Source organism: Camelus dromedarius, chromosome 5, assembly GCF_036321535.1.
Source record: "Camelus dromedarius isolate mCamDro1 chromosome 5, mCamDro1.pat, whole genome shotgun sequence".
Classification (NCBI taxonomy): domain Eukaryota; kingdom Metazoa; phylum Chordata; class Mammalia; order Artiodactyla; family Camelidae; genus Camelus; species Camelus dromedarius.
In genome coordinates, this window is record NC_087440.1 from 42,933,615 (window position 1) to 43,005,703 (window position 72,089).

The window sequence follows — 72,089 nt, forward strand, 5'->3', positions numbered from 1 at the left end:
ATGCAAGGTATGTTTTGAAACCATGGCAAAACACATAGTGCTGTTCCCGTAATTCAAAGTGCTAGTGTTGTGGAAAAATTACAATACTCAAAACCTTTATCAACCTGCAGTTGATAAAATGCAGAAGTCACTCAGTGATCTGAAAGGCACAGAGCATTAGCGAGTAGCCAGATACCAAATGTTGAAGAATAATTAGCCATTGTAAAACAGCTTGATTAAAAAAAAAAAAAAACCTCCTCAAATTGCTCTGTTGTTCAAAATCCTTAATTGGGTATTGAAATTCAGTTTTATTTTCCTTGGATTTGAAGCTAAATTGTATCTTCAGGAAATAACCTGGAAGGCTATTCTTACTTACTTCCTGCTTTGAACGTATCAAGTTTTAATCAGGAAAATGAAAAGAGAGGAAAAGAATGAAGTATGAAGTCAAATAAAAGACTGAACTAAAATAACCCTCCTAAAAGGCAAACAAAATATGCTAAAATCAGTTAGAATGTGCTGAAAAAGATTAGGTGAGGAGGAAAATCAAGCAAGACTTTTATTGCTATGTTCTTTAAGTATGCAGAGTATTTTTCAGCCTCTGGGTATGAAAATGGGCAGGCGTTAGTGCTTTCTAGTTAAAACTCTAAAAATAATGTCTTTTTATAACAATACCTTGTCATGATATTGCTATACCATAGTATGGTTTTCTTATTTTCATTTGACATTAAATATGAAGCTTATTTTTATATAAAATAGGAAATGTTATTACAAAAACAATGTTAGAAGCAAGTGTTGGACTGTGAACTTGGAAACTGTTGATTGCATGTCTAACGCTGATTTGGGTTACCTCTTTTATAAACAAGGCTGTTTGGTTGATGCTGAGTAAGACAGCAAAGCAAATAGGACACGGTGGGGGCAGAGGGAATGAGCATTTCTTGCACATCACAGAAGGGCATACTGCTGAAAAAAATAAATAGAACTAAGAAAAGGTGAAGAAGCTATCAAAAAGCTAGAAGGCATAAGTAAAACAGAAACGAACAGACGGAATAATGACGTTACATTCACTACACTAACTTGCCATTTTCATCAAATTTCAGAATGGGTCATAGTGTCCGAGTCCTGCAATCGTGTCATTAAAGGTATTTGACTGCTTATGAGAAAATATTCCTTTTCTCGGGGAACTGCCATCATCTATACTTCAAGAAGACTCTATCACAGTTTGCTTTTTTAAAAATGACATATTACTTGCGATTTGTCTTTCAAATAAAAATTAAGATTATTACCAAGTTTTTTCCAACTAGTGCTTTATGATTGCCTGACTGATAGGAAAGAAAAACAAAAACAGTACCACTACCAACACAGAAAGAAAGTACGGATACTTCCATTTCTTAATCCAAATTGGCTGCTACCCAAAACATTACCGTTTCAATGCAAGGATATCTCGTTTTGCCACAGGTGCTACCAGGTTATCTTTCAGTGTTTGCTGCAATGTCTACTTAGAGTAAATGTCTTTTTTGCCCCCTCCCACACAGGATGTGACAATCAACAGCTCTCCTCAGTGGGTTCTCCCAGCAGTTCTGGACCCCATGAGATAAATCTCCAAAGCTTGCTAGTCCCGCAAGCACTGTGTAAACTCACTGAAAACCCTAAGAAAAGGAGGAAACAGCTTCCTGTGGCTTGCTAATTTGACTGCCACAGTTCTCGAATCCTTTCCTTTGCCAAAATAAATAACCTCAATACAATCATGAATACTGAAAATTTCATGAACATATTAAGAGTATCTCATGTATTATAAATGTTTTCTTTCTACATTCAACTCATCTCTGCTACTAATTATTCCGAGGATATTTCTGAATTTGTTTTTTAATTCACTCTTGAGAGCAGTGGACTATAAATGCATTCCAATTGCTTAGAATATTCTGCTTATATATTTCTGATTGTGTGTATTCAATTCTTTCAACATTGGTGATTGTGCTCTTACAATCAGTTCAATAGAAAAGGGAGAGTCCAGATGGTCTGGACTCCTATTTATGAACAAAATTTGGAGTATGATTGTTTTTCATAAGGAAGCTTAATAGGTTTTTTGGGGGACCCTTTTTATATCATACTATCACATTGAGAAAATTGGTTCAGGGAAATTTACATTATTTTAATGCTGTTAGCAATGTCTGAGTAAATGATATTTAATATCCCAAATACCTACAAGACAGAAGGATTTCACTGAAGGATTTCACTTTTCATCCATTGATAGATATTCTATCTTCCCTGAATTGCATTCATTGAACACATATTTATTGAAAGTCACCAATTTCTAGACACTTTTTCAGAACAAATTAAACATCTCAGTCCTCATGGAGCTTACATTCTAACATAGGAGAGGGATAATAGACAAATCGGTATGTTACACAGCATCAGGTAATGATGAATGCTATGAAAAACTGTAAACAACTGGGCAGTGATTATGAAAGGGCTATTTTAGATGGGTGATCAGGAAAGCCTTCTTGAAGAAGGTGGTATTTGAGCAGAGATACCGGTTTGTGCTTTAATTGATTTGTGTTTCCTTCTGGAATGATTTCTTATTTGTTTAGCTGATATTCTTCAGCTCTGCTAATGGCATTACAGTGAACATAAGTCCTACATCTGAATAAGGGTCCATCCGACTACTTATTAAGACTTTTATTGCTAAAAATTTCATGAACATATTAAAAGTACTGGATTTGCAGCACTACAGCTGAATTGTGAGATCAACATTAGGTTCCATGATAGTAATTAAGTATCATAATATATGATGATGATGATGATGATATAATAAAAGGCATTATTAAGATAAATTTTAAACCTGTAAGTACACAATTTGCTCTTGTTTTAGATACTTCACTAAAACAAAACCCCCAAATTCCACACATTTTTCTACTACTGTTCCTATAAAGGTAAACATCAATTATTTAAGAGTTTATCACATGTTCATTCAAAAATCCACAAATTTCAAATGCTGGAGAGGCTGTGGAGAAAAGGGAACCCTTCTACACTGCTGGTGGGAATGCAGTTTGATACGGCCACTGTGGAAAACAGTATGGAGATTCCTCAAAAGACTAGGAATAGACAGTATGGAGATTCCTCAAAAGACTAGGAATTCTGCTTCTGGGCATATATCCAGAAGGAACCCTACTTCAAAATGACACTTGCACCCCAGTGTTCATCACAGCACTATTTACAATAGCCAAGACATGGAAACAGCCTAAATGTCCATCAACAGATAAGTGGATAAAGAAGCTGTGGTATATTTAAACAATGGAATACTATTCAGCCATAAAACCCGACAACATAATGCCATTTGCAGCAACATGGTTCCTGGAGAATGTCATTCTAAGTGAAGTAAGCCGGAAAGAGAAAGAAAAATACCATATGAGATCGCTCATATGTGGAGTCTAAAAAAAAAAAATAAATAAATAAATACAAAACAGAAACAGACTCATAGACACAGAATACAAACTTATGGTTGCCAAGGGGGCAGGGGGTGGGAAAGGACAGACTGGGATTTCAAAATGTAGAATAGATAAACAGATTATACTGTATAGCACAGGGAAATATATACAAGATCTTATGGTAGCTCACAGAGAAAAAAATGTGACAATGAATATATACATGTTCATGTATAACTGAAAAATTGTGCTGTACACTGGAATTTGACACAACATTGTAAAATGATTATAAATCAATAAAAAAAAGTTAAAAAAAAAAGAGTTTATCATATGTTGATTGTTATAGAACATGGTAGACCACCACTCAGTAACAGCCTATGACACACATGATGGACAATTTTAAAGTTGAGACATTTAAGTACAACCTTACTGCTTTTTATCAAATCTGTCTTTCTCTACTGGTTTCTTTGAAAGCATTTAGATTGCAAGTTTTCCTGAATAGTTTCAGTTGCAAAGAATAAACTGTGAGGTGTAACCTAGAGGCCGTTTCCTGTGAAACAATAGGGTAAATTATAATTTACAAAGATGTTGGGGGACTACACACACACACACACACACACACACACACACTGTAAGTGCTGTAATAACACTTTTCTCTCTCATCCCTTTTCATAATGGCTGTATTCAGTTAGATACAGTATTTGATTTGGTTATTTTCTGAACTTGATTATTGATGCCTCATCTTGACCCTTAGTTTTACCTTTTCTCATGACTATTCATGATATTTAAATAACTCTGACTAATCAGTAGGAGTTTTTTTCTTTTTAATTATGGTGATTATACTAAAGAATTAATTAGCTTCTTTCATAGAAACAACAGTGTTAAAATCTAAATTTGGTCATCTATTCTTTGTTATTTTATAAAAGAATGCTTGGGTCATGCTTACTGCTCATTATAGTTAATTCTACTGTCTCTTCTGTTATTGAATGTCCTTTTTTATTCACTGACCTTTAACAGAATTAACTGAGTGTTACCAGTCCAAGTAATACAAGACCCCAAATATTTTTACTGTGAAAATTTGGCTTATTCATCAAACAGAAAAATAATCCTTAAAAGAGTATTTTCTAGCATAACTCTCTGGGTGAAAGATAGTTGATCCTGTTTTATTAATGATAACTGAATAGGTACTTGGCTGAGAACTCTGGAGAGTGTGACCAAAGAGTCTTTTTCAAGAAAACTTGAAATGAGAAATCTAGAATGATCCCTAAATTACAGGGTTTTTTTTTAAAATTAAAGTTTAGTTGATTTATAATGTTGTGTTAGATTCTGGTGTACAGCAAAGGGATTCAGTTATACTTACATATACATTCTTTTTAGATGATCAGGTTACAGTTTATAAACTAAATGGACCTTTCACCATAGATATCTATACACTGTCTTTATTTTGTGAAGATAACTTATTTAACCCTTTTAATTTTGCCAGAAACTATACTTTATTAAGATTTACTATAGGTAAATAAACTGAATTCTGCTTGAACAGAAAAATAAACAGGAAATGAGTTTTCAATGAGAATCTATCTTTTGGATCCAAGACACGAAACTCTGAAAACACAGAAAGAAACATGCTGTGGAATGCTGCCAGTTCTGGTAGTTAAAAGAACAACTCAGAAGGAATTGGATCAACAACATGGAATTTAACCAAAAATTACCAAGGAATCATAGAGAAACAGAATCTTGAAAACACTGAATTGAAAAAATGGTACCTTAATTATATGAAGTAATCAGCTACCTAATGTTTATCTTCCCTAAAAATGTCTAAGTGATTGTTTTCCAGCCTTTGGTTGAACACATACAATAGACCACTCACTACCACGCTTATTACCTTTTACACCTCTATTAAAAAGCAATTATAGTAAAACTCAAACCTGCTGATATTCATCCTTAAGGGGGTCAAATAAAACCCATCTTATCAAATACAACAGATCAACAGCCCACTGTTGGACGATAACAGCGAACACTGTGGAGCCAAATGAGGTCACCACTCCTTCATTCTAGAGTCTAGGAACCATTTCTATTAGTGTGGCCAAGGATGACATTAGCCTTCCCGGGTGGACATCACACACTTGACACAAAGTGAGCTCAGTCAGTTTTACAATGTTGCTGCCAAGTCATGTAGCCCAATTTAAATGATTTACAGTCTAATTCTGCATCCTTTTGACTTCTTAGCTTAATTTTCTGGTCTTCTCAAAATCACGTATGCCAATGCATTGAGCCATATGCTTGTAATTTGGTCCGAATGACAAACATATTGAAAAGAAGAGGTACAAAGATCTAGGCAATTGATGCATCCCTAGAAATGCCTAGATTTATGCTAAACCTTCAATCAGTGTCATTTGGTACAGTCACTTAACCAGCTCGTGATCTACCTAATTATAGTAGAATCTAGCTATTTCTCCACTTTTGGCAAGAACTGAATCATTGAGATGCCTTTTATATATTAGCTGATACTCAGATAGCCTGTTGTTACATATGATTTATCTTTGAACTTAGTAATACCATCAAAGAGAAACATAGAATTGCTCACTTTTTATTTCCTTTCTCTCCTCCTTTCACAATCCAGTCAGTCACCAGGTACAGCCGAGTTCTCCTAACATACTGATTTAATCTTTCCCCTTGTCATACTCTTTCTGGGACCTCTGTCCAAGCATATTTCACCTCAATTTATTGCCTCCTAACCAGCTGTGGAGCCATGCTTGAGGAGATCTGGGGCTTATATAATTTGCAGGGTCCTCTTTAATGAAAAAAATACAAAATTACAAAAATAAAATTTTATAAATTGAGAGCAACCTGTGCAAGGGAGAAAGCCTGAGGCTTAGCTTCACTGATTGATCAGGGGTTCGGGGGAGAGTGGTAACAAGACTAACGTGGTTCCTGATCCCACGGCATACATTCTAACCGTAGTTCTGCTGCGTTAAGACCAGCAGCAGGTCATGGTCCTCAGGTGCTGATTTAATATGAGCACAATGTTGGCACAAAAGATGGGAAGTTAGCCCTTAAAACAGACTGTGATTGACCACCCGTTTCCTTCCTTCTCGCCTTCGTTTCTTTCCTTTTTCTTTCTTGCTGGGTTTTTTTTTTTTTGTTTTTGACTCCTGTTCAGATTATTCTTCATCGTGACTCACATGTCAACCAGAGCTACCTTTCCCAGCCTGCCCCTGACTTCTGCCTTCATGTTTTCATTGAAGACATCTGCCCCTAGGAAGCTATTTTCCAAGCTTCTGGTTCCTAGTCTCCCGTCTTCCTAGTCCCTCCTCGTCAGGGCCAGCAGCAGCCCACGAAGAGCAGGCAGGAAAATTGTGCAACTGAGGAAAACAGGGACTAGAACTTGAGCTTTGTGTTCTTTACAGCGGCCTCACTCCTTGTTGTGGATGCCAGGAGTTCACTGTGTGAACATATTTGTGGTTTAAAGTTTTATAAAAGCCAATGTTTTTTTTATGATAATGAGGATTTAAACCTCGATTTATTACCTTAAGTTGCATGTACGTGAGACCCTTGACCTTTGCTGTGTACCAAGCTCTTTCCGAATGTCCACTCTTATACTGTGAAAGCACATTCTGAATAACACTACTATATTCTCTCTTAAAATGTAAACCAGTGAAAATGAGCCACCTGTATCAGAAATAACAAGGAAGCTTTCAAAGGCCAATTTCTGGGTCCTGTCTCACTACATAGTAGAGACAGTAGCAAAGACCTTCATGGAAAATGAGAGGGCTGGTGGTTCTCAAATTTTAGCAAGGACAGGAATCACTTAGAGGGCTGGGTAAAACAGACCATAAGGCCTCAAACCCTGGAGTTTCTGATTCAGTCAGTTTAGGATGAAGCTCGAGAATCTGCATTTTTAACGAGGTCCCGAGTGATTCTGAGGCTGCTGGTCCAGGGACTGGGCTTTGAGGAACACTGGCCGAGACCTTCCCACAAGTTCAGTGACACACACAGTGGCAGACTCTCACTCCAGGTGCATCAAGAACACCATTCAAACCGATGCCTCAGCAAAATGAGAAACCACCACAAGTCAATGGATTTAACAATACTTGCACATGGTCAATTTTAAATCCACAAATGCCAAGGGTCTACTGAACTTCATCTGCCTTTTTAGACTTGAGTGCTACACCAAAGCTTACCCTTTGTCTCTTTTATAAGGGACACAATTCTTTTATTCAAGTATCTGGACAATACTGTAATTAACATGATAAAAATCCAATGACAATGAACTAAATGCAAACATCAAGCTTTTATGTAAATTTCCAACTGAACTGCCTGCTTCTATGCATTACTACTAAAACATCACAGTGTGGCAAGGACTGGGTATTACCAAATTTTACTAGATTATTTGCATTGACAAACAACTGTAAAGTCTCAATGACTTACAACGATAAAGATTTATTTCTTATTCATGTTAGGAGTCACCTGTGGATCCCCTGCAGCTCCACTCTACTTATCTTCTCATTCTGGGACTCAGGCTAAAAGGAGAGCAGGGCCGATCTGGGCACGCCATTGTCACCGCAGAGGGAGGGAGAAATGGCTGAAGCACGCTATGGTTCTCAAAGCTCCTGTTTGGACACAGTGTAAGGCACTTCTGCTTACATTACACTGGGCAAATAGTCACATGGCCCAGTCTGATGTCAGTGTGTCATATGACCATATGTGGGGATGTATAATCTTACAGGTTGGACATCAAATAATTGAAAAGTACAATATTACATACTAGAAACTAAACTTTTCATTTAGCGCTAAATAGTCCAGAAAGCACACCCAGGGATTTCAGAGATTGAAATAAGACTCCAAAACAAAAAACACATATTTATTATCTGCCCACTTTGTATTAGAAAAAAAGGACAAGGCCAAATGACGGAGAAATTGAAAATCATTACAAGAGCCCTAGTCAGTCTATCCCTGAAAACAGAAACTATCGGCCAGGTTCTTTGGTTTCCCATCTGCAATGCAGAATTAGAAAACGTCCCATAGCCCTTAAGCAATATTATAAGGACTCATTAGTTTCCAGAGAGGTTAGCAATTTCCCCCAAGGTATTTTCAAGGTTCTGTGCTCCCTCAGAAAAAAAACTGCTCAAAAGTCTAAATTTATTTTTAGTTGTTATTAAAGTCATGACATTGCACTTACTCTGGAAATTAAACCTGAAAACTTAATTTCTGACCTTGTTAAAGTAACTTTAAATTGCTTTAAATTTATTTATTTATTTTTTGTACTTTGATAGATTATGTATCCTCTACTATTAGATGACTAGGACCAAGAGTACTTGGTAATAAAACTAACCTTGATCTCCTTTCTAAACTTAACAGAATTATCTTCTGTACTAATTAATATGTGTAATTAATACTCAGAATAACACATTTTACTCCCCTGGCATAATTTTCTACTAATCTATTTTCTACATATATTTAAAAGAAATGTTTACTCACTAAATTTTTTTGTTTTCTAAGGAAGAAATTCTAATTGCTTTTTCACGATAGGCATATGCTGTCTGCTTCCTGGCCTTCTCACTGATGGCTTGCTCTTAAGACAATGGACAGAATGATCAAATTTTTTGACCTGCCAGTTCTCAAGTACCAAGAGTTATAACATAAAATTGCGGGTGCTATTTGCTTACCAGCTGCCACACTGAACAGGACAACCTGTAATTTCCATGACTACAGGAATCCAGCACTTATGGAGGGGTGCCCAGTTGAATCTAAGTGACAATTCAGAACAGCACAGCTCTTAGGAGTCTGAGATAAGAACCATGTCAACAACTGCTAACATGAAAGGAGGCAGCCAGAAAAGGATAATTTCTTGGCAGGTGCAATGCCTGATAAGCAACAGAAAACAACGATGCAATGTGGCTATGACTTTCTGGACCTATGTGTACGTTCTCCTTTTCCCTTAAATTATGTTTTAGCACCTTATTATTAATAGACGGCACATATATCATCAAAAATCTTTCCATGTACCACCTCATTCTCTTCTCACAGCCTTTCTGGTCATATCCACCTTGAAGATAAGAAAGTTATCTTTCAAGGAATTTAAGCAACTTCTCCAAAGACACACATCTAGTTAATGGAAGAACTGGAACTTTCTTGGAGTTCAGGTCCCCCATTTCATATTCTGATGCCCTTTACACTAAACTTTGGCTGCCTACTACTGATAAGAATCAAACTGCCTTGCAGTCAATTTAGTTCCCTTATCAAGATTTCCGAGAGCATTGCATTAATTATGCTTAATCTCATGTTGTTACATAGAAATGATCTGTATGTCTATTACATACCCATTTATTAGAAGCATTTAAAAATAGTCCAATCTTGCCTCTAGGCATACTTACCATAGCAGGCTCGCTAAATTTCCAGTTACAGAAAGTATTTCTCATGTGTATCTTTAGATTGGAGTTTGTCGGAAAGTTCTACCAGATGTCTGAACAACATCCCCCAGAGCAGAGACAACAAATTTGAGTGCAGATGATGTAGCTATTATCACCCCTTCTGTAATACCTGTCAGAGTTACCTCAGTCAGTCTGTTAGGATAGATGCATTTTAGGAAAGACAACAGTTGTTAACTTTTTAGTCTATTACTTTTGCTAGATCCCCCTGCTAGTTATTATGAATGATATCATGGGAAATATAAGCCCTGATCTTTGTTGTAGAGAACATACAATCCAGATGAGGAGATAGGGAAAATGCATCAAAGACAATCAATGATACATGTTAATTAATTATTTTGTCACATATTCAACAAATACAAAGTTTGGTATCAAATACTAAACTTGAGTCAGGTAATATGCTAGAGGTGATGGATATGTAAAGGAACAAAACAGAAGACAGCAGTGTAAATATTAAAGCTGGTGGATGTCATGCATTCTCAAAGAATGAAATATGATAATTCAGTCCAGACATTAATGCAGTGTAGATGCCATATACCTCGGACAAATGGAGGACTATCCTGATGTTTTCATGGAAGGCCAACTGAGGCCCTAAAGAATGAGTAGAACCAAGAGAGAAAATATTTTAGATTAAGAGACTAATATATGTAAAGTTATAGAAGATGGAAATGAGCCAGACTTACTTGGAAGAGACTAATGAGTAATATATTCTATTCATGACAAGGGAAGAAGTGGGAGAAAGGGACTGAGATGAGTCAAGGGAAGGATTTGATTACAAGTTAATTAGGAATTAGTCACAAGTTAATAAATTTAGCTATCCTATTATAGTGGGCTGTCATTAAAGTTACCAAACAGAAGAATGGAATGAACAAAGCAGCAGTTTAAGAAGATTAAAGATATGCAAAATGGACCATGGCAAAGGGGCTGGGGAAGATTATCAAGAGTGGATAAGTGTTGAGGGCACTGACTATGAAGGGGCTCCAGGAAGCCTTCTGGGATATGGAATAGAATCTATGTCTCGTTTTGTGGTTGGTTATACAAGCATATACATATAAAAGTGTCAACAAATTGAACACTTAATATTTGCTTACTTTACTGAAGTAAGTGTTACTTCGATACAAAAATACGAATACAAGAAACACAGAGCACTTCTAGAGAATGGGGGGCAGCAGAGACTCTCTCCCTCATCTCTCATATCTAATCCACCAGTAAGTCGAAATGATTCCACTTCCAAAACACAATCCTGTCCTACCGCTTCTCTCCATCTCTGCCTCTTCCTTCCTAGTTCAAGCCAATGATCTCCCTCAACTGGAATATTCCGGTGCCTTCCTGTCTTTCTGCTTCCACTTCAGCCCCACCTCCTTCAGTCTGTTCTTAGTACAGGGGCCGAAGTCAAATCTTTTCGATCAGATTGTGTCAATCCAGCTGAACCCCCTGCCTCTGTACCCACCAGGGCTGCCATCTCACTCAGAGTTCGATATAACCCCCCTCTTTCTGATTTACCAAGCTCCATGTGACCAGACCTTTGTCTGCCTCCCCCAAATCTTCCCACACTATTCCACCCTGCTCTGCTCTAGATACCTGCCCTTTCTTTTCCCCAAGCATGCCAAGTTCATTCCCAATCTAGGGCTTTGGAATGAGCTATTACTCTGGATGCAATACTGTTTCTTGACATTTCCTGGACTCTTTCTTATCACATAAATCTGTTTAAATGTCACCTCTTCAGCCACCTTTTACATTTTAGTAAAGGGAAACACAATAAATAAATAAATAAATAAATAAATAAATAAATAAATAAATAAATAAATAAATAAATAAATAAATAAATAAATAAGTAAGTAAGTAAGTAAGTAAATAAGTAAATAAATAAGTAAATAAATAAAATTTTAAAAATCAACATTAATAAGTGTTATGCAGAGAACTGAAGTGGTGTGATGTGATGATGTGACCAGGAACATTTGTCCAAAGACCTGCTAAATTACCCCTCCTGCACTCATGATTCTCGTATCCTCCACTGTAGTATCATAGATAAAACATCTCAGAGTCTTAGATATAATACCATCCCTTTCCAAAGTGACACTTTTTTAAAGCATCTCTGAAGAAGTTTGCTAGATCAAATTACCTTAAAAGAAGTTCCATTAACCACAGCTTGCACTGTTCACAGGAGTCTAAGAGATTACACTCCATTTTAAGTTGCTAAGTGATTCTGTTAGACAAATCATGAACTATTACATCAACCTGATGACAGTAAAAAGGCAAAGACAATTCCTTCCTCATTTTCTCCATCTGTGGAATGAGGTCAATAAGATGTTGCATTTTACTACAAAAGTCTCTAAAATGAGTTTGGATATAAGTAGAGAGAATGTTGTCTTAAATATGTGTCACACTGATGCATTTTGAATCGTCATATGGTTTATAGATTGTGTGGGTAAGTTCTACATGTTTTCAATGATTCTGACAAACAAAATCATCTACCATTGGCTAGGTCTAGAAACCTGGGCACCAAAATTCAAGACACTGCCCTTAACACAGAGTCATTCTAGATTGCAATGAGATGAGATACTTTAAAACAAATCTAAACTCATGTAGATAAAAATGAAATTATCTTTGAGAAAAGTATTACTGGGAACACAAAAGGAACAGCACATAGGAAAAGAAAGTCTCAATATTATGATCCAGTTTCTGTATTAGGCTGCAACCTAATGGGTAGAGATACATATATTCATCCAAGAGAAGAACATTTTAAGAAAATTTGCCACCACTGCCAACAGTACCAGTGCTAATTTCATAAGGTCACAATATTTCTGATAAAAACCTTTTTCCCTGATGTTTAATGTTACAATAGATTTTAAATTTTAATGTGGATTTTCTCTTGCTATGTGTGTATTGCATGTCTTTTGATTGCATTACAGTTGTAATGTTCTAATCATTCGGAAAATTAAGTTTTATTAGGCTTCTTTTTTTCCTCTTGTTTGGTAATGCTCCTAATTTTATAACTTTCAACCATGATTCACTTTCTGGTCTTTGTAGTTTTCTTAAGGGCTCACTTACAAAATAAAGAATAGTATTATTACCATACTATTGAGGATTTTAATACAAAATAAAGTGATTATTATTAAAAGTGTCAAACTTAAAAAAAAGGGAACTCTTTACAATCCCTCCAGTTGTCAGATATCTTCAACTTCTAAAGCTCAAAAGGCAGTTGAATACCTGATTTCAACTGAGTCTCACCTGGAGCAAAAATGGAAGCATGACCTGAAAGATCTAGGTGTTTTTAAATAATGGAAAATTGTATTGCTAAATTACTCTTTTTAAAATCATATTAAAATATTTCACATAATTCTTTTCATCAAATGTGTGTCTTCTCTCAGGAAAGAGAACATATCCTTGGGATGAACTCTCAGCATTATTCAAAAATGGAAAAAGGCAGCTGTCACAGAATATTTAAATTTTGTAAATTATGCGAGAATTAAGTTAAGACTCATACTAGAATATTGCTGTGAAAACCAGAATATCAACTCTTAGATTAATGTCATTTTCCAACTGACTCTAAGGATATATTTTCTCATGTTTTGACTTGAAAAGCATCAATTTAAAATCTTTCATTTTTACAATATTCATCATAGCAATGACAAATGATGATTAAATTAAGTCCTACGTGGAACACTGCCATTTGTCTTATTTTCTACTAAACATAATCTGCATCTTCTGTAGTTTTTAAATGCCAGGTGCTATGCCAGGAGACATTATAACATGTCTCAATTACTACAATAATCCTGTGAAGTAGTTACGAGCTTGATGAGGGTACGTAGTTCATCTGTTTTGTTCACTGCTAGTATGAAGTACTTAGAGCTATGTCTGCCACATAGTAGGGGCTCAATAAACATTTGTTGAGTTGAATCAATTTTCTATGAGGCAAGTGAAAGCTCTATGCACATAAACGAAAAGCCATGTTCCCGCTTGGCTAGATTCTTTCTTACCTTTCATCCCTGTGGCAACATATAGATGACTTTCCAGGAAAAAGAAAAACAAAAAACAAAAACCAAAAACTGTTTATTCTAGGTGTAGAAAAAGCAATGAATAATGCCACATAACTTTTGAGTTTCCCTCTGTGGGTTTACAACAGCCAGGCCTCCGAGCTGCAGGTCAGATAACAGAACTGATGGTAGAGGACACATGGCACCAGTGGCTGGGTTGTAGTGAGAACACAAGTATACTTTTAGAAGGCTTTGAACATAGGAAATTTCTTGGGGCCTCTCACTTGCAGGGAACTTGGCTGGAGTCTGAGGATCTGGTGGAACTCATGATTCTGGGTGGCAGTGGTAATGCCAGCAGTCAAACCCCTGAGGAACTTCTGTTTCTAAACATCTTAGTGAGCTACAGAGCTTCAGCCTATTAAGGTTGATCCTAAATGATGAGGAAAGATGCTTGAGAGGTACTCTTGAGTAGACCCTAGGTAGCCATGTTAACTGACAGATCATCAACCCACCTGTATACCTTTTACTATAGTCCAGGTTTGTTCTATCCACAATCCAAGACAAAAGTCTGTAAAGCCTAAAATTGGAATGTGTATGGCCAAGAGGCCAGAGAGACCCATGCATAGGCCTAACCCGGGATTTACAGACCACTGGACAACATCACTGAAGAGATCTCTTGTAGAATGCATGTGTTTATTGGGTTAGGGAGGCCAAGAGGAGATAACACTGGTGACTGCAGAGCGTGAGACCCCAAACATCATGGCTACCCAAGCTTCTCTTTACAGTTCTTTTCCCAAGTCCCCCAAAAGCATCCATGCCCTTTCTTTAGCACAGGTACCACATATTTCTGAACCATATACCAAAAACTGGGTTGCTGAGTTCTGATAGACCAAGTATCAGCAAACTTAAGAAAGACAACTGAGTTAGTGAAATGCCTTAATATTAAAAGCTGCTTCCCTTAAAGTGCAATCCCACATCCTAGTGTTAGTTTTTGACTTAATGTTTCTGTTGATAATTTCCAGTTCTCAATATGTTCCTTAATCTGTTCTTAGCAGATCTCCAGCCAGGAATTTGAACATAACTGGAAAAAATGAAAGAACTTTCTAGGGGAGTATAGATATAAAGGCTCTTAGTTACAAAATTTGTCCCTAAAGTTAATACTTAATATGAAGATTAATATCTTGTACCATTTTACCTTGGGTGACTAAAAGAGAAAGACAGAAAGCTGCAAATGTTAATAATGACTTAAAAAAAATTCACAAAGGCTTAGATGAAAAAACCAAGCAGGTCTCTAAGTGTATTGTTGTATCTACTTAACACAATTTATTGTAAACTCCTCAGCTTCTGGTTAGAATGTTGATTAGTTAATGTGCACAACACACACACACACACACACACACACACACACTCATATCAGTATTCTTGCAGGTCACTTGAAATATCCACATGCTTCCTCTCTAACATCTCGATCCCTTTCCAAGGCTAGTAACAAACAGCAACTGCCACTGGCACAAAGCTAAAGGGAAATTGTGAAAATTACTACATGCCCTTGGGATCAATCAATAATCTGAAAAACATGCTGGAAAAGAAATCATTACCTCTTTAGAGCTCTAACAATAGGCTCTGGCTCAGATGCTTCTGTCCTGACTTTCCGATTTGAACCTGAGTGTCGGATAAGTAAGAACCACTTCCTCACTTGTAAATGGGTTATCTTGGTTTCACCCTTTGCTTTCCTTATAGGGAACTCCTAAGGAGATCTAGACTGTTATTAAAACAAGAATTAAGTTGTAGAAATTTCAGGAGAAGTTCCATATAATCATTACAAATCATTCTGAATTATATTGTACTTGTTGCATGAAATATGAGACGAAACACATTCTTTTCTTTAAAATCATGGAGTTCTTTCTGACTTTTCAAAGTGGAAAGCTACTTCTACATCCAAGAGATGATATATTTTATAAGTGGTGAACATCCACAGATGATTTAAAAAAAAAACATGTTTTGAGACTAACAGCTGAAGAGTTACTATTAAATGGGGCTTTTTTAATGAAAACAGGTCTTTATAAATAAGATATTTAAAGTGCATTGTAGTTTTAGAGCCTAGAACTGCTTCTGGCACATTATAAGGGCTCAGTAAATATTTGCATAATTTAAGTGAACTTTACTAATAGGGAAAGTGCGACGTATAGTAAATGAAAAGTGATATTCTTGTTAGAATAAATGCTTACCTTTCATCTGTACCACATGAAACAGTGAGATGTTTCGGAAAAACTATAATATCTGTTGAACTATTGCAATTTTTTAATTTACTCTAAAACATTGGAATAATACAACCTTACAAAAGCAAGCCACTAATTAGTCTCAAAGGTGACAGTACTTTTTTTAAACTAAAAGCTTTATTTGAAATTTTTTCAAGTAGAAGCAAGTATAAGGTTTAAATATGGATAAAACTAAAATACAAGTTTTAAAATCCAGGATGTCCACCAAGGAAACTGATAAATGTTTGACACTGAGTAAGTCATCTCCTAATTTTATTGTTTTTTAAGTAGTAAGACAAAAGTATGAAGCAAGTATTGCATCTAAGACCATATTGATCCCAATGTCAAAGTAACTTTAAAGCTAAAATTTTATGACATCCTGCTACCAATTTATTTCAACGGATTTTTCTGATCACTAGTATGTAAAGAATGTGATTTAAGCACATTCAATACTTTGTCTGATAGCAACATTCTTTACATTTTAGTATTGAATGGGTGATTCAATCCTAAAGACCAATAGGATTGCAGTATAACAAGGATAATTCAGATATAATCAACCATTTTCAAATTAGGAAAGCATTTCTTTAATCCTCCTCTCATATTTATCTTTGACCTCTTCATTATTATTTGCACCCTTGTTTCAGGACAAGAAGACAATAGGGAAAGGAGGTCAAATTAAGAGAAATAATTATGACTAATTGTTTAAAAGTGATGAAATATTAGACGGGAAGACTAAAACCAGTCTTGAAGCAAGAGCTCTTAAGGAATCTGAATTCTCGCTGAAGACAATGAATTACATGAATGCTCTGATATATCAGCCTCTTGCATAACATTGGTCTCAGCAGTAAGTCTCTCCCTGCAGTCATCTCAAAAGATGATTTGGTCCAGATCTGAAGACAGGGAAGGTGGACAAGGAGAGCTGATATTGGAGCTTCTCACAATGACAATTTATATTTTAAAGTAAATCGTGCAGTTACAATTTCCCAACATTTGGATCTTCTTGTTCAGTTTCAGTTTTATATTACTTGTTTTAAACAATACACTCATATTTACTGAAAATGTGTGTAAATGGGAACTTAATGTAACACCCAGAGAATTGCTGTCCATTTGGCTTTAAACCTACTTGTGTGTAAACCTTTTCTCATTTTAGTTAGCCTTATTCCATGGTTGCAATCAAGAAGCAACTGCTCTGCAGTTCAACTTTCTGGTGAGAGTATGGAATATGAGACTTACTAAAAGATTGTTATCCTGAAAGATGATTGCAAGTATTGAACCTAGACGTCTAGAGGAAATAAGCCCGTAACATTTAATAAAGTGCTGGGCTTCAAGGTATGTGAAGTGGAAAACTCTCAGAATTGTACTGATTTAAGTGGGTTTCTGATTTGTAGATGAAGTTGATCACTTGCCATTGATTTTCAAATCACTGGTTATACAGCTAGATAGGCATAAATAATAGATACGTCTTGGTTTGTTTCAGATATTAAAACTCTATCTCAAAAGTTACTTTCATAGAGTATAAAACACACTGAGATATTTAGCTCCTAGTGCTCATATATATTTTGTGGTGTGCATATGAATCTGTATATTTAAGTCTGAGAATCTTAATGGTTTATGGGCAAGTTAGTACCATTGATTAAAATTAAATGGTAATTCTAATGAGTTTGTTGTCATGTATAGGAATCTTATAAAGTAGAATTCCCATTGAGTTATGTATAATTTCTTCCATGGTTTACAACTGCATGCTTTAGCTTGGCTCACTATTTCCAAGATGTCTCATGGATCACAAAGGATGACATAAGAAAGTGTCCAATTTTCAGCCATATACATATAAGTAATCATATTATTTGGTACATAAGTGTTACATGAATATTAGCTACTATTACTACTACTACTATAGAGTGGGCTACTTTAAAGATAACCAGAAGATCAGCTCCTCCTACTGATAGTAACTAAAACCAATCTCATAAATGAAGGGACACACACACTTATAATAGATGGCTATAATTTTACATCATATAGGTATGATAGATATGAGCAGGTAAACACAAACGTTCATTTCTACTAAAAAAAAAGACATCTTTTTTGACACCCAAGGGAGATGATCCTATTGAACAATGTTATTTTGAGTGACATATTCAATGAATAGTTTTCTTAAGGAGATATTTACAATAACAAATAGGCAAGAATAGACTGCTTGTTATTTTCAGATTTCCTAGTAGATGTGCCCAAAATCTATCAAGGGATCATGGTACTCTCAATGCAAATCACAGAATTTTCAATATGCATTTCTGCTGCAGAAGTTATTTTGATTGCAGTTGTATCTATAATTCCCAATGTTAAAATCTTAGAAGAGAATTAAACTTCAATTAGTTTAAATTTGATTAGACGATCAATCAAAGTATGTGTTTTTCTTCAGAAAAGACAATAACAGTACTTGCAGATAAACTTTGCATGTACTGTTCCTTTCAACTGGAGTCAAGGTAGAACAATGAGAGAGGTAGCTTTCAGGTCAACAGATTTGTGCAAATAAAAAGTGAAAAGGCCTCTGGCTAAGCACTGTGAAACAATGGTTTGTCACATTTACACTAAAGGAAACACTGTCCAAATTTAAATGTGGCAATTGTCATAAGAACTATGGCCTCCACAGATGACCTTGAGTAAAATCGTATTTTATTGCAATTCCCTATAAAATCTGCATAAAACATAGCTTTACTGCTTGTTTCAGTTACCTCCTTTCCATCATTTCTCAGTGTTTATTCAGTGCTACTAATTTCCAAAAAACTACTTTGTTAATTTTACTAAAATTAAGAAATGGTAAGCTATTTTTGATATTTCTTATATAAATCCATATTCTATTCCTTAATCTTTATGAGACTTATCTTAGATGAACTTCAGAAACCACCATCAAAATAATACTTAAGCAGGAGAAAAATGTGATTAATAGGTTAGCTTTCAAAAGAGAAGAAACTTTGGAGATCTGCATAATAAAAAGGTAAAAAGATCTCATTATGCTAAGATAGAAGTGGATACCCTAATAAAGAGGAAAATACTTTATTTTCAAGAGAATTCTCCTTAAATAGTATTTAAACTGCATCATCTAAAATTGGTAGCAAAAGTGCACAACTGTCAACAGCGTGAAAAGCAAAATAATATGAACTAAAAACATTTTAGAGAATACTATGTGGATCATTTTACTAGGTAGCACTTCATTCACATCATCATTAAATGTCTCCCTCATAGTTGATGGAATTCATTACAAGACTAATAAATCTCAGCATGAAATGTTAAGGAAAAATGGGAGCAATTATTTGGACAACAATGCGGTCTCTAAGTAAATTCACCAGGAAAATGGAACAGCCCATTAACTGTAATGGAAATGATAGCTAGGTGCCTGTGGAATGGTGAGATTTAATTCATCAGTACCTGGCTTTAAGGTAATTACTTAAACACGTGGTTGGATCACATGGTCCTTTAAATTTACCAGGGAACCCTGACCTGCTGTCTACACACACATAACTGAGAAATGAAATCTATTCTAGATAATGCCTGATATAGTGCATTTTGCATTTTATTGATTATGGGAATACTTGTGAAAGCAGTTTGTTAATATTACAATACTGTAAAGTGCTACTTAATTGGACCCCAAACAAGCTGACCCAATTGTACCCTCTAGCATGAACATAAAAGCAAAATCAAAAGATAAACTTTCCTCTACTATGGGCCATGTTTGGGTAATTGATCTAATTGAGCTCTTGAACAATGATCCTATTCCTAAGCCCCAGTTTCTTCTGTTAAACATATAAGGTCTTCCTGAAGTATATTCTCAGGTGCATGGTTGATTTACCCTAATATGTACTGGGAGTCAGTGGATTGCATCTACTTAATGTCAACTTGAATGAAAAGCATTCACCACTGACTAAGCACTGGAACAGCAGCTCCTAGTAGATAAGCAATTTTACTAAGGGTATTCATCACTTTGGTAGAAGAGAAGTAGGAGTACTGTACACAGAAAATGAGTTTCAAGTACAGACACAGCAGTCGGAGTAAAACTGCAAAGTGGTGGTCAGGTCATGGCAGCCCTTTACTCAGAACCCTCCACTTCTACATGCAATGTGGCGTCCTCAATTAGATCAGAATCTAGGGAGTAGAAGAAGGACATCAGTGGAAAAACTGATAGATACAAATGAAGTCTGCAGTTTAGTTAGTATTGTACCAGTGCCAACTTGTTAGTTTTGAAAAATGCACTCTGACCATATAAGATACTCACATCAGAAGCAGCCAGGTGAAGGGTGTGCAGGATCTCTATACTACCATGGCAGTTTTTCTATATATTTAGAATTATATAAAAATATATAGAGAATTATATTGAAAGTAAAAATTTCATTTACACAAGACAAAACAAGACCTTCATTTGCTTCTTGTGTTACTCCCAGTAAAGGCCAAAAGCTTACAAAGGTCCATGAGGCCGTACATGTTCTGACCCAAGTACTTCTCTGATCTCAACTCCTATTACCCTCCCCCATGCTCAATGCTCCCCAGTCACTGGCCTCCTTACTATGTCTCCAGCACTCCAGGGCCTTTGCAGTTATTTCTTTTTCTTGAAGAATTCTCCTTTCAGATACCCACCAAGCTGTCTCTCACATCCTTCTGGTCTTTTCACGAAGACCTTCCCAGTGAGACCATCCTTGGCCTTGTCTGTTTTCCCCGCTAGAAAGTAAGGGGAGGGATTTTTGAATATTACTTTTGTTTTTTTGTTTATTATTTTTTCCCCTGTGCCTAGAACAGTGTTTGATAAACAGTGGACACCTGTTATTTACTGAATGAATGAGTGCATAATTGAAAGAAGAAAGAAAGAGATCATGGAAGATAGACATATATACCAAACAGGGGCTGAAAAGTACTAGGTTTTTAAAATATATTAACGGTTTACGGCCATACCACTCTGAACACACCCAATCCTGTCTCATAAAATACATTTATAATCATTTAATGTCATAGAATCATGTAATTTTTAAATAAGGATTCCTCTTTTCATTGTTCCATCACCCAGTATGTTATTTCTGCAATGATTTATGTTTATTGTTATTGCTAATAAATATAGAACCAGAGATTATAGCTTGATTTCTAGATCTTGGACAGAATTTCCTGCAAAAAAATAATTTGTTTCTGGACCCTCACGCTAATTAATTGATATCATACCTATTTTGCAAAGATGCTTGATTTCATCCCCTCGTTCAAAGTATATTAGAGAAACACATTTCAACCTTTTCCTGAAACTTCTAATTGTTCTTGTCATATAAATGTTTCCTCTCTTTGTCCCCTTCTGACTATGTCCACCATTACTCATTGCTTCTGTTTATAGTCCTGTGACTTGATAAGCAAAGGCTTACTTGGATTTCCAGTTCAGGCAGACATTCCAATGCAGACTGAATAGTGAGATCCCAGAAAGATAAAAGCACTAAGTATATATTTACACTCTACACACACACACACACACACACACACACACACACACACACACACACACAGACCCTGATCACATAGACCTAAGCATACTGAATCCTTAACCTCTGCATTTCCAAGGCTATTGTTTTTAATACAAAAATTCTAGCTTTAATGTATTTTTTACATCATAAGGACAATTACTGCTTAAATAAAAATAAAAGGTCATGAATAAAGATAGACATTCATAAAATTTATCCAGATCAAACATAAGCAACCATGAGGAGTGTGTCATAATGGTGATGGTGGGCTAACACTCTGACAGACTAGAGGACGGTGTACTGTCATTCTCCAGTCCCTCCCCCTCCACCCTCTAAAGGAGCAACAAGAAAGTGTCCAAATGCAAATGATCTAGTATTCTATACTAGTGTATTTTATAAGAAAAATACGCATTTCTTTTACTTTCCTTTTTAAATCATTATACCTGGGCAGTGACATTTATTGTGATGCTGACCCTCTCATGTGTACTGCTTCTGGAAAGGAGTATTTTGGAAATCCTGGCCCCAAGGCCAGTAGGACATTATAGCTTAAGTCTTTCAAATATCATATTGTCAACTGAGACCTTCAATGGCCTATGAAACCCCTGCTTCCTACCTCTAATTTTCTACTCTTCTACTTCATCTCTCTCTTTTCTTAAAAAAAACAATTTCTCAGCAATCCCCATGGAGGTATCATTTACACATGTTCTTCACTCTAGGATATGACTCATCTTGGCCAGGAAACTTGGAACACATTTAGAACTACCAGGTGTTTTCTTAGATTGTTCTGCTCCATCTTGGACTTCCTTTCCTTCCCAACAATGTTTTTCTACACTTTTTAGTGCCAATATTATTCATGATAGAGAAGAAAAATCAGTGTTAACTAAATAGACATTTCAGAAGTAAAAAGCATCAGGTTTTAGAGACAAATTATATGTAAAGGTTCAAAGAAGCATGGAGCTGGGGGGGCTATGGGTGGTGTTTACAGTTCTCTGGAGAAACAGAACCAATAGAGAGAGAGAAAGAGAGAGAGAGAGAGAGAGAGAGAGAGTGTGTGTTTGTGTGTGTGTGTGTGTGTGTGTGTGTGTGTACGGAGAAGGAATTAGTTCATATGATTATGATAGCCGAGAAGTCCCAAGATAAGTTGGAGGCCCAGGAGAGCTGACAGTATCAGCTGATGGTTCTAGTCCAATTCTGGGCCTGAGAACCAGAAGAGCAGATAGTATAAGTTTCAGTCCTAGGCAAAATTCAAAGGCAGAAGAAGACCAATGACTCACCTCAAAGTCAGGCAGAGAGAGCTAATTGTCCCTTGCTTGCTCCTTTTGTTCCAGATAGGCGCTCAATGGACTAGATGAAGCCCACTCATATTGGAGAGAGCAATCTGCTTTATACAACCTACCAATTCAAATGTTAATCTCATCCAGAAACACCCTCACAGACACTCCAGAATAATGTTTAATCAAATACCTGGGGACCCTGAGGCCTAGTCAAGTTGACACACAAAATTAACTATCCCAGGTATTCAGGTGAATTGTGATATCTTCACTAACAGGAGGAGAAGAAAGAGGTAACTTCTGGACATTGCACAGTATGAAGTTGCCATGGAATATCCAATTGGAAATATTGTTTGGAACCCAGGAAAGATTTTGAGAGTCTACATTCAGATTTGGTGAAAATTTAAGTCATAGAAATGAATGAAATTTTCTAGGAATACCACACAGATTTGTTAACTGCAGTATTTACTGAATATCTATTATATGATGGCTAAATAGGAAAAACTAGGAATATAATACTTGACAAAGGCAATTCTTACTATAATGAAACTTAAATCCTAGGGAGGGAGAAAGATATCAAATAAACAAATTATACCATCAAAAGCATGATAAATGCAAGAAAGACAAACTGTATAAATCTATAAGGAGATATAACAAGGGAATCTAACATAATCTGGAGAGATTGGGGAAACTTCCATGGCAAAGTGATATTTATACTAAACCCTGAAGATTATGTAGACTAGGAAAAAGAACATGGTGTTGGAGGAACCAAAATGAAACTCTGTGTCTGGAACTTTGCAATAAAGAGGAAAAGTGTCAAGGAACAAGTCTGTAGAGGCAGCTAAGGTTAGATCATGCAGAGCCTTCCAGGCAGTAAGAAGTATTTACTAGATTAAATCACTAGTAACAAATCTTCATTCACCTATAGTAGTATTATGCAGCCTCTCCTTGTCATGGCTTCATATAAGCATAGGATACCTTTTTATCCCTTGATTTTGGGTTTAACCATGAGACTTACTTGGAGAGGTGAGATGTCAGCAGATTCACTGTAAGCATAAGTTTGAAATGTGCAGGCATGGCTAGGCTTGTCCTCTTGTACTTTTGTCATCAGTACAAGAATATGCCCCAGCCAGGCTATTATTAGTCAGAGGAAGATGAGGGACTTATGGAGATGACCTGGAGCCAACTTGTCTTTGGAACTAAGCGCAGATGAACTTTGGCTAGATAATCTGAACTTCAGCCAATTTGCAGACATGAGAGCAGAATGAATCATTGTTCTATACCTCTGAGCTTTGGGTGGTTTGTTACACAGCAAAAACTGACTAATACAGAGGCCTTGAGGAAAATGTTTGAGGGATTAAAGGAAGAAAACCAGAGGAAGAAAAAGACTAAGAATAAATGAGGTAGAAGGGAAGTAAAGAGGGAACAGTATTGAGGGAAATTTCAAGGCAGACATTCTCAAATTCCACAGAGATCACCCAGAATGCAAAGTAAAAATAAACCACTGGCTTTGTGAGTACTTGTTTGGTGACTTGTGCCAAAGCAGCTTCAGTTAGTTTGGTAGAAGCAGAAATCTTATTTCAGTGGGATGAAAAATAAGCGGAAAGGGAGAAAGCAGAGGCAGGGACTATAGACCACTCTTGAGTGTGGCAATGGAATGAGGGAAGGTAGAGTCAAAGTTATTTATTTGTTGAAGGATATGGAGTAGTGTTTACTTTCTTCTTTCTATTTCTTGTATTATTTGAATTATTTTTTATATTAACCATGTATCACAGGTGTTATATAAATGAACCAAAGATGGCTTCTGTCTACAGACCAGGTTGTTTATTTCTTTACTAACATTAGCTCAAAAGCTCACCAGCACCACACTCACATTTTGACATATCCAACTGCTTTTAAAATAGCCCAAGTAAGCATATTTTCACCAGTTTAAAGCCTGTCTGCTTTTGCATACCCTGTGCACCCTCACCAGACAGATGTTACCCATTAACAAGATAGAGGCTGGTGGTTATAAGACCTCAAGCTGCTATGACTCTTTGGAGCTCTCTGACCCAGAGACTCCCTGCTGCTGCTGAGCTACTCCTCAAAGTGTAAACCCCCTCTTGGATCCTCCTCTCCCCCCAGGAGCCCCTCTGCCCTCCTACCATTTTGGATGGTGGCCCCCTCACCTTAAGCCTCTGGAGGTCTCAGGCTGTGAAGGCTTCACCTCTCACAGCTCTGGTGTGTTACTGTCTCCCATGGTCATATCTTTTACATTGATCAGCCCCCAAATCCCTTGAGCCCACTACAATAGGCATTTGTGATAGCACATAAAAATAATAAAGCTATTTTTAAAAACCTATTAATTTTTTTAAAGGGATTTAAATGAATCCCCCAGCCTGTGCCAAGATGAAACTGGGCAGGATCCACCTTCCAAGAAAAGCCACCTTTCTAGCCAGGATCCAGGGGCTTAAGCCTCCAGTCAGAGGGTCTCAGTTGATGATTAAGGTCAGAAAAAAACCATCCTGCCAAGTCTCTGCCATGACCACAAAGTCACATTGTCCTGCTTTTTGAGCTCAAATACCCTTCGAGCTCCAAATACTACCCTGTCTCTGTGACTGGTAAGGAGACAGTGGACATTCTAAGTGTTATTTCAGGCCAACTGTCCGGCTCTTAACCCAGGTGAGTCATCAGGGACCTCCCACAACTTCCTCCTTCCCCTTGTGTGATACCATAGAAGTTCACAGATTCATCTGAGTGTGGTTTTCCTTCATCCTCCCCAGTCAGACTGCAGGCCAGCAAGCTTCCATGTTTCTCCTCTCGTGGACTGCATGTCTCCCTTTGGAAAGAGTCTCCACTTAGTGTCTTCAGCTGTGTCTTCTAAGCCAAACACAGTTTGTTGATACGACCTGCCATCTCTCAGGTCCTTCCCCATTTACAAGGTCAAGAGCTGCTACTTAACTCTCTACCCCACTCCCTAAATTATCTTTGCTTTACTCATCAGGTAAAAACTTGGTTACTCATTAGGAAATGATGATCAATTAATATTGCACCTTGATAATCGACAGATTACGAAGCTTACCATATTTATATACCTATACTCCTAGATTCCAGGCTGCACTGCAAACCTGCACATTCAGGAGTTGCTGCTGTTAGTCTGACATGCAAAAGAAATATATAGGTGTTATACACTGAACCTTTATTTGACTCAAATAGATGAGATAGGTGATAAGAATGGTTCTCATTTTTCATTGAGGAATCTGAATCACCTTTGAGAAAGCAGGAGACAGAGTTGGCCCCAGAGTCAGAGGGAAGGCAGTTAGTCACGGAGAAGGCAAGCTAATTTCCTGAATTCCAATTCCATGTTCTTTGGAGATTTTCCTTGATAATTTTTGCTTCCTTTCTCAACTCAAAAGTGCTTAGTGTTAGTATTCCTCATGTGAGACTCTTTGTGATTTAACCAACAATAGAAATGGGAAATCATACTCAAGGATTTATTTTTGCAGACTTCCAAATGGATTACAGATAAGGAAGAGCCAAAGAGATGTCTGAAGTGAATGTCAGTCCATAACAGCTTTGCAATTTCTCTCTCCTAGGCCTGTTGCAAAAAGCGATTGCCAGCTGACTGGGCCTTTGTGGCATGTCAGTATAAACCATTTTGATAGAATTATATGTCTCCTTTTCACCTAGGATCCTCTTTTTCCTTATACCTTTTGTTCCTGCCCTTGTCTCTAATTCTCACTGTTCATTGGAAGTGATTTACTAAGTCTACAGAAAGTCATTCTGCTTCTTTCCAAATGTCAATCCTCAGAATTTTCTCACATACCCTTAGAGATATATCAGGGTTAAAAAGACTTCCGAATCAGAGACTTTAATTACAATCGCTATTGAGGGCGTATGAGCCTCTCCGTAATGACTAACAGTGTCCAAAGAACAGTTCTAACAGTGACCCAGGTTTTGCAGGCACTAAGTGATTTCACCATTTCCTTACTTTCATTAAAAAAATAAAATACCTAGGAATATGCTTCACAGCATAAACTCAAAGACTTCAGCTTTTACACTTGGTTCATTGTTGCATACAATTAACACATTCTTATTCTCATCTTTTCTTAATTTAGAGCATTAAATTTCCATGCAACCCACAAGTGTATATGTAGATGATTGGAATAAGGTTAAGAAATCCAACTGTCAGCTGGCAAAAGCTTTATCCAGAGATGTCTGGAATGTAATTTGCCAGGAATAGGTTGATGCAAACTTGTGAAGAAGGCAAGTTTAGCATGTCTCCCACTTGGTTTGGTGTATCGGTTCTCTTCTGAGCACCCTCAGAGCCACCTCACTCCCACCCTTGGTGCAATGGACCCCCCTCCCCCAGGGGTGTGATACTTCCCTTACAGAAATTATATCGCCCAACACTCACACGGTGAGGGACCGCTTTACCAAATGAGCAACCTGATAAACCGTGTATTAAAGTGGCCATTTGAGCAGTGGCTTCCTGAACATAATGTGTTTTCCTTGTCATCTAGACCCATTAGTGATTCTCCTGGGAGTAATTTCAGCTCTGGGGACAAAGACCCTTCTTCCTAGCTTCCCACTAAATATTTCTCGTTATAAAAAAAGGCATGTGGTAATAATAACAATGCTGAATAATAACAATAATAATAACAATAACAAATAGGCAGAGGGCACTTATTTTGCTTCAAAACAGTGTTCTAAGTGCTCTGCACGTGTATAACTCATTTGGTCATCATGAAAGTCCTACGACACTGATACCATTATTGCCTGCTATTTTTACAAACGGTCTTCTGATGAGGTGTGCAGACTGACTAAGGAGTCTCTTTCTCCTACTTTGGGTTCTATAGTCACATGGAAAAGCTTTTTAACAGTAGGTAGAACATAGCTGGGGTATGCATTCAGTACTGCGGGTGTCAGTATGTGCTGCAGCAAAATCCCTGACAGGAGAAGACAAGAGTCAGCTCATAGTGAGTGGAGATCAGAACTAGACCGCGGTTCAGACAACATTGGGAGGCTCTTATAGCAACAGGAGATGACTCAGGGAGGGTTTCTTTGGCTTTTGCAGTTTTAAGATACCATCTAATTATGGCAATATGCTGATATACCCACTAAAGATATCCTTTGAGGCTGAATTGGTGACAAAAATTCTAGGAAGGTATGACATTGATTTCTAGCTTCTGTCCCAACATCCACTGACTGTCTTTCTAAGAGACCTTCGGTTATACTCAGGTGGCAATGTGTCTAGCTAAAATAACGCATTTCTTGGCTTCCCTTGGTATTAAGTGGTCATTTAACTGAGCTATGACCAATTATGTGTAAGTGAAAGCTACTCGGTGGAGACGACAGACAGCTAGGATGTTCCACTTTGCCCCTTCCTCTTTCTTATGCCCTGCTTCCTGGAATGCAGGTTTGATGGATGGAGCTCCAAATACCATGTTGGACTAGGGAGGTGGCTTTGAGGATGGAATTCAGATACAAAGAATGAAAGAGCAGAAACAAAAATTAAAGTTGGGTCTCTGATGACCATGAAGCCACTGCATTTGCCTTGGGCTGCACGCCTCCAAACTGACTGTATGTGAGATAAAATGCAATGCATGGTCATGTGTTTAAGCCACTGTTACTTTCAACTTTTTGTTATATTCAGCTGACCATGATTCAAGAAGATACCCAAAGTCAGCTGGAGGTTTTCTGGGCAGCAGAACCCTTGCCTTTTTCACAAGAGGAGAAAACTGAAAAGACCCCTCTGTCAATAGACTGGTCCTGAGGAGAGAGGCCAAGTGAAGAAATCTGGGCCAAGAATTTCCCAAGCCCTGAATGGGGAAATTAATCTCTCTGCTTCTCAGCTTTCTCATTTATGAAATGAGAATGGTGGATTTCATTATTAAGGCTCCCTTCCAGTTGTTTATTCTGTAATTTTTCAAGTAGCAGGAATAAGACACACACCAGTGTCGCTTGCCACCTCTGCTGAAGGGGCATCAGTGTGAGTGAACTGTGTGGATTTCTCCTGGCAGAGAGGGAGTACCCGAATTAAATTCAATTGAAACCCTGTCAAAGGCAGTGTGGGGCCATTAGGAGATGTCCCTTTGTACAGAGTTGCTACTACTTTTGAATCAGGTCATGGTTGCCATAATCAGGGACCATTCATTTGGAACAAGCAGAAGTTCATTTGAGCAGGCTGAAGCATTCCTTATCCAAGTAATTCAGAGACATCTTACCAAATTGAAGGGAACTCCAAGGCAGGAAATCCCAACAATTGAGAATTCCCTCCCTTCTTGTCTCTGGTCAAAGTGATATGTGATCTCTGCTTCCCTCTCCTGCACCTCACTGCTGTCTAAGAGTTCCCTGCTGCAGGCTTACAAGGTAGAAAAATGAAAATGGCTTTCCCAGCTCTCCATAATTTCCTTTCCAAGCTAGTATATCATACTGAGTTAGACTCTCATTCAAATTCTCAATTAAATCTGATTGGCTCAGGTTTAATTATAGGTGATCCTGGGTGGGCATAAGGTCACAGGGTACAAACAGAGCAGGCAAGGCTTAGGGGCTGGTTCTCTAAGGAGAAGTATGACTGGGGAGGGACGATTTGCATCTTCAGAGAGATTGCAAGAAGGTTTCTAACATTCCTCTTAAGGAGGGGATACATTCTTCACAATCAAAGAGCTCTGTCCGTGGGACTGTGCTGAAGTAGGAAAGGGCAAGTCACCATGTATCATATCAACATATTAGCCTTCATGGAATGGTAAAAATATGTCACTGCGTTGAGTTTGTAATGCTTACTACAGATGTGCAGTAAGACATGGGTACGTGGGTACACTTGCAATGATTACTGTAAGTTGAAACGAAATTGGCTGCAAAATTTTTGTTGAGAATCTAGCAGCATCCCCTCAGATAATTAAAGCGTCAGAAGCAGACTGAAAACTGCTAATTCAGCCTCTCTTTTATCTCTTTCTTTAGCTCCAACTAATCTAACTTCTCTTTTATCTTTTTCTCTAGCTCCTGTTACTACTCTTTCTATTTCATGCAGACCTTATCTGTGTTATTCAGATTTTTCTAATTACTATCTTAACCAGTTCTAAACTCCATTATTTGTGAAATCACCTAGATAATTAACTGAATGTTTCTGTATTTTAATTGGACAGAATTCATTATTTTATTATAGCACATTTACAATTACTTTAGTGTAAAAGGCATCTCAGTAATAGATATCCTTGCTTTTTTTTGCTATAATAATATAGATAAATTTACAGTGTTTTTGTTTATTTTAGGATTTGGCTCAAAATAATGGTTTCCATGACATCTTTCCTATCTCACATTAATAATTCTTTCACCTTCAAGAATGTAAGAGATTTGGCCACTTAGTAAGGTTTTCTGGTTTTTCAAAATTTAATCTTTTTTTTTTCTTTAGTCCCTTAAGGACAGAAAGCTGAAATATAATACAGAGAGAATACACGAATGTAGAAACAATAGGACTGGATTTAAAATTTACCAACTATGATAGCCTGCATAGGTCACTGAACCCTTCTGAACTTTCATTATGTAAAGTGACCAAAGCAGTAACTGAGTGTACTACTCCAATGATTACTAAATTTATCAAATTAAATAATGGTGATGAAAACAATGTATAAAATGCAAAGATGTCCAGCACTGTGTGATAGCATCAACAGGGAGCTTACCCACCTTTCTATATTTTGCAACATGATGAAGAGCGGTTGCCAGAAGTCACAGTAGATGAAGCATAAATAAATCAGGTCACCTGGGCTCAAACTGGTGAGCAGCGCAAGCGTAAACAGACCTCTCTATGTTAAGTATGAGTGACACATCATGATTAGGGGCAAACTGATGTACTGTTTCACCAAGGCAGCATGTCCTTACAATGTAACAGGAAGGCTTTTAGGGGAGATTCTCTATATTTAAATGTGATGCTTGCTAATCAATCATCATTTATTTTTTTTTTATCCTGTAAGGTGCCAGACCACTGACTTGACAAGAATCTTATGAATTAGAGTAAATATATGCCTGATGTGCAATCAGTATCTCCAGCAGACTTCAAGAATGCATTTCAGTGTGTACATCCTTATTAGACACATCAAAATGAGACTTATTAGAAGCTAGTGTCATCAAATCACTCAAGAGCTTAATTCTGGACTTTAGTGACACCTGCTTAAAGGGGGGCAAATCCCAGCATGTGCAGGCAGGGGAAAATGATTACAGAAACATGAACTGAAAAATTAACAGTGATGATCCCCGTATGCTAGAAAGGGGTGATTTATGTATGTATATGTGTAAACTGTCCTTCCTTCCTTCCTTTCTTTCCTTCCTTCTTTCCTTCTTCTTTGCTTATCTATAGGTTCAAAATTCTCTGTGGTGAACATGTACTACTTTTATAATAAGAAAAAACAAGTGGAAAAGAAAAAGCCTATACTATGGTTATGACAGCAGAAAAGGTCTGTGTTTGGTGTATTCACTCAGTCAAGGGATGTAGTCACTTTTATGTCAAAGTCAAGGACCAGATACAACAGAGGAAGATGCTAGATTTTAGAACTCCAGGTCAGTGTTGTTTCATCCTTTCAAAATATGAACTTCCCTAAAAATCACTATATATTTATCAATACTTATTTACCAGAATATTACAAAAAAAAGTTTTTGTTACTCTTGAATAAACCTGATAGGAGAATGAGCTGCTAGTTAGCTTCAGGCAGAGCAATGCCTCCCCTATCCTCAGAGGATAAAGCATTTATGGATTCATTGTTAGATTAGAAAAATAAGGAAAATGTGATGAGCTTTACGTAAACAGAAGTTCCTTAAACTTTTGAAACTTTCCTTTATTTTTAAGAATGATAATGATAGTAGCTCCCCTCCCCCACCACACTGTCTATCCTTATTATTCATGGATTCTATATTTATGAATCCGCCTGCTTGCTAAAATGCACAGACATGCACAGAACAAAGAAAAACCTGAACTACCCAATGGGCACATTCCCACTGAGGTCAAACAAGTTGATGCTCTAACTTCTTGTTTCAGCTTCTATACTGTAAACACGCTCTTTTCACAGTTCATTTAGGGCCACATCCTTTGCATTTCTGTTTTTTCACTAATGATTTTGCTGTTTAAACTTGCCCCAAGCATAGTGTTTTAAGTGCTGTCTAGTGTTCCTAAGCACAAGAAGGCTGTGATGTGTCTTAGGGAGAAAATACATATGTTAAGACAGGCTTTGTTCAGGCATAAGTTATAGTGCTGCTGGTATTGAGCTCAATGTTAATAAATCAACAATATGTATTAAATAAGGTGTCCTTAAACAGAAACACACATAAAACAAGGTTATGTATGATTGATTGATGAAAATGTTGTGACCAGGGGGCTCTCATGAACCTAACCTTGCAATTCCCCTGTGAGCAATGGTTCAGTATTTGCTAATTCAGTGTTCCCAGCAACTTTACAGAACATAACTATCACAAATAACAAAAATATAGCTGTAGATGTATATATGTATATACATATATAGGAACATACAGTTTTCAATGTTATGTTACTATTTGTTAAAAAGTAAATTCAGTAACTCGATCTTCACTCTCACTAATTTCTATTTTAAATATCACATTCATAAAAATGTCAAAGTCTGGGAAAAACTCACCTTCATTCATTCAAACATTATTTACTGAATACCTTTTATTCTCTATTGTTTTGTGGAGGGGACGATGGTGAAGAAGACAGTGACAGTACCTGCCCTTCTGAAATACACATTTAGGGGAAGACACAGTCCACTACCCCAGAAAGACAAGTAAGCATATGAATAAAATGACTTGATTTGGTAATTTATTTTATGAAAAGAACAAAGAAGGAACTAAGAGCAAACATGAGAAGGGGGAAAGTTACTCTAGGTAGTCTGGCCAGGGCAGGTCTCTGTGGGGAGGGGTATAAGACTGAGATCAAAACGACGGAGGGAATTAGCCACATGACAAGTGGGGAGAACATTCCATTCATGTGGGGGATCTTATGCCGAGACCCTGAGGAGGGAATATGCTTGGCCATTCAAAGAACTGGAGGCTGACCAGTGTGATGAGAAGATGATGAGATGGAAATAGAGTGCAAGTGGAGACATAAACAGGGGACCAAGGATGCAAGAATTATACGCTCTGGTACAGAACGTGATTTTACTTCATGAGTGTGGGAAACCACAGTAGGACCTTAAGTAAAATACTGATAGGATTTTATTTGCATATTAAGACCATTTTTGAGGAGGTAGAGAATGGATTGGAGAGGAGAAAGCACTGAAGTCAGGGGACCCAGTGAGAAGTCTGTTCCCATAGTGTGAGTGTAAGATCATGATGGTCTAACAGAAGTGAAGCAAAGAGACCGAAGCCACGAAATCATCACCAGGATTTGGTGATGAAATGGATGCAGGGTAAGGAACAGTAAGTATTCAAGGGCAGCCCTAGATTTCTGGCTTAAGTGTAAAATAGGAATAATAATGTTTACTGTATAGGGTTGTTCTGAGGATGAAATAAGGTATTCCATGTAAAACCTTTATCAGAGTGCTTGACACATAGTAAGTACTACAAGAATATTAGCTATTATTAGGTACAATATACAAATAAGTGCTATTTTTTGTTTAAAACAGTATTTCTCAAGTAGTTAAATATCTCCCTGGGTGTTATTATAGGAAATGATGGTGAGTTTAAGGTGAAATTAGAAGGCTATTTGACCAACGGCCTCAAGAATACTGAGAACCTGACTTAATCCAATAATCCTGCCTCCTGCCTTCCCATGAAGTCTCCAAATTAACATAACACCTCGTTTGCATCTAGAATTTGGGTCCTCAAACCCAATATAATTTAGACTAGACCATGAGGACAGTCTTTCTGCCATACTGAGTAAGCCTGTGCAAGCCTCTAACCAAAGCAGACTTGTTCACTTATCCTGTGACACTCCCCCCTCAAGTGGATTTTCCATCTAAGGCTGGGCTGTGTGAACAGGAGCCCTCAAACTCTTGGTAGGCTCTACCCACTGTAATGAAACACAGTCACGCTCTTGGACTCCACTGAGGGGCAGAAAAAGGGCTGGAGTGAGGTAACGCAGGAAGGCGGAGTTTCTGAGCTCCCTTCAGAGGACAAGAGGTTCACAATAAATTTGACTTAGAAAATCCTTTTTCTCATGTGGCTCAAACTCAAATGAATGTATTTCATTTCCTAGCCAAGTCAGTATAGATCCTAAAATTATAAGGGAGTAATGTGGTGTACTAATCAGATTAGCCAGAGTGAAGACTTCTCCCTTAGAGAACATGATGAAGTCCAGGGCATGCGCATGTGGCACCTTTCAGATAAGCTATTAACGCCTGAACCAGCCTCCTGGCTGCAGCTGTGCTCATCCATTCAATACGCATTTACTGAGCACCTACTCATTAGACCCATCACACAACAATCTTACTACTTTCAGTCTTCGTAATTTTCATCATGAAGAAAACTGGATATTACTCTTTTCTGGTAAAAGTGTGTGTGTTATTTAAAAAATTATCAATCAAGTTCAGTTTTGTCAAATACAGCTAAACCTCTAAAATTCTGAGAAAAAAAGTAACAGAAAAGGTAATCTTTCTTTTTTGTATTTATCTAATTGCACCAGCACAAAATGCTTATTTGCCACTAAGGGTAAATCTGTTAAATGAATAATTAATTTTTTTGGTGCCTGGGTCTGGTTAACATGCCAGTTCCCTCTAAGGAAGACACTTTTTACTGCAGGGGCACACTATTTATCATCTATTCATTAGATTTCTGAAAATGTGCTTGTGTTTTAAGATTAGCTACACAATAGAAAGAATATTTTTAAAATAATGAGGATCCATCCCCACAAAAATACTCAAAGGTACACATACGCACACATAAATATATATAAACTTGAAGTCCTATCTTGTCATTCCAGGATGGTGAGTAGTCAAAAAGAGAAACCTGCAAACGTGCTAAAAGCAGCAGTCAGAGAAGTCTGAAGATGCCAGTCCTTTCTATACAGCTTGCTGATTTCAGCTGCTTTCAACTGCACAGTATGAATTAATTCAATCGATGTTTACAGTACTAGCTAGCCGTCAGAAAGGACCAGAGGTGGAGCACATGCAAATAAGAGTAAACAGTGCACGCAGACATATATTGAAACTATGGCAAATTTCTATTCTAAGAACCAATTAATTAATGCAAAGTCAGTGAGTCCTCTACTATTTTAGTGAGTTCAGTTCATATTCATCAGAACTTAAAATACATAGTAATAATGATTAGTTGTTATAGTTATCATAGTATGAGTGTAAAAGAAACTGGAACTCACTCTAGATGACGTCTGCTATAGGGCAAACTTCAGAAGAACACAGATTGATTGCAGGCTCCTTTAGATTATAGACATTCATCACAGCAAACTAATTTGTCCCAAGTGACTGAGAAATGCAATCTTCTCATTATTTAAAAATTAATATATGAAATATATTGTATGTGTATGTATAAACACAATGTGTGATTTAAATTATTAAGCGTAACAAAATACAATCCTTAAAAATCTCATGAAATATAACTGAGTCTCTATTTGCTATTTCCTAATATATCTGAATTGCTTTAAGGTTATTCTTTCAAACACCAACTATCTGTGTACAATACAGCATCAGAAGTTCCATACTGGTTTTGTGAATATCAGAGAAATCAGTCTTTTCTGTATGTTGGGCAACCCAGTCCCATAATCTAAACTTAACAAGAGTTTTTCTGTTATTCAGCCCTATTGTATGACAATGATATTTTTGATTCCCCTGAAATTTCACAAGTTCATTTACCAGCTGTCTCAGAGTTTTAGAACAGCTTTTTCCTCATGGTAGAACAGCTCATATCTAGTAATTTCACCCCCTAAAAAAGGACAAAACAGGAAAACAGCGTTGCAAGTTACATTAAAATGTAATCTTTAGACTGTAAAATAACCAGGAATACAGTTTCCACCCAATTAAGTAGCAGACAATACATTCTAATGACTGCATTTACAGACGATACCAGCAATCCTTAGTAAACAAACTGCATGCTAATTCACCAGGTAACTGAGAACACCAGCATAATAAAGTTCCCTTAAGTGCACTGAATATAAAAACAAAACCAACAAAAAGTGTGCAGCAATCAAACAAAGCCTGTCTTTTTTGTAATGAACCATGTAATTACCAAAAAGGCTAACATTAGTAAAGATAAAACAGAAACTTTCTAACTAAAATCTTCATAGAGTTGAAATCTAGTTAAGTTTTGTTTAAACAGTAGCGCAATGGAGAACAAGCGGAAACACAAAAGATTAAAATTTTCTACCTCCTGGGAGGAAAATACGGAATGTGCTGACAGTGGGTGAGGAGGCGGTTTCCTTGGGTGGGACAGAAAAGCAACAAACAACAATAATAGAGTCAATCAGTCAGCATTTCAATTGTGGAATACAACTGCATCTGTTCCAATTAGAGGAATAATGACAATGGGAAAGCATTCTGAAATGAGCCATCCATCTCCCCTGCTGTAATAAAATGCTCTGATATTTATACACAAAAGGCAAACCTGAGGCATTTACTTTCATAATGGGGGACATTTCCCTGTCAAAATATTCTCATTTAATAGTTTCATCCCATTAAAAAAAAAAAAAAAACAAACAAAAAATCTAAACAAAAATGAGCAGCAGGTAAACTACTCAGCTGGCCATCTAGGTGCTTATTTCAACATTTATGAAGAAGTAATGTCAGTGGCATGCCTAACAAAGCAGCCTCCGTTGAGCTGGATGCTTGTCAGTGATGGTGACAATGAACAAGTTAGATATATCATAAAAACCTTCTTAAATATATAGTTCTTTCAAAAAGTGCATTATCATTAGATCATCAATCTGTTGGCTCAACCAAGTGTTACTTTTGATATAATGTAATTTAGAATATTAGATATCTTCATGCAGACTTTGCAAAGAGAATGGGTACATTAGAACAGTCAGAATACTCTTATTCTGCCCTCCCCCAAAGACAAGATGTGAAGGAAAAAACCATCACTGTAACTGATTCACATCTACTCCTACTACAATAAGCTGAAGAAGAGCAGCCTTAAAAACTCAAATCTAATTTCCCGACCCTTCTGCTTATCTCCCTTCTTAAAGGGAAAGGGTTTCCACAGAAAGGGAAGGGTAGGAGGTCAAGTCTTCATTAGTAAGAGATCAAGAAGAGGGTCATGGGGCTGAAGGAGAGGGAGAGAAAGACTGCAAGAGGCCGGGTGCTGTAGACCCTTTGGCATTTTCACCTATAAAAAGCTCTGAGGTTCCTCCGTAAGAAAACTGAGAAATGGAGGGAGAAGGGTTTAAAAGTGCTGGAGATTCCTCAAAAGACTAAAAATAGACTCACCATATGATCCAGCAATCCTACTCCTGGGTATATATCCAGAGGGAACCTTAATTCAGAAAGACACCCGCACCCCAATGTTCATAGCAGCACTATTTACAACAGCCAAGACATGGAAACAACCTAAATGTCCATCAACAGATGACTGGAAAAAGAAGATGTGGTATATTTATACAAGGGAATACTACTCAGCCATAAAAAAAAAACAATGCCATTTGCAGCAACATGGATGGAACTGGAGATTGTCATTCTAAGTGAAGTAAGCCAGAAAGAGAAAGAAAAATACCATATGATATCACTTATTTCTGGAATCAGAAAAAAAAAAAAAAAGACAAACTTACTTACAAAACAGAAACAGACTCACAGACATAGAAAACCAACTTATGGTTACCAGAGGGGAAGTGGGTGGGAAGGGATAAATTGGGAGTCTGAGATTTGCAGATACTAACTAATGTATATAAAATAGATAAACAACAAGTTCATAGTGTATAGCACAGGGAACTATAGTCAGTATCTTGTAACTTAAGGTGAAAAAGAATATGAAAATGAATATATGTATGTTCATGTATGACTGAAGCATTATGCTGTATACCAGAAACTGACACAACATTGTAACTGACTATACTTCAATAAATAAATAAATAAATAAATAAATAAATAAATAAATAAATATAAAAGCACTAGTGTAGGTTTTAAATTGGGTCTTTCTTAATTTCCAGTAAGAAATAAAATGCTTTTAAAATTACCTTTGGCTGTTGAATTGAACCTCTTCCAACACAACTCCAACCAGAACTGAGACACCTCAAGGATTCATTAGGGTTACCTGTGTTATGGCTCCATCACCTGGAACCTATGATCTAGAGCTATTTCCAAGAATAATAAAAAGTCTATATACCTTTTGTCCAATGAAGTTATGAAGATAAAATGGTAACACATAAAAATCATGACATTGCCACACAAACAGCAGCAAGAACAAAATCTGAAATATTACCCTTTCTTTCAAGGAATGATTCAATGATATGATTGAGTGAAGAGTAAATGGGATTCTTTTTCTGGTTGCAGCTGTAATAGTCTTAAAGAAAGCATTAATAAGGCATATACTTCTTTAAGTCTTTCAAAGCTATATTTAGTCAAATATGCAAGATCATCTAGATTAAGAGAATTGTGTGGTCAGGTTTATTTTTACCATTGTTTAAGAATGGCCATGAATGGTTGCTTCATTATTGTTTTTAAATCTTAAGTTTATTTATAAACTAAATTCAAAGATATTTTAGAGACACACAGAGATCTTACACATTTTGTAGTTTCTCGATGGAACCATGGCAATCTATTTTTTCACCTTCCTATGGAAATAAATGATCGTGAGTTTCAATTTCCTCCTTATCAGACTTTAAATTTTATATTCATTTGAAGATTCAAAGTAAAGTCCTTAGATATCTGAGATGTAGCTGGATCATTCTCATTTTGTATCTTCTCAAGGGGACCATGACAATCCAGTTATCTTGCAAAATTAATCATGTGAATGAATCTGTCACTGATAAAGTACCATTTCCTTTTAACAAAGGAGAAGTACCTTCTTACGTTAAAAAGCATCAATATTTATTCAGGAATTATTTCTACTAAAAGAGGTTTAAATATTTGGACAGAGGTAGGGAAAGCAAGCTTCAGTGACTTCTGACACCAACTACCCAAAACTGAACCAAACTTCAAAGGTTAAAGGCACAGTCCTCTACAAGACTGCCTTCCCTTTAGATATCAGCTGTAAGTTCAGCAGTCCCCAGGCTACCTCACTTCTTACCAGCTGGCTAAAGATCTGGGGGTTTCCACTATCCCCTCAGTATCAGTAATTCACTAAAATGACTCATGGAACTCAGAAAAGTGCTATAGTAATTATTACAGTTTTATTATAGCAAAAGGATACAAATCAGAATCAGCCAAAGAGGAAGCTGCATTGTGTAAGGTCTGGGAGGGTGCCAAACATAAAGCTTATCATTGTATCCTCTCCCCATGGAGTCAAGACACATTACCCTCCTTTAGATGGATATGTGACAATACACAGAGTACTGCCAACCAAGGCGCTTCAGTGTCCAGAGTTTTCATTGCGGTTTCATTATGTAAACATGACTGATTGGATCACAGCCCCAAGGTTGAACTCAGTCTTTAATAGCCCTCCCCTGCCTGGAGACTGGGCTAGTATCACAGGGCTCAAAGCACCAATCCTCCAATCACATAGCTGGTCTTTCTGGCATGATTGGCCCCCAACCTGAATCATCTTGTTAACAGAAACTATCTCTGAACACATTAAAACTAACAAAGAAAATCCTATTACTCAGGAAATCCCAAGAGTTTAGAGGTCACGTCCTAAGAATCAGGGAGTCAGCCAAATTCTTTTACACAAAGCCTATGAAATCCTGTACCTTAGTAAATTATTTTTACAATTTATTTTGAACATTTGGGGGGAAGGAAAACATTTAGAGGAAGTAGTCTTAAATCAAACCCACAATTGGCCCTTTTTGATTGGCTTATATTCGAGTTAGACATGAAACACTTAACAATTTCCAAAACAAATTCAAAACTTCCTATTAAACTCTTACTATAAAAGTATTACTTACTAGGAATTTTATTTCAAATAGTGATAACAGGTTATCTCTTTCCCAGGAGAATAATTTTACCAATAACTGGATGGTATATCAGAGTAATGATAAGAACCAGGTTTTGGAGTTAGTCCTAGATATAGATTCCAAATTTGTATACTGATCCCAGATCTGCCATTTATTTCTGAAATGGGAATTACATTAAGCATTTTTGCAATGATCAAATAAGGTAGCATCTTCCTTGAATATATTAAATGTACAGTAAATGAATTCTATTACTATTATTACTATTTATATATATGAGGTAAAATACATGGAGACTTTCTGGTGTGTGTGTGTGTGTGTGTGCATATATATGTTATAAATGATAACAACAACAAAAGAAAGCTCCTTAGAAAAAGAGTATTAAATGTCTTATTGACCCACAAAATTTTATATATTAACATTCAAGTACAAATCATAAAAGCCCATTGGAACTGCTGACTTGTGTCAGATGCGTGAAAATTTAAAAGCCCACATGCTGAGTTTTTTTAAGTTCCTTAAATTTCCTACAATTCTTTCCTTGCCCACCCCTTAATCTTTTCTAGTACATCAAAACACCGGCAATTCAGCAGTTAACACAAGAAATAACAGGAGCTTATAGTGGGGAATGATAGATAATCAACAAGATTAAAAAAAAACAAACTAAAACAGAGTTTAAGATTATAAACCTATGAAAAGGTAATCTAGAAAGATAGGGATAAAGACAGTTGGGTGAGGGCTGCAAATTTAAAGCGGGTTCCGAGGGAAGCTGCTACCTGAGGGTGCTGAAAAAGAGAACATTCCAGGCAGGGGAAACAGCGAGTGCAGCGGCTGAAGTCTGTCTGCTTTGCTCAAAAAGCAGCTAATGAGGTCAGTGCTGCCCAAGTGGAGGGAGCCAGGGGAAAGATGTAGGAAACAAGTCAGATACGGAATGTGGGGGCCTGGAGGCACGCAAATCACACAGAGACTAGCAGGTCATTGTAAGTTTGGTTTTTGTCTTGGAGAGCCATTAAAGGATTTTGAGCAGAGGAGTGACATGTTTTAAAAGGATCCTGGCTGCTTCGTTCTATGTTCAGAATGAAATCAAAGGGAGAAAGTGAAGAAGTTAAAAAAAAAAAAAACTATTTAGGATGCTGTTGAAAATAAGCCAGGTGAGAGATGAGAATGTCTTGGACCATGCGGGTATCGGCAGGGTTGGGATGTGAAAAGTGTTTAGTTTCTGGATATATTTTGAAAGTAAAATCGACAGGATTTGATGGCAGATTGTGAGGCTTGTAAGGAGTAACTAACAATGACAACAAGACATTTAGCCTGAGGAACTGGAAGCATGGAGTTGCCATTAGCTGAGAAGGAAAGACTGAGAGAAGCAGACTTTGGAGAGAAGGAAGGAAAGAGGGAGGGAGGGAAAAGGGCCAAAATTCTAATTGAGACAGGAAGGGAGCAGGGCACAGCCATTCAAGGAATGATACAGCAATTAACATCAAAATGGTGGAAGATTCAAACCCCAGTAGGCCTTGAGGCTCAAGACGGTGGGAGATTTCACTTCTAGCAGATCTTGAGCTTCATTATGGGCCTTCTGTAATATATTAACATGGTGAATAACATGCCCATAGGTGCCTTGGCAGTCCCAAGGCCAGCCACAAAAGGTCAAAGAGTGGGAAATGGCCAACTTCCTGGGAATCCCAGCCCCTCCCCCAGGCTAGTTAGACTGGTCCTTCCACTTAGTAGCATATGGAGCCACCAAGCCCATGAAAACAGGCAACACAGTGCCTCACGGCCTCTGCCCTCTCTCTTTCTCCCTGTTCGGAGACGGCCCACACTCTGTCTATGAAGTGTTACGGAAACGACAGGCCAGTCAAGAAACAAGCACCACTCGGAGGGTTGGAGTATTCAGATATATTACGCCGGCGGGCTCAGAGGGGCTTCTGCTCCGAAGCTCTGAGCACCTTCAAGCTGTGCACATGAGGTTTTATAGGGTAAAGTACAAGCTTGGGGTATTCAGCCAACAGGCATGGAACAACTTTAGCAGCATTATCATCACAAAAGTGGAGGCGGGGAGGCAGCAAACCCACATTCCAAAGCCAGATATGTATCTTTGAAAATCCAGCTGGCTAGCAAAAACACATAAACAGCAAACCAACACTAATTAACCTAGATTTACAAGTTAGTTTAGCAGAACTCAGATCAGTATTCCAATACTTAGATTTGTTAGTTCTCTTGTTAGCCCAGCCCAGCCTCTCCTTCACATTCCTAGACTTGTGAGTTATCTTGTTAGACCAGCCCGGCTTTTCCTTCACAAAATGCGTACCTACTTTTAATCTGAGCACCCAACCCAACACCTTGAGGCCTTTCTCTTGCCTTTCAGTGTATCTCTCTGAATAAATCTACCTTTACTCAATGGTGGCTCGCTCTTGAATTCTTTCCTGCGCGAAGTCAAGGACCCACACTTGGTGGGGCATGTCCCAGGGACTCAACCAAAGCCTGGGACACAGCCCTCCTCACACTCCACATCTGCTTTTCCTGCATCATAATCATTTGTCTGATTCCAAAGCTTGTATTCTTAATTACAAGCGAGTACACCAGCTTTCATTTATTAGACACCTGTAATATTGAGAGGGCTATGGTTTCCATTTTTAGCTTTAGATTCTTTCAAGAAGCCTATGATGATAAAAATAACAATAAGGCAGACACAGGAGGCTTACTAGATGTCCTTAACAGTTATATGCCACACACACACACATTCATATAATCCTCATGGTAATCACAGGGGTAGATAACTCTCAAGTCTGTTGTTTTGCCATCAGGGAGGGATGTAGGGGAGAAGACGGAGAATCAAAGGGCTTATCACCTCCTAGAGATCACATGGTAAGAGCTGGCATTTTAATCTTTGTTCCTTTCACAGCCCTTGGGCCAGCAGATTATAGAGAACTGTGCCTTTCAACGTTTGGTAGGAGGGGTGGCCAGGAGTAATACCAGAATCAGTGGCAGTGGCCTGCTATTGCTGAGAACTCTGTTTTCAGACTCTAAAATAATCTATACGTATGTGTGTGTACATGTTTAGCGTTACTGTACTAGTCTGCTAAGGCTGCCATGACAAAGTGCCACAGACTGGGGAGCTTAAACAACAGAAATTTACTTTCTCACAATTCTAGAGACTAGAACTCCCCGGTCAGTCAGCAGGGCTGGTTTCCTCTGAGGCCCCTCTGATTTCCTTGTAGATGGCCACCTTCTCCCTGTGTCTTTATAGGGCCATCCATCTGTAGGTGTCTGTTTCCTAATCTACTCATTTTATAAAGACACTGGTCAAATTGGATCAGGCCCACCCTAATGACCTCATTTCAACTTAATTTTCTCTTTAAAAACCCTCTCTCCAAATACAGTCACATTCTGAGATGCAGGAGGTTAGGATTGTAACATATGAATGGGGGTGTTGGGGGCTGGAGACAATTCAGCCCATAACCGTTACCCAGCACTGTTACTTAATATCCCCTTGAGGTAGTAGCTGGCAAATCTCTTTCCCACCAAACCTTAAAGACAGAGTCTAAACGTCTACCAGTGGAGTGAGGGTTACACAGAGGCAGCAGTGTGATGACATGTGGCTCTCTTTTATTCTAATGACCTTTCTCCTCCACCTGACCTGTATGTCACAGGCATGAGAAGAGAGACAGCAGGTGGCAAGAGCACCTGGCTCACTCCTGGGTGCTGCAATGGAGTGCACAGGGAGGAAATCTGAGTCAGGAGATAACCCATCAGTCAGTTCTGCCAGAACTCCAGGAAAACTTGTACCATCCACCCTCTGCTACATGATGGAAGAGAAAAAAAAGCTCTTGAAACTCTTGAAACAGACATATATCAATGTTGAGCTTTAATGTCTTTAAGTCAGTTTCAAAGGATTTCTCAAAGTTGAATTGGATGCTCCAGTTTTGTTAACAGAAAAGACATTGAGAATTATTCAGAATGTCTATTGAAAGAAAGATACTGGAGATTTTTATTAAAAATTTATATGTAAATGTATTCCCTCAAGATTGTAAAGTATTCTCTCTTCTGAAGCACAAATCTGATTAAACTCACCTCGAAATAATCTAGATTCTTTCTATAAATAAGTACACTTTTAGCTAAAGGGGAAACAGGCATTGTCCATTTTCCAGGAATTCTATAAAAACAGTAGACTTACAGACGTTCACTAAAACAATGGTGTAAAACAGACCTGCGAGTTGCTTTCAGAAATGCTTTAACGCTCAGTAGTTACTGGTGACTACAACCCTGGAGATGGACCTATTGGGTCAGCCTTACAATTCACTGGAAGAACTGAGTAATGCAGGGAGATGTACCTGCCACACACTTGAAAGGAGACCAGCAGGGCAGAAGCATCATCAAATTGTAAGGTTCTTAAATTCTACTCTGATCAAAAGGCATTAGGGAGAAGAGGCCTTGAAATCCACTATCCAATTCTGTATTCACAACCTAAAGTTTAGTGGGTTAAATGTGCCTTCTGCTTACAATGCTTTTAGCTGGTCCTAGTGGGTACTTGGTCCTAGATAACCCACTTCCCCAAGGCCTCCCAAAGAAGTCCATAAAGGCTGGGCTTCCTTTAACTCCAACCTCATCACACAGATAAAGAAGAAAAGCAGATCCTCAGTCTAGAATGAGAACCAAGATGAAGGTGTTTTGGGAAGAACTCAATCTTCTGAAGTTTCTGGTAATGGAATTAAATGCTTCAGTTTGAACTAGAAATGGCAAGTTTCATGCTCTGGGATTTATCAGACTGTCTATTCCATGATAAGAACAATTGCAATAACTACTTATATTTTCACAATGCTTTATAATGAAGCTTTTTATATTCACTATTTCATTTAGTGAAATTTTCATAATGTAGAGAAAAAAATCCCAGGATTCAGCTTCTAAAGGCCTTTGTTCATGTGTCTGAGCCTTGGTTTCCTCGTCCATGCCAGAGATAATCACATGAACTCTACTTAATGCAAGGGACAGTGATGAGTGTCAAAGGATACGGTACGGCATGAAAACAATTCCAGTTCCATTGTTAGGTGTTATTTTTCTAACAGATTCTGTGAAATCACAACCCATGAATTAATCATGTATCATTTTTTGCTGGTAACTGACGATGAGAATGGCTCCATTGTTCTCACATTGGAGTGGCCAAAATCTTTAAAAGCAAGACTTTACAAATATTAAGTTGAGGGAATTGAGTTCTTGCAGTCATTATACCTAAGAAGATGAAGATTTAATATGTATAATGATCATCTTGGATATATCCAGCCTCTAGTGATGGAAAAAGACTCAATAATTGCCAGTAGAGAAGGGTAGTTATTTCTTCTTTTAGAGATGCGAAAAGGACAATAATTTCCAATTATTGTGCACCTAGTTAGTGCCAAACACTGTCCCAGGTGCTTTGTATACTTCGCCTTTTCATCCCTACATGGTGAAGTGTTTACTATTATTCTGTGTGTGTGTATGTGTGTGTTTGTGTGTATGTGTATGTGATAAAGAAGAATCTAAGAAAGGTTAAGGAACTTGTAATTTACCAGAGACTTACTCAATCAGGAAGTAATGAATCTGAGCTCAGATTTGTTCAGCTCTAAAGCCTCTTGCTCTTTCTAATCAAGATTGTACCACATAAATGTTGACATTCAATTACCATGTGTTCTTGTAACTGAATACATGGAGGTCTGGTAGGGTTAAAAGGGAGATAGATGTGCTTCTAGGCATGTTGGAACAGGCATGGACACCTCTGCAAAAGGCTGCAATTACATCTGACCTTGTCTCAGCTTCTTCGTTTAGCCCTTCCACTCTCATGTTCCCAAGGGCTCCCTCATATTCATGCAACAAGAAGGGGATAAAAGAGATTATGCTTAGAGAGATCATTGTTTGTGTTAGAAAGAAATACTTAGGGAGCCATTAAAGGAGGAAGCTCCAAGGGTGGGGAGTTGCAGCAAACAAGGACTGCTAATATCCTATGCCTGAGTCAAAGAGAGGAAATTCTGTTGTTCCCAAGAGGGAGAAAGAAAATCCAAAGTGAAGAAGTAAAGTTAGAGAGCTAACAAGCTTTGGGAGCTGAGCAATGAAAGGGCCAGAGAAAGAAACTCTTAATATAGGGAAACCAAAGAGTCTTGAGAGAAAACAAATACATACTAAGAGTTGTCCAATTGGTTGGTTGAGGCTATAATGTAAACACCTTACTCTGCTTCCTTCAGGAAAATGTACTATAAAACTTAAGATTTTGGGGAGATGTTATGGTCCAAACTTTTGTGTCTACCCATCCCTCCATTCATATTTTGAAATTCTAATTCCTAATGTGATGGTTTTAGGAGGTGGAGCCTTTAGAAAGTGCTTACTTAGGTTATGAGGGTGGAGCTCAGGGACGGGATTCATGGTCTTGTAAAAGAGACCCCTCAGAGCTTCCTAGCCCACTCCAGCCATGTGAGGACAGCAAGAAGGTGCTGGCTATGAACCAGGAAGAGGGCCCTCACAAGAACACGATCATGCTGGCACCTGGATTTTGGACTTCCAGCCTCCAGAACAGTGAGAAATAGATTTTTGTTGCTAATAAGCTACCCAGGCTGTGGTATTTAGTTACAGAAGCCCAAATGAACTATCACAGAATTGTAGATTAATTTGGAGGAGACTAGAACTGTTAAATTCTCAGTTAAGGTCAATGTAGGATAAAACTGCACATGTGTAGAGAGAAACTGGAGGGTAAGGGACAGCCAACATCAGCATCATGTAGTCCTCTGACTGTGGCAACCCCTCTCCACCACCACCATTTCTACCCTCCCTTAAAGTGAACTGCCTTGCAAAATATCGCCTCCTTCCCATCAAACTTAATCAGTGAGTGTACTTAAACTAGGCAAACATTCTGATGTAATTAATAAAAATAATTCAAATTTTACCATGTGTGGGACCTCAGAACTAACATAATTCTCCTTAGAGCTTAATTTCTCCCTTTGTGGAATAGTCTTTTTTTTTTTTTTAATTTCATTTTATTTTATTTTTTAGGGGGGGGGAGGTAATTAGGTTTATTGATGTATTTTTTACTTTAATGGAGGTCCTGGGGATTGAATGCACTCTGCCACTGAGTTATATACCCTCCCCTCCTTTGTGGAATAGTCTTGAAAATATTTGGTACATAGCAAGCATTCAACAAGTGTTTGCTAATGGTCAGATGGCATTACTATTCACCAATATCTACTTCCCCTCCTCATCCTGGGGGAAGATTTTAGCACCTTCCCCCATTAAAATCTCCACCAGTCACCTGACTTGCCTTGGCCAACGAGTGGGATTAACGTGATACTTGCCACTTGGAGGAGAATCACCCTAAGGAACCAGAGCCCATGGGTTTTCATATATCTCAGATGGCAAGGCAGGTGTGCTATAGGTTTTGAAAGCTGGATATGGATTGCTTATTGATGATCCAAGGTTAGAGAGGGCAGCATTAAGGTCCAAAGAGGAAATGACTAAAAGTAAAATAAGCTAACTTATCCCAGTTTTTCTCATTAGCTAGAGAGAGTTTTGATGATTAACCAGAGGGAGAAGGAGAAGAGAAGAAAGTTTTATGCCTTTGATTTGGAAACATTTAGGGACATGGGGCTCCCGGCCCGAAAAACAGGGAGCCACATCACCTGGCTGTCTCTGGGTCATCGAAAGAAACTCAGAAAGCAGCACTGGTTTTACATCAATTCCTACTCTCTCCAGCCCCATAAGAACAAACTTTTAATATATTTAAGTGTTATTAAAATATTAGAATAAAGCATAAACAGGGACGGTAGACTTTCAATTTTTTAACTGAAATACACGTGGCAATTTTCACTTTTCTTCCTGGAAATCAAACAAAAAGAAGAAGAAAAATGAAAACTTCATCTTCATCGAAAGTTGGACAGGTCATTAATTCTATATCGGACTATATGAGGGAGGATTGTGAAAAGATGCTGAGAAGAGGCGACCACATTGTCAGAAAAATATGGCAAAGCACAATTCCTCACAGTAACCCAAGACAAGAGTGAAACAAAAATGTGTGTGTGCTTTGGCAGAAGAAGTCATTGGACCTACTTTATCAAGAAAGATTTAGAAGTGAGGTTAGATGTAGGAAGTGAGGAATCACGCAGACAAACCATATTTGTATGCATCTGTCACTGAGGTCAGGTGAGAAGGAAACATTCTGCCTGGTTAGCAGTCCTGCGGGTCATATTTTAGTTGCCTCAAGGAAAGAAAAAACTAGGAGAACCCAATCACCTACCAAACACTGTGTCACAGGTCCCTCCCCACATACTCCTTTGTAATACTCCTGAAAATAACTTCTCTGGGAAGAAACCATCTCATTCAAGGGTAGAATAGAATCCATATAAATGCCCTGTGAGGAAAGAAAATGGGTGAAGAACAGAAAAGTTACAGAAGGAGAGAACTCATTAGTATAATTTTGCCATAGATTAAAAAAATGGTTAAGAAAAAGAAGATCTTAAATAAAGCAACTGCTTCCATAAATCAAGGACACAATGCAGTTTGTCTGCATTGTGGAAGGGTAAGACAGACAACAAAAGAAATGAAAATAAACTTAGCCAAAGATTCTTGACTGTTGTATGAAATAAAATTTACAATGCTTGTGAGAAACAAAAAGATCTGCACAAACAGAAAACATATTATTGATTCAAGTAGGAAGATTCAACATCTTGGTGGGTTAATCCATAAATTCAATACAACTTAATTCATCATACCAATAGGATGTGTTTGAAGCTATGCAAACAAAAGTTCAAAAAAAAAAAACCTTAAAAAGCAAGAATAATGAGGACATTTCTAAACAGAAAAGTAGTGAGCTAAGGAGAGGAAGAACCAGCCCTACAAAATACTGAAACTTATTATAAAGTGAAATATTAAAAGAGTTAGGCACTACTACATGAATAATGAAAAAGATCAATGGAACAAAAAGGAATTCCAAAAATAGACCAAAATACATTTGAAAAATTAATGTATGATAAAGGAGACATTTCAAGTTAATGAATTAAAGATGAATTAATCAATAAAATGGCCGATCGGTTTGAAAACAATTAATTTAGGTCCTTACCTCATACCTTACACCAGAATAGATTCTGGTGGATGAAAAATTTAAATTTTTTAAAAAGTCTAAAGGAAATATACAAAATATTTCAGTAAAATCAGACTGGCAAAGATCTTTCTAATTATGATACAAAACACAGGTGCCATAAAAATGATAAATTAGATTCAACAAAAGTAGTAAGTTTTTGCATTGACTAAAACACTGTAAATAAAGTCAAAAGACAAAAAATAAATTAGGAATAACATTTTCATTTATATTGCAGACAGGAGATAATTTCTTAATCTACTATAAACATCTTATAAAGTAACAATAAAATGAACAACAAAATAGAAAAATGGGTTTGTGTGACAGGGATTCCCAAGGCTACCCTCAGTCTTGATGATTCACTAGGACTCATCAGACTAAAGAAAGCTGTTATAATTATGATTACTGTTCATTACAGTGAAAGAATATAGATTACAACCAGCAAAAGGATAAGGCACGTGGATAAAGTTGGGGAGAAACCGGGTACAAGCTTCCAGGTGTCCTCTCCCAATGGAGTCACATGGATGTGCATAATTCTTTCAGCAATGATGTGTGACAACTCATACAAAGTGCTAACAGGCAGAGAAGATCACCCAAGCCTTGGTATCCAGGGCTTTTACTGGTGGTCAGCTATACAGGCTTGCCACATCTGTGCCACTGACCTCAGCTACTCAGACACGAGCCTCCTCCCAGAGCAAAACAGATGCTCTCCATAAATCACACTGTTAGTATAAAGGATCTGATCAAATTGGTGGCCAAAGGTACCAGGCACACAAAAATACCCTCATCAGGCAGAATATTCCAAAGAACTCAGAGTTCACCTCCCAAGAGCCAGCGAAGGCTTGGGTTGGTCCCAAGACAGAGTTTTTGAAATGTAAGGGTTTTGAGCCACCCAGGCCAACTAAGTTAACCCTTTCCTAGTTATTGGGAATGAAAAGATAGTACATTTTGGAAATAGCTTGACAGTTGCAGAAATATTAAACAGGTATTTGTCACGCAACCCAAGAATTCCACTCCTTCATATCTACTCAAGGGAAATGAAAACACATGTCCATGCAAAGACTTGTGTGTGAACATTCATAGCAACATTACTCAGAAAGGCAAAAAAGTGGGAAAAAACCAAATGGTCACAACTTTATTCCTTTGATAACTATGTAAATTTAAAAAGCTAAAGATCTAATCTGTTCTTAGAAACAATAATTAGTACATACAAGTAAACTAAAAAAAAGTGCAGTATACTGTATATATGTATTTACATGTAATATAATGTGCATGTGTAGTTGAACTGTAATAATTCTACCTAATAAAACTGAAAAAGAAAACAAAACAAAACAAACAAAAAAACAAGTGGTCATCAACTGATTAATGAATAAACCACATGGAGTACACCCATACAATGGAATACTGCTCAGAAACAAAAAGACGTAAAGTACTGTTATGTGCTACAACATGTATGAATCTTAAAATCATTAGACTAAGGAAAGAAGCCAGTAACATAACACCACATATTGTATGATTGAATTTATATTAAATATTCAGAAAAGGTTAATCCGTGCAGACAAAAAGTAGATCAGTGGTTTCCTGGGGCTGGGGTGGGAACAGGGGAAGATTGCAAATGGTCACCAGGGATCTTTTTAGAATGACGTAAACGTTCTAAAAAATTGGACTGCAGCACTGGTCACATGACTCTGTAAACTTACTAACAGTCATCAAATGTTTAAAAATGAATGAATTGTATGGTGCATAAATTAAGGCTCAATAAGGCTGTTAATTTTTCTAAAGGTGCTGCACAGTGCTCTGAAGCGCTACCCCCCGTGGAAAAGAGCAGAGGACGTCCGGAAGCACATGCAAGCAACTGGCAACAGTGTTCCCCTCAAGTGAAACAGGGCACAAGAGGCCAGGATGTGAAGAAGAGATCTTATGTGATGTGTGAAGTTTTGTGCTCCTGAGATTTCACACTGTGTGTGTAATCACTCTTCAAAGAGTAACAATCTAGTATTTTTTGCATCTCTTGGTGACCAGGAGATACTTGGCTGCCACTGATACTAAAGAAGCCATTAAGAATAATGGAATCATTGGAAAGAATAGTCTGAGAGGTGAATGCTGCATTGTCTATTTTCAGAAATGATCATTTTTATGTCGTGGAGTACTGTTAGAGTGGCAATAACCTAGAATCAAGAGACGTGAAGGGTATGCAGAGCCTAAGACAAAGTTATCTGCATGTTTCATTAGAGTGGGAGAGCTAACAGCTGAGAGTGAGAAATCTGGGGCCTTCACTTGTTGCAGGAGTGATCATTCAGAAGGTTTTGGGAGAGGAACATATCCCTTACACTTTATATTTCCGTCATTTTGCCATTATCCTTGTTTTCTATTAGATACCATAAATGTAGCAATTCAAGAGCAAACTGTGGGAAAACACTTTCAACTCACCTTCTGCAGCTTTCTAGCTCTTCAAATTTTCTAATTCACTGTGCTTTTTTAGAATCTACATGAATTTCTTTTACATGCATGGGTTTCTATACAACTGAAATTGCTAAATAATTGTCAAGATTCTGCTCCACTCAGAAAATCTGCACTAATTAGTTGTAACAGGTTAAGTCCCATTACGATCAATTCCCTAACAATAAATATCTCCATAATCTCAAAGATTTTTCAAGTCCTAATCCCTGGCTCAATTATCACACCCAATGTTGAACACAATGATACTGCAGGCAGATGGAAGTATTTGAGCATCCTTTAAAATCTGTGGTAATGAAATTCCTAAATGCTTGACAAGAGAGAGCATCCTATAAATTACTAATACTTGGAAAATTTGTAAGAATACGTCACTTAGAAATGAATCCGTGTGCTTAATGTAACTATCTTCTTTTTATTACTCAGAATCTGCTAATCAAAGAAAGATGCTATGATCCCTTTTCTTTCGTGACTAATACCTTTTTAAGCTCTTCATCTTCCATTATGACTAACTGCCCTCAATGGTCTGGAGATGAATATGATATCATAGCCTGAAAATATGTTAAATGATGCTTTTCTAAATGAAATGCTTCATTTAACCTTGGAGACCCAGTCAAAATTTTATTTCCCACATGGTAATTCTTAGTTAAGACCAAGGATGAAAGGGTAAGGAGACAGATAATGTAGGCACAGGTAACTAAGGGGAAGCATGGCCAGGGCTAGTGGCCAGAAACACTGTGCTGTAGAGTGAGTTAGTGAAGAATGTGGGCCCCAAGTTACACAACTCAAGTTCAAATTCAAGCTTGGTCACTAATTTGTTTGTGTTAATCAGGTTAAGCAGATTACCAAAATTCTTTTAAAATTCATTTTCTTATACATGGACTGGGGATAATACTAATGTCTACTGCAAAGATGCAAAGAGTTGGTAAGAGGATTACATAAGACCACCTACAGGAAGTATATAGTAAAACTTTCATTCATTATTGTTCAAGGTCATTGTTCTGATGGGAGCTTCAAATTTTCTAGCAAGAAGAGAATAAGTTTGCCCACACACCAGGATGCTCTTGTTTAAACCTGATCAGGAATTCAAGTGCTATCCAGAGAATCAAAGATGTACTATAGAGATAGCTCGGGATTAATCTGAATAATGATCGAAGGACTCAGAATTGCATGGTAAGGAAAAATGGCTTTGGAATTTTTAAATTAACTACATGAACCTGGCAAGTTAGTTAACCCTCTGAGTCTTACTTTCCATCTATCAAATGGAAATGATAACAGCATCTTATGAGAATTACGTCTGTGAACATGAAGTTAACAGCACAGTTCTTGGCACAGTCCAGGTGCTCCATAAGTGACAGTAACTTTTACTGGGAAGGTTCTTATAATCACTGTTGATGTGTTTTGCAGTATTAAGGACAAGAACAAATCTGTCGTACAAAGTGAACTGTCTACTACATGTGTGTAGAAAAGGAAGATGTACCTGAAACACAGTAAATTAAAAGGGAGACAGGCAGAACTGCACAAGGACCAGGTCACCATGGTGAAAGGGGGTGTCTAACAATTAAGCAGGTAACATCTGCCCAGTATCTTCAAGAAGACTCCCTGGGGAACCAAGAATAGAGGAAAGAAGAGAAAATAAATACATTGATTTCCAGATGGCAGAGTGGGTGGGAGAAGGAAGGAAAACAGTGGAACTGGAGAAAAACAACAGCTGAGGCTAAAAAAAAAAAATTTTTTTTTTTCAGCAGGACGATGCTAGGTGAGCTTGGTCAAAACAGATTATTCTGTTTGGGACTAAAATCCTCAGATCAGGAATAAAAATGCAAGAAAAGTATGCACAGAAACTGTGGTGGTAAAGAGAAAGCAGAGAGCAGCCCTAATGGGGGTAGAGACATTCTGCTAAGTGTACTGGAGCCTGGGTACTCGCGTAGGGCCTGAGACTAGCGGAGGAAATGACTCAGAAGTACAGAAACCGACTTCCAAAGAAGCCACGAAACACTAATTAAAAACACACATGGAGTAAGGACAAGCAACAGAAAGAAAACACACAAATGGGAACACAAAAAGTTGCAGACGTGGCCTAAGGGACTCTCAGAGAAGAGAAATTGGATGTATTCCTAATGCAAAAACACAGGCTGATGGAGGACAAGAGAGAAATATTCCTTAGAGAAGAATTTTAAATAATAGCTGTAGTTACCTATAGATGCCTCCCTGTTAAGAGAAGGAATTTAATTCTGAGCCATCCTACCCTGAGGGTGGGCTCCACGTAGTGATTTGCTTCCACAGAATAGAGTAGGAGAAACCTGGCAAGCGGCACCTGAGCCAAGTGATGAAGGTTAACGTCATTATAGTGATTTCACATGGATCTCACGTCCACTCTGATGTGACTGAAGAAGGGCACTTCACCCTTGGGGTAGTCTTTCCAAAAACCCGTAACTCCATTCTAATCATGATAAAAATATCAGACAAACCCAGAATGGGGTACACTGGGCAGGATACATGACCATTACTCCTCAAGAATGTCAAGGTCACAAAACTGTCACAGACCAGAGAAGACTCAGAGACATAATAACTAAATTCAATATGATGCCCTAGACTGGATCCCAAAACAGGAAGAAGACAATGGAAAAACTAGTGAAATCCAAAAAAAGCCTAGAGTTAAGTTAGTAGTAACCTAGCAGTATTGGTTTTTCAGTTTTGACAAACATACCACAGTAATGCAAGACATTAACAAGGGGAGAAACAGGCTGAAAGGTATTTTCTATGGTAAATCATAGTACCATCTCTGCAGCTTCTCTGTATATCTAAAATTATTCTAAATTAAAATAGCTTATTTTAAAAAAATGATAGCATGTCAAAGGACACAGAAGTTAACTGAAATCTCTCCCGATGTCCAAATGATGATAGAGTTGGATTATAATACAAACAATAAAATAAATGTTCATGATTACATACTGATAAAAGTAAATGAGTGAATAAATAAATTAATCGGGAGAAGGGACAGCCATTCCTTACAGAAGAATTCCAATTAATAAGTGCAGAAGAAATGAGGAAAATAGGTAACACCATTATAACACCACATGGCTATGGGTATAATCAACCAAGGAATGCTAAATTAGTGAGAAAGTTCATGGAGAAACAGGATGTTTGCACAGCCCTGAAATTTCTCCCAAATACTTATTAATTACAAAGGGATAAAAAGGGTAACTTACAGTGAAGAAACCTGGCAGACACCAACTCGGTTACCAAGTGATCAAGGTTAACATCACCAGTAATAAGACAGGAGCAAACACCAGACAAACCCCAAATGGGGGACATGCTACAGGACACCTGAATAATACTCTCCAAAAGTGTCAAGGTCATGAAAGACAAGGAAAGATAGAGGAACCATCACAGATTAGAGGCAACCAGGAAGACATGACAACTGATGCAATGTGTGATTCTGGACTGGATACTGGGACTGAAGAAGGACATCAGTGGGACTGTCTGTAGTTTAGTTAATATGTTACACCAATGTCAGTTTCCTACTTTTGATAAACATATCACAATTATGGTAAGACGTGGATATTAAGGGATGCTGGGTGAAGGATACACGGGAACACTTTGTACTACCTCTGCCAACTTTTCTGTAAATCTAAAATCATTTTAAAATCAAAAAATATATAGAAATAATACACACATTCCCCCACCAAAGGCTAACCACTAAAGAAGACTCACTTGCAGTTTGGTGTCCAAGTAGCACCATGTGCCCCCTCTTCCTCTTAGTCCTGAATTCTGGCCGATGGCGCATGCTCTCAAAGACTGAGATAACCGGCTAATTCACAAGCTTTAACCAGCACAACCTTATCAGTGTGCCTAGAGCACACAGTGGAGTCCTCACTTGGCACTCACTGAGCCTAGGCTGTGGGTCCCACATCTCCCACACTTAGCACTCAGGCCATCAGAGAAGCTAGGGAACAGCAGGCTTCGCACCACACTGGAGAGAGCCCGCCTTGTGTGTTCACCAGGCAGCAGCAGCACATGGCTGCAAAGCCAACAAGTCCAGCAGGTGAGAGGGTCATGCCGAGGCCCTCGACTTCCGTGGACGTCAGGCTCTCCCTGAGTCCCGGTCTCACCAGTTGGATGAGACTGGGTGAACTCACTGCAATTATGCTCCAATTGAATGAGAAGTTCATGACAGAACGTTTTCGTTAATATGTCATTCTCTCGGTGACTGGATTGAAAATCTTTTCATGAAAGCCTGAGAATGAGGAAACTGAGAGTCCCCCCTGCTCTGCCCGCAAAAATAAAAAAAAGTTCTCTCAGAGAATAAGCCACACAAAATTTTATATTTTCTTTACTCCCCATGATGAATATGAGTAAAAGATACACGATCTTATTCAGAGAATACAGGGCTGAAGATACAAAGTAAGTGAGGGAAGATCAAATTTGTGAAAGTTCATGCTTCTCAAGAGAAATATAAAAAGGAAAATTTGTTCAATAATATGGCACCATTCCTGCATTTATTAAGATGGGTAATGTTGAAAGGAAAATTTAAGTGTATTTACAGAAAGGTAGAAAGAGTTGGGAAGTAATTAAAAGAAAAAAAAACTAGCCCATAAGCCCAAATATTTAGGTATTATACTAATAATAACACAATACTTAATGTAAATATTAAGAGTATGGACTATCCTCTGAGAAATTATTTAAAATAAGACTTTTTAAAAAAGTTTCTTTTATATAGCACAGGGAAAAATGTTCAATATCTTGTAATAAACTTTAATAAAAAAAACAAAATGAGTATATGTATGTATATGCATGACTGGGACATTGTGCTGTATACCAGAGATTGACATGTTGTAACTGACTGTACCTCAATTAAAAAAATAATAAATAAGACATTTAAAATATGAGAGGTAATTTGGGGTAGGTAAGCCTTTTTCCACTTTCAAGATGCCAGAGGCCTGTGGGGCAGCTTAAAAAGGAATAAAGGTATAAGGAGTGAAACAGATGCCCCCCTTGCAGATGTAACTGATGGAGACATTTAGGGAGAAAGTAAAGGAGTCAAAGCAGAAAGAGTAAAGATGACTCAGTCAATGGGTGGCACCAACATAGACATGATCAGAATCATAAAAATAACCAAAAAGAAGGAAAAGGGACAGATGTGTCATAGTCGTACACAAGGAGACGAAAGGAAGGTGGATGTAGGTGTGGTAGCAAAATGGACTTTAATGAGCAACTGTGGGAAAAGGGAAGTGTTTTTACAGAGCTATTTTAAGAAAAATAAATGCTTAGAGACGAGTGCCACTGATATAATTCTGAAAAGTCTTGAGATTAACTGCAGGCATCACAGTTCATAAGTGACCGCAGTTAATTTGCTGATCTGAAGAAGAAAGGTGTAAGTTACCCGAATGACCTGAGAACTGCTTTCAGCAAAGCTTCTGAGTGCAGCCTGGGCAGACAGTTGGTGGTTTTTAGTCACCTTGGGAGAAAGGTGGAAGTGACCAGTGCCATGAAAAAAGGCTTGCCAGCCCTGATATGCTGGAAAGGAGAAAGGGAGAGTATTAGGAAGAAGAAAATGCTGTCAACGCCAACACCGACCCAAACTGCAGAAATCCTGCTGCAGAGGCTGAGTGGTAAGGGTCCAAACACAAGGCACTGCAATGAACCACAAAGAGGCAGGAATCAGCTAAGAAATGAAAGAGATGGAGGGAAGGTTTCTCATAATTAGATCAAGAATAAAAGCTTTCAATGGACGGTGATTCTTTCTTCAAAAATACACAAAGATATTCCAGTTGAGCTTTGAGGACATCATACACTGAGATGACCAGCAGAGAGAGAAAGAAAAGAAAGTGAATGGGGTCTTTAATATATGGGGCTATCCAGCAAAGAAAGTCCATCTCTAATTTAGTAAGTTCAGTAGAGAGATGACAGCAGGGACGGTGATATGGAAGCAGAGGTGGCTCTATATGAAGGAGATCTGGGTTAAAACTGTGCACGAGGCAAGGTGAATTTTTCTAAAGTCATCTGTTTCTATCATTTTGCAAACTGAGCCTTCTGATTCACATTCTTTGCCTTTTTTCACCTTCTTTCCACCCCCTCCCCTTTTTTTGTATGGTTGTAACCTCATTAACTTACTACTAATTAATAACAATGACTTCTTAGTCATTGGTAAATTGTCTTTTTAATTGATGGATGTGCCTATAAAGTGTCTCATCAATTATCACAACGGCATCTTCGGAGTTTCCATAGTTAGCAAGGACAACCAAGCTGTGTGTGTTTGTACTTGGAGTGACCAGGACTTTGCCAAATTTTTATTGGTCAAACTTTTCTTAACTCAATTGTCTCAAATATGACTCAGTGACTCTCAGTCATGGGAAACAGGTCACAGGAAGTGACTTTCAGCAGAGTAATAATAACAGGTAATGGTCCCGAGCACTGACTCAGTGCCAGGCACATCAGCTGATTATCTCCTTGCTGCAGTTCCACGACGTACAGCAGAGTATTAATCACAGCCATCTGATAATTAAAAGAAAATAATAAGAACTGAGGATTAAAAAATTAAAATAATCAGTAGAAGATCACTGCATTAGTCTGCTCAGGTGCCATAACAAAATATTGTAGATTGGATGGTTTAAACAACAGAAATTGTATCTTCTCATAGTTCTAGAGTCTAGGAGGCCAAGATTGGGGGGAAGTCGGGTTGGTTTCTGGTAAGGCCTCTCTTCCTGGCTTGTAGACAGCTGCCTTCTTATTGTGTCCTCACATGACCTTTCCTCTGGGTGCAGAGAGCTAGTGAGCCCTCAAGTATCTCTCCCTCTTCTCGTAAGAACACCAGACCTACTGGATTAGGGCCCACCCTTATGACTTCATTCAACCTTAATTACCTTCATAAAGGCCCTACCTCCATTTTAAAGTCATATTGGGGGTTAGGGTTTCAATATACAAATTTTGAGGAGACACGATTCAGTCCGTAACAGTAGCATAGCTAATATAGGAAGAGGTAAGGACTTGAGTCCCGAGTTCAGTTCAAGGTCCTGTCCTATTACACTCTCCTGCCTCCCTGTGCCATACCCAGTGCATACTTGTTTTTATTCATTCTAAGTAAAAATTCTGGCCATTGATTTTACTGCAAGTAACAGAGGAAACATCTAAAATCTATTTATCATGAAATAAACTGGCTGAATACATATGAAAATCCATATTTTAGAGTTTGTGGAAGCTAAACTCCTGTGAATGAAAGGTAGCTTGACTATCATCTGCACCATGGAAAATTCTGCATTATAAAGTTAGACCAGATGGCAGTCACTGAGGTCTAATACACGGTGCATGGGGTAGGAAGGTAGTATTTGCCTGAATCGACTTAAAGTAAATTCAAATCTATATGCAAGCCCAGACTAGGTGAGGATGAGAACACTTATCCACTTATTTAGTAAGCACACATTATATTTGAATTATGTGCTAGCCACTGTGCCATTAGGTAGGACATTAGGATAGGAAAGCAAGTGAGAACAATGCTTATCACTCTTTGCATTGGAAAGCATACTAGGTGCTGGGTATCTGTGGTGTGTAACTGGGACACAGGAAAGGATGCAGCAATTCATATATAACATGGATGGATATCCACAGAGGAGTAATGTGTGCCAAGGAATTTAGACGAAAGATAAGAAAATAAAAGATTAACCCAGAAGAAGGCAAAACCAAGGAAAATTCAACTGTACTGGTAGTTTAAAAATAGGAGATGAAGTAAGCAAATATCTTCAGCATCCTTTGATGAAAAAGAAGACAAAATTAGGATAATGGGAAATTAAAGCCTATGAAATTGTGCAAAATGCATCAAGTCAGTGGTGTTTGCTACACGATACATCTCGGTATTTTCTAATGTATCTCAACTACTAGTATACAGATCAGTATGAAGTACTCTTATGGACACAAAAAAATTAACTGTGAAATTGCTGGGAATTCCTGAAGGAGAAAAACACCTTTGAAAAAAATCAAATATATAAAGAAGGTAAGGAATTCCTCAAGTCTTCTTTAAATTACCATGTTTCATTTGAATAAAACTTTCAGGCAGTCCCATAGATTATGCGGTTTTAGAAGCCAGATTCATTATGAATCTACTGAAGTGCTTTTAAATTACTGTCTAATTAATTTTGGTTCTAGTTAATTGCCACAATGCCTGGAAAATTTAAATAAACCAAGATGTCTTGATGATAACTTATTATCAGAGATACACAGCAATGGATAGATTTAGGATAAATGATCAATGTTAAAAATTATCCCTAGCTTTCTTCATCATGTTTTCTAAAGATTTTCCCATCATTCCTTTTCAAAAAATTAACTGAGTTTAACAAAGAACTGGCTTTCCTATAATTTTATCAATTGAGCAAGATTACCTATGAGAGAGAATGTCTTTAGAATTTATTTTTACATTGGGATAGATTAGTTGCCATAGCGAATCTATTTCTAGTTCCTTACCTAATTTTAAACAAACATACACCATGTGTAAGGCTTCTCAGAAGCAGAACTGAACTGATTCCTCAAGATTGAGAGTTTGGCATCCTTCCAGATAATTCTCCCGTTTTCAACAGGTAATGTGCACTCTCTCTATTGCCTGGAGTGCTTCCGCTGCAGTTTTGTATTTTTACACTTTGTAGTCAGAAGTCCCTTTTCTTTTCCTTATTCTTCCATTTTGCCTCATTATCTTTTTCTTCGTTTCCCCCCACCACCACCACCTTGACCTACACAATAGCACCGACAATGAGTAAATAGTACGGTCCTTTGGCTAAAAGACCGGACCTAACTCACAAAGGGGCTCCCTCACGCGAGTCTGAAGTCAGTTGTCCATTGTGGTTTGGTCGGTGCTCTCCACTCAGTGGCTCTTGAAAGACCAGCATCATTCTGACTATTTCCCCCTTACTTCCCATATGATAGCCCTACTGAGCAAACTCATGCTTCTTTAAATTCCATCCTCTCCACACTCCTCACTGTGCACAGGCCACTCCTCTGCTTCCCCTGTCTCCTACCTCTATATGTATCTCAAAACCAAGCCAGGCAGTTTTTCCCCTTTGTCCCATCTCCACCCCCAACCTTGAACGGGCACCACTTTCTCTGAGCTCCCCAGCCCCCTGTGCATCTTCAGTTATCATTGACCACGACATGGTGCTTTTCCATTAACTGATCTGAGAGTCCTTCTCCTACCTGCATCAGCATGGCACCCGGCCCAGAGCAAAGGCTTAATAAATTCTGTGGGATAAATGAGGACAGAGAGGGCATGTAGATAACATTTACAGAAGACACAAGGTTGGGCTCGAGAGCAGTCGTGCTGGATGATGAAAGCAGTTTCTGAAAACACACTGAATTGCATCTAACGGAGGAATTTCATAAGGGAAAAATGTCAAGTTTTGCACTTAGCTTCTAAACAATCAACTGCAGATGTGTAGGGTTGTGGAATATTAGTTTAGGTAAACATGACTTCAGGATTTATTTGACTCTAGCTCAGGCTCATGGAATCTGAGTCTGCAAGCACATTATGGCACACCCTACTTAACCCTCTCTGTGATTCACTAGTCCCTTCAGCGATGTGCCTGGTGAGTGGCATTCCATCTTCTGTGCGAACACTGCTGTGTGTTAGTTCACGAATTTTTTTAACGAACAGAAAAGAATCTTCAGCTTCATGAAAATAGAGAACTCAGACAAGGGGATAATAATGTGGTATTTCTCACTCCTACGATGACATTTACCACGTTGCAGTTTTGCCAATATTTGTTTCCTTATCTAACTTCTCTATTACACTGTGGACAGTTCTTTGAGGACAGAATCTTTGCCCTGTTAACCTTCGTATCCCAGGATCAAGCACAGGGTAGTCAACGATCAAATACTGAATGAAAGAATAAATGACAACACCACGTCTGTGGCAAGTACAGACCGTCACGTTGGGTTGAGAGTGCAGAGTCTGAGGTCAAGCTTGAGTCAGAATCTCAGCCCTACCACGTCCTAACTCAGTCATCTTTGTCATATCTTCTAACCTTTCTAAGCCTTGGTTTCTTTGAGATAACAATAGATGTTTTGAGGATTAAGTGACAAAATATATGTAAGCAGCCAGCACTGTCACTCTTCTGGAAATCCTATGAAATTAAAACACTGACCAACCAAAGAGAGCCTAGAATGGTGAAGAAATATAAATCCATATCATGCAGTGAATAGTTAAGGATGCTTGGAAGGTTTGCTCTGAAGAAGGGAAACGTGAGAGTTGAAGAATTATTAATTCAAACAATAAAGTATTTGCTTGGCATTTTATATTTCAGAAGGAAATATTTTCCATAGGCTATTTTATTTGATTTTCACAGTACTGTTTAAACTCAGGGAGGGAGAGCAGGCATGCATCATTATCCTCAGTCTATGGATGAAGAAATTGAGGCCCAGAGTTACCACTTGCCTGATGTCCCACGGCTGAATGTGGTGCAGCTGGGACCCCAGGTGTGCTGGTTTGTGGACCATTTTTCTTTCTACTAGAGCACAGAGCCTCAGGAGAGGCAGGAGAGTGAATCTTATCTCTATGACCCTGAAAGTCAAAGTTAAGATTAATGAGAGAAAAGTCATAAAGAGGTAGATAATATCTCAAAGGAGACAGAAGTTTTTTGGAGCAATTACAATCAACCCAAATCAGGAGTGAATGAAGAGCCTTATGAAGAAGTAAGTTTCCTCTCATTCTTCCTATTTAAATAGAGAATGAATCCCAACCCATCAGAGAGACTGAGGGGGAATACTGGGCACAATGATGTCTAAGCTTCCTTTGAACACTAGTTCTAAGTCACTTATCCATAAAATAATGAATTCTACACATTCAAAATTTCCCTATCTACTCCCCACAAAAATATTATTGAATCAGCAACAATGGTAAGTCTTTTGAGTTCTTGAAAAGAAAAATGTCATGTTAATCCAAAGTGGTTTTATATTTATCAGTGGAAAAAAAAACTTCAACATCAATATATCTAAAATTTCTTAACCCTCACACTGTTTATTCATATTCTGATATAGCTCCTCTCCAAATAAGACTAGCTTGTAAACACTACCTATGTAACAAGTACTAGTACAGCCTAAAATTTCTGAAATTACGGATATTACTTTAAATACGTGTAACACTATCCCAATTGAGATCATTCAACAGTGTTTATAAGCAACGTACAAATTAGGCATAATTAAAGACGATACATTCACATGTTTTAATTACTGCTCTCCTAGGCAGTAGTTTGACTAAATGTGAAAATTATTTCAGGGCACAGTATTCTAAGAGATGCACAATAATAAAACAAGTTCTGCAATTTTAATTTGCTCTACTACTCCACTATGTGAGTGTCATTCATTTCTTTTGGGATTAAATATGATTAACTATATTTTTCCAAAACCCATTTTATACAGAGTTATCAGAAGGAAAATTCATAAGGTAATAAATAAATAGATTTGGATTCCTAGCAGTGTGAAGTGTTAACTCCCAGTGTAAGAAGTTTACTATTATTTCTAAGGAATTAAAAAAATCATCCATTAATCCTCCTTCAGTTAAGTTTTTAAACTAAGAAAAAAAGCAAGAAAATATTACATTAATTTAATTAAAATATGATTGTGTAAGTACAAAAGAGAGTAACAGATTTTCTCATTTTTATATATGTATTTGAACACAAAGACTCCAGAACTAATAGGAGATTAAATTACTTTCTAAAATTGTTCCAAAAACACTAAAAAAAAAAATCTATGTAGGCCCTACCTTACTTAATTTTTTTTAAAAGATATATGCCTACATATTTAGGAATATGGAAAATCTTAGTTATTGGTAGAAATTGATAATTAAATATTTAAATGTCTAGTCAAAGCGAAGTCATTTGTATTCAAGACAAGTAAAATGCTCTTCAACTTTTATTTAACGTTTAATGAGGGAATGTTCTCATAAACGGAAATAGATTTCATTTTAAACTACATTTCATTCAACTATGTGCTGAATATAGAATGAAAAGCAAAATGATAAAGCATTCTGACAAATGAAACAAAAAAGGTAGCAGTATTCATTGTCATTTTTCACTGATTATTTGGCCAAACTCAATCACAGATTTTGTGCTTTCAAGATGGATCAGCTATTTAAAAGGTAATTATTGTATTTATAGATTTCCATAATGCTTTGAAAGCACAAAGCAAATAATAAAGAACTTTCTCCTGAATTACATTAGCTCAGATATCAGATCAAGAGCTAATTTCTCTGGTATTTTATTGATTGTACAATGTAATATATCCTATAATTGCCTTTTGTAAAGTTTAAGATACTTAAGCTCACTGTTGAATGATCTGGAGCATAATTTAGAGAACAAGTAATCTAACACCTTTAAAAAGGAATAAAGACAAAAATTCTGCAATATGATGAAATAAGAGATTCGGGGTGGTTGTGGGAAGTTTCAAGGCAGGGTTGGGGGGAGGTAACATATTTCGCTGTCAGGAGCATCACAGAGGCTAATAGGAGAAACCTCTGCCCTGACAGTGGGTTGAAATGGACACGTCTGGAGAAACAGTTTTGATTTTGGAAACCCAGCTGAAATATAGCCCTGAAAATCAGAATCTGTGCTACATCCAGCCTGGTAGTATGGTGAGGCACTGTCTCTAGTTTCTAGAAGTTGTTAGAGGTTTGTCCAGTTTGTGCTGTTGTGACAGGTGTGGGATATCCAGCACTATTTACTACATATTTCACTACCTATTTTAAATTTACTACATACTTCACCAACACAAAGTTTCAATGACTGTGCTTACACCAGAGAAAGGATTTGGAAGTTCCTTATCACTGAGAGTATCTTTTCTCAGTAAGGTTATTTCTAATGCTACTGAATCCGAAGTGTACTGAGTTAAAATTTAGGAGTTTACTAGACTAGCCATGTCTGGAATTTCTGAAAAGATCATTCAGACAGAGCAGTGCATTTTATTCCTGATATGTACATATATTTGAATTTCTAAGCACTTTATAGACATTATATAATTTGATTCTTTCCAAGGAAAACATTAATTGATAGCTACTTGTTACAGTCTCTTTTCTGAGATGAAGATGAGATTGGTCTACTGCAGTGGACAAGACACATCATGTCTTTTAGAGATTTAATATTATGATCTTAAGAAAAATACATTAACTGTATTATATACAATTTGACTTCTGTTTTAAATATAGCAAATGTGATCATTTTATCAGATGTGAAGTCCTGGAAAAAAAGTAAACATACTTTGCGTTTATCCCAGGTGAAGACATTTTGTAAACAAAAGTAGAAAATTGTATTTTGTTCAAGAATGAGTCATACACGTTAAAACCTCAATATTCCACAAAGTAGGTAGTATTATATGAATTAACTGAATTAAGAAGTAAAAGAATGATTTACAGTGAAATATAACATAGACTCTCTCTGTGTGTCTCTCTCTCCCTTTCCCTTTTCTTCTCTTTTCCCTTTTTTCTTTTTGTTAGTAAGTTCTTTCCCAGCTCTACATCATTGCTGTCTTTAAGTGTTAAATCACTATTAAACCTAGTCATTTAATATTTAAAAACAGTTTAAGTTTCAGAAAGTAGAAATAATGATGCCTTCAAATGCAGGTATCTGTAAATCTTACAAAGTAAATGTGGATACAGCAGGCAGGAAGGGCTGTGGCTATGTTTGTATTTATGTATGTGATCGCAAATATGTTACAAAAAGTAATATAACTTTCTTTTTGTAAACACATACCATATTTAACACACAGCCTTCATTTTGTTTTGGTTATGAAAAATTCTTGACTCTCAAAAGCCACTTTCCTGGGGCACCACTGAAGGACGAAATCTTACCACTGCCGATCAGATCACCTGTGATGTGAACTCCTTTGTGTTAAGATGGGTAGAGAAGTCAGGCCACTACACGGTGCTGACATTCAGGGGGCCAGGGTGGTGAGGAGAGTTCAAAAGACCACAGGAGAGTGGCTGGTTAAGAATGGGAAAATACTGAATTGACTTGGATTCTTTATTCTTTTCTGATGTTTACAAAAAAAAAAAACAAGTTTTGGAATATATTCAACTCAACCTGGTAGGGAAGTCCTAGAAATCTCATTGGGTCCACATGGTGCAGAACAATGATATGAAAATTCAAGGTAAAGGTTATCATCTGTGAGAAAGAGCCAGAGGGATGAAAAAGGGTATAGCACATGGGGAGATGCATAATTATTACAATGTTCCGGTCCCTTGGTCTGAGTGGTGTATCTGTGGGTATACATTTTTATTATTGTACTTTATAATTCACGTGTGTGTGTGGGAAGACACAAATTTTTTTAATGTAACAATTACTACATTTCAAAAAGAAAAAAACGTAAAAAAATGAGTTAAATAAAAGAAATAAATGCAGTTATCCCTTGGAGAGGGTATCATATACATTCCACAAAGATTCAAGAACTTGACTTTTTTCTGGGGAAATGAAAGATCAAACTCGCTATAATTGTTAATGTTTTTGATTGCTTCTATTAATAGCAAAGCTTTGTGTTCTGATTTGCTTTTGCTTCTCTCTTTTTAAATCCATTCTCCATCCTTGTGCTATTTGCAGCTTGCTTGCTCTCTTTGACCCATCCTCACCCCTGCCCAGTAGGACCTTTGCTTCCTCGTCCTTGCCTGCAGGACTCTGTGATCTTCCTTACCTGTATAAACACTGCTGAATGAGTGTCCTTCTTGCCAAAATGGGGAGCCCGACTTACCTCGGGTATCCCTCCCTCCATCTCTCCTCTCCCCATTAATGTACCTCTCTTGTGGTACTCTTAAGTCTTTGCCTCTATCACACTTCACCTCGTTCTTTCCTTCACCTCTCCTTGCAAGTGTTTATCTGAGCACATTTTGACCCTTTTGACATTTTCCTTCTGCACAGATAAGGTGATTTCCTACCTGCCTTTGACCTTGAGAGAAGGAAAGCTTACGGGGTGTCTCTTGACTAGAAGTCAGTACTTGCAATGTCTGTGATCTTTTCTTTCTTTCCTATCTAGGTATTGTTGATTGTTAATGGCTTCTTTTCAATTTGTTCCTCTTTGCCTCTGCAACTTGCGTTTCTCCAGGACTGTTTCTTAAGTTGTGCTGAACTCTGTGTGCTATATTCTCCTGTTAAAAATCAGTCTGTCTCCTCTCTTTCTCTCTCACACACATATATTTTTCTATAATACCTAAAATATAGGGTAGCCTTTTTAGGTTTTATCCATTACACTTGCTTGTGTCTCCTTTGAAGACTGTCTGTCCTGCAGTTAGAATGGTCAAATCACCCACGGAGATTTCTGGTACATGGTTTTATAGTCTACAGAGGTGGACTACACAGTTTTGTATCTTCATAGAAAAAAACAATAGAATGTGTGTGTATTACACACACAGATATTTGTCTCCTGCTTTGAGTGAACTAAATAATTAGGAAGTTTCAGAAGCTGTCATACAACCACTTAACTCTTAAAGTGCAAAAATGCACAGTGAAAATTCCTCTATCACATGCTAAGAAGCTCTTCATCTGCTTGACCTGTGTGTCATACCTGAGAGGGATTTCTGTCTGAACGAATCTCAGGAGATGATATTGGCTTCTATATCTCTTGCCTGAATTAGTCAGATGCTGTCCATAGTGCTGTTATAAACCATTCTCAAGATCCAATGGCAGATGACATAAAGAAATATAATCACAGTTGCTGGTCTGCATGCCCCTGGGGCACTTCCGTATCACATTCTCTTAATGGGACTAGTAGACTGTTTGCTGTCTGTTCTCCTGGTGATGGCAGAAGTGCCAAATGAGTGAACAGAAACACTGCTGTGCTTCTTAAGACCTAGCTTGAAACTGGCACACCGCATTCCCACCACAGGGTATTGGTCAAAGCAATTCACAACTTCAGTGGGATGGGAAACACCCTCTACTCCTATGAGGAGGAACCTCAAAGTCAAAGGGCAAAGGGTGAGACGGTAGGAAATGGTGAAAGACTGGGAACAAATACGCCCTCTACATCACTGGTATTCTCTCTAATCCAAGGAGGGCTTGACACTAATTACTTCAGACATAAACCTCTATAGCCTAACTCAGATATTTCCCAGAAAGGTACTTATAGATCCTTTCCTTGTTTTGAGAAATCCTTAAGAAAGATGAAAAGTAAAGGATTTTTTTTTTTTTGTATTTAGAAGAAACACGATGTTTAGCAGGAAATGTCAGTTAGTCAAATGGAATACTGTTCAAGCATATTTCCCTTAAAAGTAAACAGAATTCTTCTAAGTAGCCATAACCTAGCCATGAATTATAGCTTTCAATAGGACTTTGTGTGTGGCTCATAAATCATTAAGATCCTTAGGGATGTTTGCTATTATGTTTTTTTCTGTTTTCTTTTCTCCAAGAGCTATATCCTCCATGAGCCCCAGTTGCCATTATGAACAGATACCTCACTGAAGGAAAGAAAAAGTCAGCATGTAGAGAGATAATAATAATAACTGGAGGGTACTTTATGTTCATTTATAAAAAACAGACATCTTTTACATACGTCTTGTCTCATTAAGACAAAAACAGACATAATAAAGTCAATTCCCTAACTAGTAACAAAGCAGACTTACGGGCTTGTATACATTTCCAAGGTAGATATTCAATACGTACTTATTGAACTAGTAACTAAATCTTTAAAAAGCTTGGCTATTAATAGAGTGGAAGAGGAAATAATAAGAAATCAGTAATTAAATAGATTGGTGAATCTGATATAACTTGATCGTATTCACTAATAGCCCAGGATTCTTCATTTTTAGGGTAGGTAGCAACTTTACACAATGGTTTAGAAGTCACTGTGTTAAAACTGGAACCTCATTACAGATGGTAACTCACACAGGAGGAACAGAAGACTTGATCCATGTTTTTTCATGTAGACTGCAAATGACCAGATCCTCTAGCTTTCAGAGTATCATCTAAGCTTCTCCTTTTATAGATGATGAAAGTAAAACCCCTAAAAGTTTGGCGTTTCACAAGCTGGTTTGTACCCTAAAGCTTAGAACTGAGGTCTCGGGATTTCACGGGCAATACAGTTCCTGTGGAAGACATCAAAACCTGTGTTTGGGCACTATTATATTCACCATCTTCTGCTCTACATGATGGCTGTGAAATTCATCCACGGTGACACATTTATTCCTTTTACTTGCCAAGTGACATTCCATTGTATGAATAAACCATGGAACATGTGTCTTAAGCCTTGTTCATCCATTCTACTGCTGACATGCATTTGGATTGCCATTAGTCTAGGGCTATTGTGAATATAGTGTCTATGAGCACTCATATTCAAGTCTTTTTGTGGCCATATGTTTTCATTTCACTTGCGTAAACACTTAGAAGTGGAATTCCTGGGTTAATTGCTTGATGACTATTATCCTGAATTTTTTAAGAATATGCTAACAGTTCTCAAAAGGCAGAAGAGCTGTATCTATACAGTCCCCAAAGAAAGAGAGTAAAATGAGATTTATGTGCCCAGACAAAATGTAGATCAGGTATAAAGGCAGAAGACAAACTTTCTAAACATGCAATAAATATACATTTCCTGAGCTGCTTCTGGAAAAAGTGAAAAAGAACCAGCTTTCGTTTATTATTGTAAAGAGCACGGCTGTGATCATTAAATACATTTAATCTCAGGATTAGAAAAACAAACAGTAAAATTTTTATGGCAGACTAAAATGTAAATGTCTTAATCCCAACAATACAGAACTGATAAAAATCACAATTGCTAGTAAGAGAAGGGAGAGTTAAGGGCAGTTAGTGTGAGCTGATCTTTTATAGCCAAGCAGTAAAAAGATATTAAATGGATAAAGCAAGAAATAAAAGTATAAATGTATTTAAAATATATAAAATAAACATAAAACATATAAAGTAAACTCTAATAAAATATATAATCAACTTAAATTCAGGTAATAGAAGAGAGAGAGGAGGGCAAAAGTGTACATATCTTAAATTTATTCTTGCTGATAATAAGGAATCAATATATGACTAAAAATGTAGAGGATTCAGTACATTTCATAGAGCTAACCATTATGAAAAAAAAGTAAAAGATTTTATATGTTAAAAAAATAGAAGGCATAACATAAAATATGGTGCTAGAACTAAGAACAAACATTTCTGTCCCATCAATAAGGTCTGCATTTGCCAATAAAAAGAAAAAGACTCCTACTGAACCACAAAGCCAACCATAACTACACACTGGCTACAAGAGAGACACACGTAGAACAAAAAGCCAGTGTCCCGAGAGAACCACACTAAACACTGGGATGCAGAGTGAAAGCTCAGTCTTAGTTGCACACCCTCTGAATCTGACACCCTCCAGCTACCAATATACCCACGAGCCTTTAATAAGCGGTGCCCTGCAAATACATCCATGGAAGAAGGTCATGTTCTGTTTGTTCTCCCCACCTTCTCCTCTAAAGGTCTTTTTGGAAATTTCGATCTCCTCTTCCCTGACCATGGGTGAGCAGTGAGGACCAGTGTGGGGGTCCTACCTGTGTGCTTTCCTGCTCACCAGGGTTCTGAGCTGCCTCCAGGTCCAAGAGACACACCATGCCTGTGGCTGAGTTAGAAAACAGAAGACTAATGGTGATCTGACATGATGACAGCTGATTTCCCCTCCCCAGGGCAGCAGCGCTCCGTGTCTTAAGACTTCTGTGGCTGGGCTGCCTGTCTCTTGCTTGTAAGAAGAAGGATGGGCAGGGTGAACCAGGGGGCAGCTGTGGTGCAACTCGGCCTCTGAAGGAAGGGGATGACTAAAGAATTGCATGGATAGGACTAAAATTATGGAGTTTAATTTGCCCAATTGTATCTTTCATTAAACACACGATAAGCTCCAGCAGAGAGTTCTACCTCCAGGGCAGTGCTACTAATATGACTCTGCATACATCTTCCTATTACTATGGGGAGTACTTATGTTTTACAGCCTTTTGGTTGTTGGATTCTTTTCTCAGCCACAGGTATTAGAAAACTGATGACACATTCAGTGGTATTCAAGGACACTTCGAGTAGCAAAGGGTGCTTTACTGCAAAAACATTTTAGATTCTTGGATTATCTTTGAAATGCAGAGCATAAGGCAGTAAAATGCAAAATACCTTCTTTTCCTCTGAGCTCATCTGAATAACCCATGGCCAGGAAAAGCGCTATATAAGATTCAGTGTGGGATTTCTGCCTCCCCAAGGTGAACATTTTTTCTAAGGAGACTTATGGGCTCTGAAAAGAGTGAACCATCTGAAATAAAAATACCCTGTGGAAATGATGAGGAATGAATGTCAAAACAGAAACGGTCTCAGTTTCTTCCTCCTTCTGTACAGACAGAATTCTGTAGGTCCTGGTGTCGGCACATTATAAACTATTGCACAAAGACACAGCACAATTGCACACAGATTATAATTATTCTTTTCAGATGCCTGGTCTGTCTCATCTTCTGTCACAGGCGTATTCCTGAAATAAGTGATCACTTAATTTAAAAAACTTAAGAATTACCATTTACTTTTGTGAATGGCAATAATTAGATAAATTTTTCTAGAGTCCTTACAATTAACTTCTCTGAGCATCACCTGTTCAGTCAGCACCATATGCTTTTAATAGTTAACATGTGTGGAGTAACACAGGGGAAAAATTAAATGAAAATTTGTCAATCCCTTCCAACCCTTTTGAAGGAGCTGTGACTGCTTTTCAGAACCAGAACTCAGGCGAATGTTGAACTTCATTCTGTTGACAACTCAGTGTTTTGTTGGGGGTGACTCGTGGCCCAGGATTTCGTGTTTCAGAAGATGTCCCAGGGAAGAGTTGTCAGTCCCACAGGCAGCCCACCTGCTGGCTGCCAACCCCTATACAAGGCTAATCCTGTGCCCCTGTGGCCCACACCAAAGCAAGATTCATTTCAGGTCTTGAATGAAGGGTGAGTCAGTGCCCTTCTCTGAAAGTGTCCACAGCAGGCAGGCCCCTAAACTGTGGGACCCTCGCCTTGACTCTGCATTCCGGTACCTGCTGGAGGCTCTGGGAAGTGCGTGGATCCTAAGTAATCTCAGCTTCTGTACTTCTCTGGCTTAGCGACATCTCTTCTCCTGGTGCCACTCTTACTTTCACTGTCGTCCATCCCTGGGTCTCAGTCTGAGCCATGGGAAACTCAGCTCCTGATCTCAGTATTACTCTGGCCCATTACCTCACCAAACTGTGCAAGTCCCAGCCTCAGCACCATCTCCACTCCCTGCAGCACAGATTCAGACATGAATACTATGCAACACACAGGCTTCCAGGACTTCTCTGTTCCAGAAGCAATATCCCCAAAGGGCCCTGAATGCTCGCAAAGAAGGAACACAGCCATGAAGCTTTACACCTGATGCACTACGCTCAGTGCCTATGTCATGAACAGAAGATAAGCTCCTCTTCTCCATGTCCACAAAGTGGCAGCCTTCTGTGACGGATCAATGGAGAATCAAGAACTAAAGGACAAGGGAGAGAAAGGGCAGGAAAGAAGTCATCTAGAGAAAGAAGGAAGAAAGTAATAAGCAGAGCTGAGAGAGCCAGATAGGTAATAGAAGGAGCCATGATGGTGATGATTAAAACTGAGATGGGGAAAAAATTCTTCCTCTGGTAAAAGTCAACTAGTAGAAGCACGGAAAGGCAATGACCATGTAAAGAAAAAATGGGCGCATGTTTATGATTGGATAGGGCTGATCATGGGAAAACATTAGTAGATAATCACCATAATCTTCCACATAATATATAAAATACCAGGCAGCAGGATTGCTG